General features: G+C 40.5%; 5 protein-coding genes across 5 annotated transcripts in view; 3 read left to right on the plus strand and 2 right to left on the minus strand.

Annotated features, from left to right (window-relative positions):
• Positions 1-439: 439 nt before the first annotated feature.
• LOC307127858 (uncharacterized protein) lies at positions 440-7,955 on the plus strand. Its single transcript, XM_079819328.1, has 3 exons — positions 440-569; positions 1,394-1,524; positions 6,117-7,955. Exons 2-3 carry the CDS (start codon positions 1,410-1,412, stop codon positions 7,091-7,093), a joined length of 1,092 nt encoding a protein of 363 aa, XP_079675454.1. The 5' UTR covers positions 440-569; positions 1,394-1,409; the 3' UTR covers positions 7,094-7,955.
• A 7,614-nt stretch (positions 7,956-15,569) lies between these two features.
• LOC307128418 (peroxiredoxin-6-like) lies at positions 15,570-29,098 on the plus strand. Its single transcript, XM_079820266.1, has 5 exons — positions 15,570-15,703; positions 19,030-19,186; positions 19,260-19,406; positions 28,383-28,529; positions 28,622-29,098. Exons 1-5 carry the CDS (start codon positions 15,609-15,611, stop codon positions 28,763-28,765), a joined length of 690 nt encoding a protein of 229 aa, XP_079676392.1. The 5' UTR covers positions 15,570-15,608; the 3' UTR covers positions 28,766-29,098.
• Positions 29,099-29,476: 378 nt separating this feature from the next.
• On the minus strand, positions 29,477-43,450 carry fggy (FGGY carbohydrate kinase domain containing). The gene is made up of 16 exons (XM_079819143.1): positions 43,314-43,450; positions 42,460-42,643; positions 42,255-42,366; positions 42,037-42,188; positions 41,873-41,961; positions 36,736-36,851; positions 36,531-36,659; positions 34,776-34,879; positions 34,594-34,701; positions 33,289-33,350; positions 33,071-33,221; positions 32,571-32,645; positions 32,353-32,473; positions 30,119-30,213; positions 29,983-30,044; positions 29,477-29,823 (listed from the first exon to the last, which is right to left on the minus strand). Exons 2-16 carry the CDS (start codon positions 42,637-42,639, stop codon positions 29,724-29,726), a joined length of 1,656 nt encoding a protein of 551 aa, XP_079675269.1. The 5' UTR covers positions 42,640-42,643; positions 43,314-43,450; the 3' UTR covers positions 29,477-29,723.
• A 2,009-nt stretch (positions 43,451-45,459) lies between these two features.
• Positions 45,460-58,024, minus strand: tada1 (transcriptional adaptor 1). The gene is made up of 8 exons (XM_079819199.1): positions 57,899-58,024; positions 55,873-55,964; positions 55,723-55,788; positions 55,545-55,645; positions 50,468-50,674; positions 49,618-49,769; positions 49,349-49,505; positions 45,460-46,135 (listed from the first exon to the last, which is right to left on the minus strand). The coding sequence occupies exons 1-8, from the start codon at positions 57,970-57,972 to the stop codon at positions 45,983-45,985; spliced, it is 1,002 nt and encodes a 333-aa protein (XP_079675325.1). The 5' UTR covers positions 57,973-58,024; the 3' UTR covers positions 45,460-45,982.
• A 14,057-nt stretch (positions 58,025-72,081) lies between these two features.
• angptl1b (angiopoietin-like 1b) overlaps positions 72,082-72,089 on the plus strand; it is a 9,292-nt gene continuing 9,284 nt past the window's right edge. The window contains exon 1 of the mRNA XM_079820562.1: positions 72,082-72,089. This exon is cut by the window's right edge and continues 115 nt beyond it. The gene's annotated coding sequence lies outside the window, so the exon portion shown is untranslated.

The raw sequence follows: 72,089 nt of genomic DNA on the forward strand, positions 1-72,089 counted from the left end.
GCAGCAGCACGTGGCATAATGAAACAAAAGGGAAGCATTTATATTCAAAACAGAGTGGATGTATCAAGAGAAAATGATATGAGTAGGAAAGAACAAGTGATTTCAAGCAGAATAAAAATGGGGCATAGTAACTGGTCTTCCTAATATTAAACACCCAACAGGAATGTGCAGTCAGGAGTATGAGACGGTTGAGCATGTTTTAATATTTTGTGGGAAGTTTAATCAAGAAAGGTAATAAATTATGACCCAGTTACAGAGTTTAGGACGAGTAGAGAGAAATGTTAAAAGTAGGCTATTTTAGAATTCACAGAGAAACAGAAAGGCAGGGAATAGTAGGTTTTTTAAGAGAAACCGAATTGGACAAGATATAGTGTAAAGGGAATTTAGTACTGTGGGTGGCAGTAATGCAACAAATTGGATGCAAGCTGCCAAACCCCAAAGAAGAAAAAGAAGAAGCGCCTGTGGAGCAGATCGTGCACTTCAGGCGCGCCAGCGAAGCAACGGACATTGAAATGAATGGGCTCGTGAGAAGATACAGCTCAAACGGCAAGAGGAAAGCTGGATTAACGGTAACTGTATCTACAGGAGTTTACACAGTTTGAATAATCTGGTAGTAGTTATGCCAGCTCTGGTAAAGCCAGTGACCTAGACTGATCTAATTATCATGTTTTCTCCGATAAAATGTATGTTTATGGCGTTTATGTGCTGAATATAGATATAGCCTACTATAGATGTAGATCAAGTGACGAATACTGAAACGATCGAGCTGTCTGGTATCTGAATATTTTTTTTGGGGGGGGGGGGTAAATAAAGAAGTCCAGCACGAGACAGTGTAGCACAAACAATAACTTACTGAGGTTAGAAATGTTTCAAGCGATTTGATAATTTAAAATTAATTCATTAATTCATTCAAATGCAAACATTTGTACTGTATGTTTTATATAACGTATTTGTTGTTATTAATTACAAGGACTTAATGTGTGACTGTGACAGCCTACTGAAAATCAAGAGAGAAACATTATATTACAGTTATACAGTGATATAAGATTTTTTTATAGGATATTGATGCAGAACATACATTAATTGTTATCAGCTACAAAAAATGTGAGGAGAGTTTTATATAATCATTTAAAATGGCAATATACTGAATATGTAAGGTCATGTTAGAAACAGTGGCATTAGTGATTGTATTTCTGAGAGGTGAAACACCTGCTTTCTAAAGGTTTTCACACAAACAGGATCAGAAAAAAAGGTTCAGTGTTATTTCACACAAGCAGCTGTGAGTTTATGGTTCATATCCTCTCACGACACACACCTTTTTTAATATTTGAGTGACACGTGACCATCGCATGATGAATTACTAAATACTAATAATGACTTTCTGCTGCAACAGTTTCCAAGTGTAGAGAATGAGCAGTTGGAGTGACACTGTTGCAAAGATGGAGTTTATTAAAGAGGAGAGTGAAGACACGAGTGATGCAGAAACATGCAGAATGAAAGATGAAGAAACGGAGGAACAGAAAGGTGATCATTCTTCACTCTTCATTAATAAAATTTGTTTAACTCTCAATCTCTAGTGTTTGTGTGTAAAAACCTTCAGACGAACACAGTGTTTTTTGCATCTCGTGTCGCTCTTTAAGAAATACTTGAACATCTTTGCACCATGTTGCATTATGATGCATTAACAAACAGCATATATGAGCCCAGAAATTATGTATCGCATTGCAAAGATGTTGAGATGATCCTCACAGAGTTACGTGACATGATTTACGTCACACACAAACATACACTTGAGACGAAGAGACGCACTTCATCAGAGATTCTCTGCTAGCGCACATATACCATACAATATAATATGACATCAGGGATACTAAAATAACACTGATATAAAGCTCTTTTTATATGAAGGACAACTTGGACGTTTATGCCGAACCAAAAAGACTCAAAAATATCAGTTAGCTATGGATGTGTGTACTGTTACATCTCTACCACTTTTGGATGCAAGATATTTTAGCAAAATATATATTTTAGTCAGAATTATTGCAGTGTATTATATCGCGCTCCATCTGTTTGACGTGCATTTGTGTTATATACTAATATATTAGATCCGTATTATTGTACATCATATCTGCACATAAAAAGTGTATTAAACTTTATGTGAAAAAGTTTATTAAACTTTTTGTCAGGTGCATTTTGAAAAGTTTTAACTCATCTAGGGCCGTCACTAATTATCATTTTGGTAATCGAGTAATCTGATAATATTTTTGTGGTTATAAAAATAGACCTAAGTGAACAATAGCTTTTAAAATTAGAAAAACATAATAACAATGAGGCAATAATCAGTAAGTATCAAAAGCAAGTAAAAAAACATGTGGTTTTATTGAACAACACTGAAAAAATAGACCTACATAATATAATAAACATAATATAAACATAATCCACTTATGTACATTATTATAACCAATGCCTGCAGAGGGCGCTAACGGCCTGGTGACAGCCCTAAACTAATCATGTTATAATTAATTCACTTCAGTTCTACTTTCTGAGTATGAATTATCATATGCTGTAAAAGACAGAACAAGCACAATAATGCAAGCACAGTAAAAAGCTTTGCCACAATCTCAACTCCATCATGATGATATCGCAGGAGAGTTTCGCCTCAACGATAAATATCATTGTTTTAATATCGCAAGATCTAGTCACACCCCATATAAGAGTTTATCAATTATACTTAACACTGATATAAAGCTGTCTATGTGTAGGACAACTTGGACATTCATCCTGAACCGAAAATATTACTGGTACGAATGTGTGTAGCATTACACCTCTACTGCTGATATACTGTACACCTGTAAATTTTAGGGATACTCCGATCAGGATTTTTGCAGCCGATATGAATACTGATTTCTTGTCGTCGTGATCTGCCGATCATTCAAGCTTTATATAGGTGATTATATCAGCTCTCTGTTGACAGTCACTGTTAACCCCCTTACACCCTGAAGGCATTTTTAACGATTTTACGTCTAAGTGGCATACTTAAAGGTCCCATGATGTGGATGTTTTAAAATTATTTGTTTTCTGAGGTGTACTTATATTGTAAGTATGATTTTTACATCATAAAATGTCATAATTTAGAAATAAAAAGCATTTTTCAATCCTGATTTTAGCCCTCTGGCAACATGACATCATGACTTTGCGTAAACATACACGCCACTTTCTAAAGCCAAATGGCGTGTTATCTGTACGCACTTTGAGCTATCCGCGTGTATGTCTACGCCGTGTGATTCCGTGTGTATGTCTATGGCGTGTGATTCCGCGTGTATGTCTACGCCGTGTGATTCCGCGTGTATGTCTATGCCATGTGATTCCGCGTGTATGTCTATGCCATGTGATTCCGCGTGTATGTCTACGGCGTGTGATTCCGCGTGAATGTAAATGGATTTATAAACATACTAAATAATGTTTTTTTGAAAATGTAAAAATGCAGAATGTTTCTTTTGATGGGTAGGTTTAGGGGCAGGGGCAGTGTGTGTGTGTGTGTGTGTGTGTGTGTGTGTGTGTGTGTGTGTGTGTGTGTGTGTGTGTGTGTGTGTGTGTGTGTGTGTGTGCGTGTGTGTGTGTGTGTGTGTGTGTGTGTGTGTGTGATAGGTAGGTTTAGGGATAGGGGCAGTGTAGGGGGATAGAATGAAACGGCGTTGATAAACACGCTAAAAAGCGATTATGCGTCTTGATAGCACGCCAAAATGGCATAGCGAATTGCCGTGTCATACATATGCAATTTCATGAGATACATCTGCCTCTGGCTTGAATTCTGTTTGAAGGGGCGTGTGTGCTCTGAGACTTCAGTGTAATCGCCCACTGTTGTGATTGGCTGACATCTTTGCATTTGAAATGCATATTACATGTGGAACCCCTCTCGAATATTTTTACTATGTTTTTTTACTATTACAGCCAGGGGCGTAAATTTCATCTAACAGTTGGGGGGGGGGCAATAAACATTAAATTTCTCATGAGCAATTTTTGATGGGGACACAAACAGCAAAAATCGTACGTGTTAGGATATGTGTACCACAAAAACAAAAAAACAACTGTTTTGGTGCACAGAAAAATGATGTAATGTCCATTTTTCTTTTCTCTGTCATTTTATCTGACCAACAACACAAAGTGAAAGTCGTTTAAATACGATTAAGGTTCACCATGCAATCATATTATAATTATTAAATTAACCTGCATCCTCCACATAGTATTTTATAGTATGATATTCAGATATTTAGATATTCAACTGCAGCAAGCCCTCTGATTTGCCACTTATTATCATATTGAGCAAAACCCAACACAGATCTGACGGAGCGGCCGTCCGCATATACTTTCGGTTTAGAATGAACGCCAATTCAGGGGCTGGTTGCTTGAATTTTGGGTTCATTAACCTATTATTCATAATGAAAAACACAACAACAAAACAGTACAATGACACACTCCCTTAAATAGGCGCTTTTACATTTCGCTTTGAAACCAAATCTTCCACGATCATGTCTGTCAGCTGTTTGCTAGTTCGCCTCGTGCTGTATTGAGTATACACGTTGAGTTTTTAATAGTTGTGTCTGTTCTCTAACTGAACTAAATTATTTTATTACTATAAAAATGAAAACGACGGTGGCCCGGGGCAGTGCCGCAGTGGGCAAGGGATGTTAACAGTGTTTTGCCTAATCTGTATTAAAGAGAAAAGACTCAAAATGTTTCTAAACTTAAAATGCATTTTTTGTCCCGTTTGCTTTTGTATTGTTTTACTACTTACACATTTATTTTAAGTATATATCATTATATTATTTACAATACTCAGCATGGTTTTTAGGGGGGGGGGGGGCAGGAGCCCCCCGCCCCACCCCCCCAATCTGAGCCGTCCCCCCTGCGATTTACACTGATTTGACACGATTACCCTACTGATTACAGCTGTCGATATAAACAAATTGTGAAAGTGTTGATGAGAGCATTATTTTTAGATCTTTTCCCATCACATGAAAGGCTGCAGTGATGAGCATTGAGTAGACAGACAGTCTGTTTATCGCGTGAATGCTGTGATCTCGTCATTGCAACACTATTTCTCTCACACAATGCTCTCACCCCAACTAACAGCAAACATTCATCGATATGAATTCAGTAAGAGCTTTTTTGTGCAGCATAACAGCGTCATTCATTATAATGGCAGTTTGGGCAAGTGTGCAGATATACTCGCGACGCGTGATTGACAGCTTGAACACCGTTACTCACTGTTTGTGGTGGTGCTGTCGAATCCATATCGTAAAAGTATGTTTGTAAAGCCTGTGCTGACATTGTGACTGAATTAAATGTAATTTCATTTTCTCCAAATTCTCTGGGCTGGCAAATCAGAGGAAGGGGAGGTAACCTTTTCTCATATGACGACATACAGGGAAGATTCCAGATTGGCCTGAGCTTTCATTTTCTCAAAGGCAGAGCAGGATACCCAGGTCTTGGTTTACACCTACCGCAATTTCTAGCCACTGGGGGACCATAAACTGGCCTAGGGGAACTCATATTAATGTTAAAAAACCTCATTAAGTGAAATTTAAATTCTAAATGTGATGGCTTATAACTCTACAAAAAAGAGATATTGTTAAGTACATGAACTCATTTGATAGAAAACCTTTCAAACTTTGGTCATGTTTGGAGGTTCTTATGTTACAACACTACTGAGAAAACTCTATGGCACACTCCAGCTTTAAAACTGTGTCTGATTGATCTCTACCCATAATCAAGTTTACATTGGTTAAACTTTCAAATGACGTTAAAAAACACTGTGTCATGATCGCGAAGAGATCGGATCCCTGAAGTCCTATAGCTTTAGTAAAGCAGTATGTCAATGTCACTCCATGAGGACTTTCTCAAGAGCAGACGATTGGTTGTAGCATCCTTAGTACCAATTTTTTTTTGTGACTGAAGTGATTGTATTGGTGCAGAACAATAATAATATGACTATTGTATTCACTGGTGCCAGAATCAGTTAATGTGTTCATCTGGAGCCCTGATGTTTGACCTCTTGCTTTCTGCCATGAAACTGTGGCTCACTCAAGTTTCTTATTTGTCTGAATTGATTTTAGACCTGACGGAAGTGAAAGTGGAGTGTGAACTGAATCAAGTGGAGGAGGATCATCAGAAGGTCATAACGGGAGGAACATCGAGTCACTCACAGACCGAAAGCGATTTCTCTCAGAAAAGAGCAGGAGCCAAAAAAACACCATTCATCTGCCCTCAGTGTGGGAAGTTTTTCACACTCAAAGTGAACCTTAAAAGCCACATCAAAATTCACAGCGGAGAGCGAGATTTCTCCTGTCTGCAGTGCGGAAGCAGCTTCTTCAAAAATGCTGATCTGAAGAGACACTTGCAAACACACAGCGGAGAGAAGCCTTTCAGCTGCCCTCACTGTGGGAAGAGCTTCACACGCAAAGAAAGCCTGGAGAATCACATCCGAATCCACACTGGAGAGAAGCCCTTCACCTGCCTGCTGTGTGCCAAGAGCTTCATACGCAAAGGACACTTCAAGAATCACATGCGTGTTCACTCCGGAGAGCGGCCGTTCACGTGCCACGAGTGTGGGAAGAGCTTTACACAGGCCACCATCCTCAAAAACCACCAGCACTCGCACTCGGGAGAGAGACCGTTCAGCTGTGGCCAGTGCGGGAAGAGTTTCATTTCAGCCAAGCACCTGAAGATACACCAGAAGATCCACCAGAAGCTTTTCTTGTGCTCTTTCTGTGGAAAGATGTTCTCGCAGCTGGGCTACCTGAAAGAGCACCAGAAAATACACACCGGCGAGAAAGCTCACGTGTGCTCGGTGTGCGGTAATAGCTTCTCTAGAGCCAAATATCTGAAAGAGCATCGAAAGGTCCATACTGGAGAGAAACCCTACAAGTGCTCACATTGTGCCAAGAGCTTCAGTCAGTCAGGCAACCTGAAAATACACGAGAGAGTTCATACCGGAGAGAAGCCGCACCGCTGTCCGCCATGTGGAAGGAGTTTCATAACAACCAGCGCTCTGCTGTCTCATCGAAGAAAATGTTGGCAAAAATTGTCATAGTGAGCAGAAGTCAAGATTGGGAAATTGAAATTGAAGATGAACTGAAGTGTCATTTGCTTCTATATCTTTGTGGACCGATACATTAACATGTTAACTGTGGCCATTAGTTTCAATCCACTTATTTATATGTGAATTTTGGGATATTGTATAAAAAACGCTGGATGGAAATACCAAGATCTGCATACATTTTAAAAATGTGCATAAAAAACATGGGCTCAATTGAGGTGGATAGTTGTTTTATCCAATAAGACATGCGCATAAACTACAATGGAAACACATTAAATCCCTCTAAACATCATGTGACTTTCCCTCAGCAGAGGCTGTGATTGGATAACTGGACTAATAGGCAGACCAATGGCATCGCAGCATCTCAAATGTTGGTTTGGTGGCTCTGAAACGCCTGAGTCAAAGTCTGTCATCAGAATGATTTGGTTTAATTCCCTCCAGAAGAGTCTCACACGAATGATTTCCCAAACACCAGCATCCCAATGCAAAGAACACAACAGAGTTTATTGTGTTTTGCCTGTCGCTCTGAGATGCAACTCATTTATTATGGAGGGAAAAAGAGCCCGATTGCAGAAACTTAGTTTCATTACTGATATTTTGCACAAGTTACCCAGGAAGTGACGATTTTGTTCTCGTAAACACATAGGATGGAAACACTGCTTTATTCGCAAATGTTTAATGCCATATTGCAATTTTGCACATAATTTAAATTTGCAGCTTTGCATGGAAACATAGCTAATGTTTAACACAAGTCTGTTATTTCTCCATGTATAGCCTTAACAAATCAAATGTATAAATGACAGCTCATGAAAGGATCTTTGTGATACACAAATTGTGTATTAAATCAGTCATACACAATGGGCATGTTCGTTTATGGTTAAATAGGGTACATTCATATTATTTATTGGGTTTAGTGAAGACCTATATGGTGTAGACTGTTGTGCTTGGATTGTACATTATGAAATGGCCATAAATGAGAGCAAAACATTGTACAGAGCTGTTTAAAGAGCACAGAAATCCAATGTACTTGAGCTGTATCACAGTTCTGTGGTAATAACCCCCACAACCCTCCATCAGATCATTAATCCTATATATATATATATATATATATATATATATATATATATATATATATATATATATATATATATATATATATATATATATATATATATATATATTATTCCTGATGTTTTTTGCTTATTTGAATAGAATGTCATCAAATCATCAACCGAAAGCTACAAAAACACAACATGAATCTGCATGTATTTCTAAATCAAAGTTTGTGAAAAGTGTGATAAAGGGACACAGGATAGTTATAGTGAAGTTTGTTATTCAAAGGGGGAGTATCACACTCAGTTTCTGTCAAACTTGAGTACCAATAGAGTAGTATTGCATCCTTCATATCGCCAAAAAAATCTTTAGTTTTATTATATTTATAAAAGAAAGATATGCTGTACCGGGTCTTTCCAAATAAAACCGAGCGGCTGGAGGCGTATAGTGTGGGCGGAGCTAAAGAATCACGAGTGCGCGCAGCTATTGCGTTTAGAGCGTCTGAAAACTGTGACATCCTTAAACGTGGGGGGAAAAAAGTTATCCTAAATAAACCATGGCTATCACTCAGATTCAGCCATACATATATGATCCAGAATCTGACCCGGAGGCTGAAATTTAACAGGAGCAGCAGCATCAACTACTACAGGAGGACGTCTCTATGTGGTACTGTACCTATATATTTGCTTAGCAGCTTGTGTAAATTACATTGCATGCTCCATTGATAAATTAACTATACGTGATCATGTTGTTTCCTTGATGGGCATTGCGCGCCAATAGCCAAAAAAATAGACATTTGAAGAAGTTTTACTGACCGTCTGCGGTTCCAACGCACAACCGTGAACCTTTATCGTTGGGACTGCTCCAACCTTCATTATTAGACAACCTACAAATCCGGAGTCGAACTGGGCCTTGTTTATAAAACAATCGTCGCCGAAATGCAGGGAACAAACATAATCACGGAAAAACAAACTCCATCCACTGTCCCCTTAACGCTGGGTTCTTTGGGAAGCTGAACAGGGTTGTCTTTCCCTAGCAACCAAAAATACACTTCTTTGGTGACATTGTTGATTTCTTGAAGTCCTGTGACCTGGTGAGTGTGCAGCACAGCCAACGACTTCCCTAAAGCCGAGCAAAGTGCTTTGATGGGTGTACTGCTTTCGCTCTCTTGCTCTGGTTGACGGGTGTGCACGCGCCCTTCCGGGAGAATTGCCCGTACGGCCCGTACAAGGAAATTCCGCCCTTGTTGACGCCACGCAGACCCATACTCAAAAAAAACTTTACGAAACTTGTCAGAAACCGGAAGATGTATTTTTGGCACAGAAATACTCCATCAAACGTCCAACTTAATTTTTGAAACTTTGTCCATGTTTAGCATGGAAATCCAAATCTTTAATAGTGTAAAAAGCTCAGTATGCATGAAATAGCATAATCAATTATAAAGCAAGATGCCTTATTGAAATATGTGAGATGTATGGTTTATTTAATCTGCAAAGGTAAAGCATAAAGTTTTTGACAAGAAAGACTTCAGCAAACGGTACACCTGTGTATTTCCTACTGGTGGATCTCATGTGAGTGACTGGTTGCCCCGCCCTTGTCGTCAGAGTAGAGAAGAGATGCTGCAAGAGAGAGGGGAAGTTACTCTGATTCAAAATTATTTTATTTAAATGTTAGATGCAAAGAAATTGTTTTCAGAATACACAGACACTATTGAATGTCCGTTAATGACCAAACATGATTTTGCAGTCGCAGAGACTAATGGGACCAGGATCACCACCAGGGATTTGCATTGCTTTCAAATATAGATACCAAGGTTTTATTGAACTAAATACATTATAATCAGCTAAAACGAATGCGCAGGTTACTTTTCTGAACAATAGCGCACCTGAGTCCGTGTTTCTCACAATGTTCACACGAATCGTGGCACAGTTCGAGTGCAACCGAACTCAGAGCACCTCCTCCGGGTAGTCTCTTGTTCGGTAGGCTACCCTAGTGGCTGGTGCGCTCCCAGGTCCGCATGACAGCTTTCACATTATACCAATTTTTCATTAATAAGACCACACCAAGAAAACCCCATTATATTCAATGATGCTGTGATTGTCCACACATGACGCGACGCAACAAAATGTTCTACTGTAACTGACGCCTCGTTCTATTTTGGATCTTTGAAATATATGTTGTATAGTTTGTCACATGTTGTGCATGTACAAATAGGAAATATGAATGCGAAGTGAATTTGTGGTCTCATTTCAAATGCATTGATCAATATGCTTGCGTCAATGTCACCGTAGCCTATATGTGCGCTGTTTCCTTTCTGTGTGTTCTGACCCCTAATGGAAAATATCAAACTCTTCCATTTCAGAGTCCCTGTCTGTTGAAGATGTTGCTGTTCATGTTTGTTAGCCCGGGACATTTTACAAATCCAGACCAAACGATGTTCTACGTCCATGTCCGGAAAGAGTAGGCCTAGGCTAACGCCAGCGTTGTTATGGCCTAAAATAATACATGATTGATTAACTTATTCTAACATTTTTCTTTAACATTCTCTTTCTAACATTTTTCAAAGTACATTTATGAAATGCACTTTCTGTAAAGCTGCTTTGAAACAATGTGTATTGTGAAAAGCGCTATACAAATAAATTTGAATTGAATTGAATTGAATAGGCTATCCATGTCACACAGTAAGATTTAAGATTTTGGTCATATCCAAGACGCAGACAATATCATCGTCAGTAGGCTATACTTATTGTATTTCGACCACAAAGTGTCACTGTGGCCTCAATGCTTCACCCTCGCCTACTCTGAGCTTGATTGCTATGTCTGAGGTAAACCACGCCCTCCTCATTACCCTACGGACAAATAAATGTACAAATACATAAATGTAAAAATAAATAAATGTAGAAATAAATAAATGTGGAAATAAATAAAAATAGAAATGAATAAATGGGAAAATAAATCAATAAATATGGAAACATTTTTATATATACATAAATATGGAAATAAATGTATAAATAATTATTACTTTTTTTGTGCTTTTCTATGTATATTTATTTATATATTTATTTTTGCTTTTTAACATTTATTTGTATATTTATTTATGTATTTATTTATTTTTAATATTGGCAGCTTTGGAATTCCATAGGAGGAAGGCTCAAGATGAGTCTGTCAGCAGAAATCGTCAGGCTCTTCAGTATCGGGCCTACAAATAAAATAATGTTTGGATTAACCTCATCCAAAATGATTTAAATATTTCTAATCATAAAAGTGATTGTCAAGTAGCACATAAATGTATCAAAATCTACATGTTACATCAATCATTTACATTATCTCTCTTACATGTTATACATAGAATATCTTAGTTATTCTGTTTTATTATATATTAAGGTATGTATGTGTCTGTCTGTTGCTAATGCACAGATCTACAGTATATTGTCTTTGTTCTGTGGATGGAGTCTCTATACAGACCAACTAAACATTTTTACCAGTTAAAAGCATTCGTGTGTCTTTCACTCGCTCTGGTCTAGATAGTCAAATGCATTTTGTTTAGCAATTATAATCTTTCCCTTCACCACATTTACATTCATGTAATTAAAATGATACATATAGAGTTAAGAACAATTGTTTTTGTTTGAAAAGTTCACTTGCCTATTGTATTATTGAAGCTTCTTGAGCAGATGCAAACCGACAAACTCTTTTAGACCATGCTCCAGGCGCGCTGACCATTTTTCCCATCGTTAAACTAGCAAAAGTGCACTTGCGCCGTGCGCTTTAGACCATACGCTTAGATCGTTAAAATAGGGCCCTTAGAGTCAAAAGCCAACCATATTGTCATAGTTGATTTTAGCAGAGAGTGAAGTAGAGCACTTTGCACAATAACAACCACAGGTACCACAGAAGGCAATAACTTATGCGCTAAGAAACAGGCATGATGAATAATCAAAAAACATGGAAACCAATTCAATACAGGATGTAAACACAGGAAGTGGCAACGGAAAACTATCAAAATACGAATCCAAACAGAACATAAACACATGGGAAACATAACACGTATAGCTTGCATTGGATAAAAGACAATAACAAACGATTCTGATGAAATAATTCTGAAAAATCAATCTCCACCAATAATAATATATTAGTTTGATCTGACATACTTCCAACAATTTAAATCAGCTCAAGCTCATGTAGACTCACAACTAAATCACAATTTCAAAGTCAAGTTGAAGCATCTTAATAGTGCTGGCAAATGTACCACAATAACTACCCAGCAAACTCAGTTCGTTGTGATGACTTTGTCAGTAGTAGTAATTTGGTCAGCGTGACATTACTTTATGACAACGTTGTAAGGACATTGTGGTAAAGTTCCATTTTTTTTATCATCTTGGCTAACATTCCAGAAAGGTCGTGGGCACATCCTCAAAAGACGTCACTAGTTTGTTTATCCCACAGAGAACATTGTGAGGACGTCATGGTAAATTTCCATTTTTTACTATCTTGACTAACGTTACAGAAACGTTGTGGGCACGTCCTCAAAAGACATTGCTTATCCCACAGAGAACATTGTAGCGATGTGGCCCACTGGTCTTCAGATAACATTCCAGATCATTGCATTACAACTAGCTATTATCTATGAATGCCATTTATATATTATAAGGGGCATTTACTTAATTCATCAAAGATTTTAAATGAATCAATGTTTTCAAATCGTTGTGATTGCAAAAACAACAAGAAAAAATCTCAAATTATAAGTGCCATAATTGTCCCACTATCATGTGCCAGGAATGGCATTTTGCATCTGAGTGGGTCATAGAACTTGCGTTAGAAAATTAGTTTTAAATTCATGATTTAATAGTGATTTTTATTCATGTGTTAATTCTAGATGTTTATGTTTGTAAATGCTGCGCATGAATGCACAGAATTTAAGTGGAATACTTTTATTGTTAAAAAAGGAAATCTTGCACAAAGAAATTCATTACACAGAGACATATACAGTGAGGAAAATAAGTATTTGAACACCCTGCTATTTTGCAAGTTCTCCCACTTAGAAATCATGGAGGGGTCTGAAATTGTCATCGTATGTGTATGTCCACTGTGAGAGACATAATCTAAAAAAAAAAAATCCAGAAATTACAATGTATGATTTTTCAACTATTTATTTGTATGATACAGCTGCAAATAAGTATTTGAACACCTGAGAAAATCAATGTTAATATTTGGGACAGTAGCCTTTGTTTGCAATTACAGAGGTCAAACGTTTCCTGTAGTTTTTCACCAGGTTTGCACACACTGCAGGAGGGATTTTGGCCCACTCCTCCACACAAATCTTCTCTAGATCAGTCAGGTTTCTGGCCTTTCGCTGAGAAACACAGAGTTTGAGCTCCCTCCAAAGATTCTCTATTGGGTTTAGGTCTGAAGACTGGCTGGCCACGCCAGAACCTTGATATGCTTCTTACAGAGCCACTCCTTGGTTATCCTGGCTGTGTGCTTCGGGTCATTGTCATGTTGGAAGACCCAGCCTCGACCCATCTTCAATGCTCTAACTGAGGGAAGGAGGTTGTTCCCCAAAATCTCGCAATACATGGCCCCGGTCATCCTCTCCTTAATACAGTGCAGTCGCCCTGTCCCATGTGCAGAAAAACACCCCCAAAGCATGATGCTACCACCCCCATGCTTCACAGTAAGGATGTTCTTGGGATGGTACTCATCATTCTTCTTCCTCCAAACACGTTTAGTGGAATTATGACCAAATAGTTCTATTTTGGTCTCATCTGACCACATGACTTTCTCCCATGACTCCTCTGGATCATCCAAATGGTCATTGGCAAACTTAAGACGGGCCTGGACATGTGCTGGTTTAAGCAGGGGAACCTTCCGTGCCATGCATGATTTCAAACGTCTTATGACGTTATGTCTCATGACGTCTTAGTGTATTACCAATTTGTGTGAAATTGTGTTTCAACTGAATTGATTTGTTTATAATAACAAGTGCTGATTATTCTTTTGGGCTTGGCGATAAACGCGCGAGAAAATCGTCCCGGTGTAAACAGGCCTTTACACTCTAAAAAAAGCTGGTTTTTCTCCACTGATGTTCTGAGTTGTTCAAAGAATTTGATGTATCATTGTTATAAGGCAGGCTGACTCACTGAAAGAGAAAACAGGAAAAGAGAAAATTTGAGTGCTCTACCGGGAGATTTCTCACTGCGTCCGCTGTGAGACCAAATGCTGTCTGAGATGATGAATGGGAACATGGTTTATGTAACATTAGCGACACTTTATTATTACATTATTTGATAATATAGTCAAGAAAAAGGCTAATCATGTTAATTACCGTTATGTGTCTGACGTTGTAAAGAGCAATAGCATTGTGCAGCGTTTATTACAGTAAAGTTGAGCGAGTGCATCTCTGAGCTGGTGTGAGTGAGTGGAGGCGGGGCTAATTTGCATATTCATGGTTCCGTGTATACTACATGAAGTAAGGGTGTAGAGCAGGGGTGTCCAATCCTGGTCCTGGAGGGCCACTGCCCTGCAAAGTTTGGCTCCAACCCCAATTAAACACACCTGCACCAGCTAATAAAGTTCTTATTAGGCATACTACAAACTTCCAGACAGGTGTTGAAGCAAGTAAGAGCTAAACTCTGCAGGACAGTGGCCCTCCAGGACAGAGTGTGGACACCCCTGGTGTAGTCACATTCAAATAAAAGGCATGAAGATTTTTTTTCACTTGAACAAAATGTTTAAATGTAATTTTGGTGATTTTTAGGGATAACACTACAGGGGGACTTAAAATAAATATGTAAAATATGTAAATTACATTTGTATGTATTCAAAATAAAAGATAAAGATTGTGCTGAATATCAGCTTGCTTATTTTACTAAGACAAGGATCTATTCAGTCCCCATGACATGCAAACAAGAAACAAGGTCAAGAGTTGTTCTATCCACACAAATGTGTGATGCCGTTTGCGAATGTTCATTGGAATGGTTTCGGGAAACACTGATTTGTTGAACTATGATGACAACGGAACTTGCGACCATATAGTTGGCTAACAATACTTTTGGGAAACACCCAGAGCGTTACTGACAGACCGAGAAGAGACAAGCTGCAACAATGGAGAATATGGGTAAATAATAAACATTCAAGCAGGCATTCACATATTTTGAAATAGATGTCATCGTTTAATCTATTTTGTGTCAAATCAATGATAATGATCCACAGTTTAGCTCACATAGACTGATGCTGTGATCACTGTGTGTGAAGAGTTATGAAAAGGTGATTGAGAAGTGTGTCCTAAACTGTAATGTGTGAGGAAAAACACAAGTAAATCACCATACCTGTAGAGAAAAAAATGCTTGCTAATCAAGTGCTCTCTTACACCCTCCCACACATCAAACCACACTCCCAACATGCATCAGATAGACAGAGAGAGAGGGAGAGAAAGAGAGAGAGAGACAGATGCTGCATGATGCCGGGGATGCTGTTAGGAGACATTGTTCCCAATTTTGAAGCCGATTCCACTTTTGGCAGATTGAAACGGCATGATTATCTCGAGGATTCGTAAGTGATTAGATGTGACTTGTGATATTAGAGTCTGTTGTTTGTTATATGTGTTCATCATAGATTGCAATACAACAGTTTTATTCTCAACCACTTCCTGAGGTTTCATCTAAAAATGTTCTCTCTTTTCTCTCATCCTCTGTGTTCTTATCATTCGGTATTGGTTATTTGTGAATTGTGTGGCTTGTATATGAGACGTTTCTCTCGTAAGGTCCTCACAATAGACAACATGTACTAGTCAGGTAGTTTTGATAAAACCATACATGGTCAAAGCCGTTGTCTATTTCTATGTGATGATTGTGTTTGTAGGTCAGGCGGTCGGTGACACCACTGTTACCACCTCTTTGGGCGCATCAAAACGCTGACAGGGCTTGACACACATAAAGAGCAGAGTCAACAAAAACACTCTGAACTGTCAGTTATGAACACTTTGCTGAGGAACGGAGGATTCTCAGATATAGCATTCATAACTGAGAGTTCAGCTTGCTCTCCTGAGTATTAGTACAATTGGACTACATTTCCCAGAACCACATGCCTGGACTACACACACACACACACACACACACTGAGCACACTGAGCACACTAGGCTCAGTGTGAAGTCTTGTTTTGCCACGGCCAACCAAAATTTCTGAGCATTTTTCCCACCTTTGTTTTGCATGTGTTCTGACCCCTGGACTATGCATGTTTACCTAGATATTGACCGCGTTTGTTTGCAGCCTGCCCTAATACTTTGCATGTTATGACTTCGATTGCTGATTTGCCTATGCTGCTGCTTGTACTGTATATCTCTCTATTTTTCAACCCCTGCCTGCCTGTATACTGTCCTCATGAGTGTCTGACTGAGTGTTTGAGGGTCAAGGCTTGCTTTTAAGGTTGAGGTTAGAATTAGGTTATGTTAAGGGTTTGGGACTTAGTTGTGTGTTTAGTAATATCAGACCATGTTTTGCTGAATGTTAAAGCATTGTTGGCGAATCTTCACTGTGAACAAAGCAGTTACTTGTGTAAATGATGCACTAAACAGCTACTCTTTACTAGAGTTATTAGATCAGAGAAACTGAATCACAAATACTCAGTGGTCTGTGGTTTATCTCTCCTTCCATGTTTTCATAGTCCTTTCTGTTTTTATGAGAATCAGATAATCTTTTAATAATCAATGATCTTAGGTTGGTTATTCATTTATTGAGCTTCATAAAATTGCAATGGACCCGCATTTCCAGGTTCTCAGAAGCAGAAGTCCTCATAGTTGGTTAAACTTCTGTAGTGCTGAAACTACAACAAATATGAATTTTACTTTTCCCTTTGATCCAATATGAAAAGAAATATCCTCCATAGTGTCTCTGAATTTTAAAACGAGGGAAAACGTAGAGAGATTGATTTACATTGGTCAGAAGGGAGAAAGATGTCAAATTTGCCATCACACCCTCATCCGTGTTTTAGAAACACCCTCGGAGCAGCGATAACTAGTTTACTGTAATTTAATGCCAAAGTAATATAAATTTTAAAACAAATTTTTTTTTACAAAGTATAGTGTTATATTATGTACATTTATACATCAAAGGGTAAGACTGAAAACTCAAAATTGAAAAAAAATTATAATTTTTGTAAACAAACATTGCAGTCTACGCCTCTGAAACCAGCAATGAAATGCTGCTTAAATGAGTGCATGATTTATACTCGGATGTGTATTACATAGCCCAAGCCCGGTTCCAGAATCAAATCACTGAGGGTGCTTCTAAAATTACTGTACCGTTGTACACCATAGCAGTGTACAGTGAGAAATGTATGATTATTTATTTACAAGTAATTGACCAATTATTGGAATTTCAAAAATATTTTGCTACAAATTGTCTATTAATCAATTAGTCTGCCTTTACATTGCTTTAATGCGTTACTAGTCTTTTAAAATATCTTCCTGAGAACCAGAAAAAAAGGTTTTGTGAATTTAGATTTGTTTTTTTCCCCAGTTATTATTGTTTGGAGCATAAAAAACAAATTGATCTATATATTTTTTTTAATTCCTATGTTATATGCTATATCCTCTGCTCTGTAGACGACACCAGAACCACTTTATTGAGAAAATTAAAAGACATGAATAGACAAACAATGGGATATTTGTTTTCCTTCACCAATCAATTTTTATGCTTCAAGTTTTTTATATCCAAACTTTGTATGAAGATGATTCTCAATGTTATGAAAGATACAGAATAATTTGATATACCAATTTACTTTATGCAATATGTGTGTAAATATGGCCATAAATGCCATTCCCATTCTAGGCAATGCATCTATATACTGTATCTAATTTGCATATTAAAGAGTTTTGGGACAATATGTAAGTGTAAAAAGACGTGTAATAATACTTTCATAAGAATGTCTTGCATTTCATAAGAATATTCAGACTAAAAACTGTGAATGTTGGCAGAGAAATTTGCTAAATAATGTCCTCTACAGAGGCAAAACCTCTATTCTGGGTCTCAGGAGTATTTTTCTGTCTCGTGCAGAGTGGCATTTATATTTAGATGTCACTTCCAAAACTTTGCTGCATGCATTTGGCCGTCGGTCCTCTTAGCAATAGTAGTTTTATTCAATGAATGACTGTAGCCTCGAAAGTGAGCCAAGCCAAGACCGCTACAATCACTAAAATTATGTTGCTTTGTCAGTTCATCGCGATCTCACAAAGTTCTGTTATAAAAATGAAGTTGTCAACAATAAATCTCTTACTTACATCGTTTCTTGACTTTGTCTGTTAATGAGAGGTTTCGTGAGCCTGCATAAATGCCACCTTCACGTGGTATCAGAAATTTAGTTCCGACTTCTGAAATCGTGATTACAAGCTCATTGCATTCAAGTTTCATTGCATTCAACATGAAGGCGTGAAGGCAGCATAACTCAGCACTGAATAAAAACTCTTGTGTTTTGGGCGGTGAGATTCTGATCGTGTTCGAGAAATCAACAACTATCTGTGATTGGCTACATTACTCACCGCTGCAAAAACTCGCTGTAAATAGATGCATTTGAATCTGCCAAATCTGTTTCGCCAATATTATTACAGTATCAACTGAGGGTGCTTTTGTTTGCGTTTGAGGGTACTTAGCACCCTCTAGCACCCCCGTAGAACCGGGCCGGACATAGCCTACTAAGAAGTCATAATTCTGACATACTTAGTCATATTTGAGATCTCTTTTTAAAATGGACTTTTAAAATGTCGAAATCATGACATCATGATTATAATTTACCAAAGCATGATTTTCTATTACATGGCGGTAATGGGAGGTATCACAGTGATGTCATTCCCCATGAGTGAACTGAGTATTTCCTCCATCAGCTGGGGCGTCCTGTTCTCTCATCCTCGAGACTTCACTCCAGTCTGCACCACTGAACTCGGCAGAGCAGCTCAACTCAGTCCAGAGTTCAGCAGGCGTAACGTCAAGCTGATCGCGCTCTCCGTTGACAGCCTCGAAGACCATCATGGCTGGAGCAAGGTTCGCTTCTTTCATTCTGAAGTGTGTCTCTCTGTATGAAGTGCTGCTAATGAGTCTCAATGGATGATTTCAGGACATCTTGGCTTACAATAACGCGGAGGCCGGAAGCGAGTTCCCTTTTCCAATCATAGCCGATGATCAGAGGCATCTGGTCGAGATGCTTGGCATGCTGGACCCGGAGGAGAAGGATCAGACCGGGATGCCACTCAGCGCGCGATGCGTAAGTGCACTGCACACATGAATTATGCTTCAAAAACAAGGCAAATTATGGTAATACTTTAGTTTATGGTCCAATTATTAACTAGATGCATATTACTAGGATATTGCCTGTATATTAGTACTTATAAAGCACATATTAATGTCTTATTCTCCATGAGCATATTCTACATCCCTTCATCCTACCCAATACCTAAACTTAACTACTACCTAACTAACTATTAATAAGCAGTAATTAGGAGTTTATTGAGGGTAAAATCATCATAGATAATAGTTAATTAATAGTCAGAATTGGACCCTAATCTAAAGTGTGACCCATTTTTTCAAATAAAAATGGCCAATAAGAGAATGTTGTGACCAACAACAGTAGTTAACATAACTGAGACATACATAACACACCTGAAAAGAGTGCAAACCTTTCATTGTACTTAAACAACAAAATAGTTAGGTACATTGTACTAACTGTGTTCATGTTGTATTGTAAAACACTTGCGCTACTATTGAAATGGGATATGTGTAAAGTTAGGTACAGGTTGTCACGCCCACGCCCGCCTATCCCTCCAAATACTCCTTTCACAATCACAGCCACAAACAAAGCACTCAATAAAAAAAAAACTGCACTGCCAATCAGTCAGTGTCTGGCGTCCAAAAGCATAGACTTGTAATGTCTCCATCGTTGTCTCCATCTTTGATCTCAATTGTTAGGGTTAGGCAAAATGCCCTGTAAAACCTCATTCTCGATCCACTCCATAGTCAGGAAACTCCTGAGTTAATGTTTCATCATTGTGTGGGTCCAGTTAAGCTGCAAGTGGTCTGTCTACACAACGAGAACATCAACCTCCTGGTTATGGAGAAGTCGACAGCTGAGATCATACTGTGGTGCCCGTGGCTCATCCAGCACTCACCCATATTATCCTGGTAGACTTTCCCTAATCTTCCTCATCCCCTATTAACTCCAGCAATCCAGGAGACCTCCCATTTAATGGTTGGGGCCACAACCATCAAAAGCTGTGCCAGTCTAAAATCCACAGAGATCCCTCATGTATACTCCCACTTCAGTGTCTTCTATGCCATCGGCCTCCTAACTGGTGCGCCAGTGCCCTGTGGGAAAATGTACTTGTTGTCTCTCCCTGAACAGAAAGCCATGAAGGAGTAAGTGGAGGAAGCGCTACTTCAGGGTTACATCTGCCCTTCTACTTCCCTTGCTTCTTCGCAGAAAATGGAGAAGAATGTAGGCTTGCTATAATTGATTGATGACTGGAAGTCCGGTTTCGTGACTCCTACAGGCCACTATGAATACCGGGTCATGCTGCAAGGCCTGGTCAACACCCTTTCTTTGTTCCAAGGGTTTATGAATTAGGTGTTCCAGGAGTACCTCCACCATGTCTTCTTGATCTCCATCAATGATATCCTGATGTACTCCCAGAACCAGACCAAACTTTGTCACAGTGTTGGACTATTGTTGGAAAAGCTGAGGGAATACCAGCTGTTCCTCATCCCATTAGACTTCAATCCAGTTCCTGGGCTAAAACAACAGCTCCACCAATATCCAAATAGATGAGGGGAAAGTAGAGGCTGTGCATTCCCAACAAATTCCATCATCAATGACGTCCAGTGCTTCCTTGGATTTGCCAACCTTTACTGCAGGTTTATCAGGAACTACAGTCTCCTAACAGTCTTGCTCACATCTCTCACCACAGGCAAGCCCAAGTCCCTGTTCTGGCCTCCCAAAGTAGCTCACGTCCTCCAATGACTCCAAAGAGGCCTTTACATCAGCTCCTATCTTTGTTCCCCTGGATCACGGAGCTCCGCTACTGCACCAGCAGCAGGGTAAGTCTCAACAACTCCGTTCATGTACCTTCTACTCCAAAAAACCACACCCCGGTGGAGCAGAACTAAGATATTGATTGTGAATCACAAGCTCTTAGCCATCAAGCTGGTTCATCCCGTTCATTGTCTACACTGACCACCACAATCTGGAACATCTGCCAGATGACTGAATTTTCAACAAGCTAGATGGGCCCTCTTCATCAAGTTCCAGTTTACCTTTTCCTAATGCCCTGTCCCTTATCCACTCTCTATCCGAGCCACAAGAACCTTGTTAAATGATGTTTTATAAACAAAGTTCGGGAGGAGTACGTTCAGATAATTGACACAGGTAGAGAGCAATCAGCTAATCATCAATAAGAGGTATATATACACGCAGCAGTCTTACCTCTGTTCATTGACTGTTTGCCAGCATCCTAGCATCATGTCACAACGTCCAAGCCCTCATTCCTATGACGGAAGCGACATCCCCAGGGATCCACCGCCGCATTCCGCCGGCACCAATACCATCAGCCCGACGCCGGTCATCGAACTCGAGCCCCAGGCTTCCGGGCGTGGTCGCACGCCCGCTCGAACGGGCCTACACTCGCCACGACGTCGAGGCCAGCCTTCACCACCTCCGGCAAGAGTTTCAGATTCCTCCCCAGCCTCTTCCTACCGCTCGACCGTCCCGACAATTCCTCCTATCGGGAAATGGACGGTAGCTAGTTTGAGGCAAGCTCTGGGGAACTCAAACATACCAGCTTCACGCAAACTTAATAAAGCGGAGCTGTATGAGCTCTATGTTACTCTGCATCCCACTAACCTTTCTCCAGGATCGACACCAGCTTCGAAGAAGGCCCGTAGGCAGAGCCAACCCAGCAGAGCTCAAAGTTCGCCTCTCCCGGTAACACCGCCGTCTCCTCGCACAAGATCTGACCGGCACCGCCAATTGAGCCGCTCCAACAGGCCTTCAGCAAGTCTGGGCCGCGCCCCAGATTCCACACCTCCCGATGCAGATCGGCATTTCTCCATGCCTTCTGCCGTTGCAGCACCTTTTGCAGCTGGGCCCACCGGCCTCCCCACAGTTTCCCAGTTCTATGCTCCACCAGGTTCTAACATTTATTCCTTTCAGGGACCGATGGCTCCGGCTGCAGACGCTAGCGCAATGCTACCTCCACTAGCACAACAGGTCCAACCAGTTCAACCGCTTTTTCCTACAGGCTATAACCCCGCCCAGGTCCAGTGGTCTCCAGCTCCAGCAGGGCAAACACGCGCAAGCCTACCTCCGCTTGCAGCACAAGCCCACACTTCATTTCACCCCTTTTCTTTCTGTCCTCCAGCTCACGTTCCATACCAAGCCACAGATGGCAATACAAGCGCGAGGCCGCCGCCGACATTTGCAGCCCCGGCTTGCAATCCTACAAGCTCTCTAATGCAAACTAAAACACCATATTCTCTGTTTTCAGCAGCTCAGATGCCTGTGCCGTCCAACGCCCTCGCCATGGAGCCACCACCAGTGTCGCAAAACATCCGCGCACAGATCCTAGCAGGTGCAGACATAGACCTTTCATCTCTTCTCTCCATGCTCCCCACAGCCGAACCAGTTCGCCAAATAGACTGCGGGGATTTCTCCGTCACACTGAAAAACACAAATTCACAGTCATCCCGAATGCTTTCTTTTACAGAATTTTCAATTGCTTTTGCCCGTTTCACCGAAATAATTTGTTCAGCTTTTCCCCACAGACGGCGCAAACTAAACGACTACCTGGCTATCATAGCTGAGCTCGCGCTGTCCTATGGGGGAGGGCACTTCTATACGTATCACAAACTCTTATCAGCCAAAAGTGCCGTGCGAATCGCGCAATGGAATCAATGCACCTACTGGGGCGCTCTTGATTCGGATCTTCATAGCAGGGTGTTTTTAGGATGTAAAAACATTTCCTGCGCAGTCTGCAGGTCAGTAATGCACGTTACAACATCATGCCCGCAGATCAGACCTTCCTCTCTACCCGACCCGGAAACAAAAAACTACAAATCCACCAGTTACGTGCCTCGCGCAGCAACCTCCTCCTTTGAGGAAAGCAGGCAGCCTTGCAACCATTTTAACAATGGCAAATGTGCCAGACAGCACTGCCGGTACATGCACGTATGCAAATTCTGTGGTGGTGCACATGCACGCATTGTATGTCCAGTGCATAAAGCTGTAAATAAAAAATCCAGAAACTACTTATCGACTCCTGTAAATATTTTGCGCATGGAATTTGAACTAGCTCGTCACCCAGATACCGAATTTACTAATTATGTGCTGTCAGGGTTAAAGAACGGCTTTAACCCCGGAGTAGAAAGCCCACTTTCCCAAATCACAATCTGTAATAATCTCCAATCTGCCCTCATCGAACCCGAAGTCGTAGGAAACCTTATCAAAAAAGAAGTTGAGTCAGGCTTTATGATCGGCCCGTTCGACAATCCCCCGTTTAATATTTTTCGCATCAGCCCCATTGGAGTGGCTACAAGGAAATTCTCGGGTAAAAAACGTTTAATAATAGATCTATCAGCCCCGCACAATTCTCCGTTCCCAAGCATAAACAGCTTAATCCCTCTCGACGAATTCTCACTAAAATATCACGACATAGACCAGGCAATAGACATGATTAAAATCGCAGGGAGGGGCGCTTGGCTTGCAAAATTAGATATAACTTCAGCCTTCAAAGTAATGCCCATCCACCCCGAGGCATGGCACTTATTCGGGGTGCGCTGGCTCGAGAAATACTATTTCGCAGTGCGCTTAACTTTCGGATGCAAGAGCAGTCCAAAAATATTCGACATGCTATCAGAAGCTGTTTGCTGGATTCTGTCAAACAACTATGCCATTCCTTACCTCATTCACCTACTAGACGATTTTTTAATAATCTCGCCTCCCGATGCCATCCCAGCCGCGCATATCCTTACAGTCCAAAAAGTTTTTTCTGAGCTCGGAATTCCCATAGCACAAGAGAAAACTATGGGGCCTGCCACTTCCATCGAGTTCCTCAGAATTAATTTGGATTCAATCAAATTCCAGGCATCTCTACCCAAAGAGAAAATTGACAGGATAATTCTCGTCTCTTCTACTCTCCTCGAGAAACACAATTGTTCAAAACGCGAACTTCTATCTCTACTAGGCCATCTAAACTTCGCAATGTGCATCATTCCACAGGGATGCATTCATATCGCATCTTCTCTCGCTCGCGTCCTCCGTCCACTCACTAGAAGACCTAATATCCATAAACCAAGCATGTCGCGATGAACTAAGGCTATGGATAACATTTCTGAACCAATGGAACGGCCTTTCCTTTTTCTATAGCAACCTCGTTTCGTCCCCCACCGATATTCAGTTGTTCACAGACGCCGCCCCCTCAATTGGTTTCGGGGGATTTTACCGGGGTCGTTGGTTCGCTTCTTCATGGCCACCGCAGCTCCAAGACACAACAGAGTCTTCGCGCTCTTTGAACTTTACCCCCTAGTAGTAGCAGCATTTCTATGGGGGAAAGAATGGGCCACTAGCAGCATTTTAGTGCATTGCGACAACGACGCAACGGTACAGTGCATAAATAAAGGTCGTTCCCACGCTCTCGCTATGATGCCACTTCTAAGGCGTCTTATATGGATTTCAGCTTGCGACCAATTTATCTTAATCGCTAAACACGTCCCTGGAGCGGAAAATCAAATTGCTGATTCCCTGTCTCGTTTTATGTTTCAGAAATTCAGGACGTTGGCTCCAGAGGCGGACCAATTCCCAACGCCAGTACCTCTCTATTCGGAACTAATATTCCCGTAAACCACCCTTTAAAACATCTCCTCGTCGCATCCCGCGACACCATCCTCCAAGCAGTTTCCCCAAGGACACTTCAATCCTACATGACCGCTTGGAGAAACTTTAGAGCATTCCACATTTCCTATAACATACAGTTCCCCGATTTTTCTCTCCTTTCCATCACCTCGTTCATTTCCTACCTTAATACCATGAAGAGTCTTCATATAGGGTCCATCAAAGGTTACCTAAGCGGTATTCAATTTTTCCATAAACTAATTTACGGCGCTCCTTCCAAAGAGATAAACAATTCACAAACATCCCTCCTGATCAAAGGGATTCAAAAATCCCAGCCCACCTGTACTGATACCAGACAACCTATAACACTAGACATCCTCACCAAATGCATCCACGCTCTCCGCACAGGCTACCAGCCCCCCGACACCGCCCGAACACTCGATGCTATGTTTATCCTAGCTTTTTTCGGTTTTCTTAGATGCTCAGAACTGACCATCACTTCCAAATTCGACCCGAAAATCCACCCCACTATAGCAGACTTATCAGTTCTAGACAAAGAAACAATCTCATATTTGATTAAGCAAAGCAAGACCGACCAAACCAAAAAAGGTCATTTCATCTATATTTTCAATCTTCCATCACCAATCCAGCCATACCAGTCAGTCCTGGCTTATCTTCAATTGAGGAAATCTCAGGCTAAATCTTCCCTGGAACCCCTCTTTTTAGATGAATCCAACAAACCTGTGACACGGTTTTGGTTCCAGAAACACCTCAAATCCGTTCTCCAACTATCAGGGGTCCCAGCAAAGAACTTTTCAAGCCACTCCTTCCGTATCGGGGCAGCAACCTCAGCAGCTCAAAAAGGCCTCTCCCAACAGCAGATCCAAGCTCTCGGGAGATGGTCATCCGATGCCTTCCAAAGCTATATCAGGACCAATCGGTTCCACATCAAAATAGCCCATCAAACCCTTATTGACTAGTACACACTGAGAATCTCCTGACCAAACACTCATATTTTGTTTTGTTGCTGTTCTCTCTCTCTTTTGTGTTCTCAGGATCCAGTAAAACAGTAGTACAGCGGGAAGTTCCCTTTAGCTTGAGTATGAAAGAGTGGAAAGTTTCCACGCAGTATAAAAGAGTGGAAAGTTTCCACGCAGTACGAAAGAGTGGAAAGTTTCCACGCAGTATGAAAGAGTGGAAAGTTTCCACGCAGTATGAAAGAGCGGAAAGTTTCCACGCAGTATGAAAGAGTGGAAAGTTTCCACGCAGTACGAAAGAGTGGAAGTTCCACGCAGTATGAAAGAGTGGAAAGTTTCCACGCAGAACGAAAGAGTGGAAGTTCCGCGCAGAACGAAAGAGTGGAAAGTTTCCACGCAGCAAGGAAATGTTTAATGTTTTAATACTGTTGTCTCTCCCATGTTTCTCTTTTTACATTTTTTCTATTGCAGGCAATCCCCCGGCATGATGTGCCACAGCAGCCCTCAAGGGCCTACCGGTCAAGCAATCAAGCCCCTTCACGAATGCCAGCCCGCCAAGCTCGGCTCTTCTTGGGGGGTATTTAGCAGGCGGCTGTCCTATGCTTAGCATTTTTGGGGGGTACTTTGGGTTCGGGCCAAAATTCCGAGCTCGAAGCCCTCCCCCCGGACAGCACACCAAATACGCATTTATACTACTCTCCATAAATTATATGTAAGTGTGAACTCGTGAAATGATGTTTTATAAACAAAGTTCGGGAGGAGTACGTTCAGATAATTGACACAGGTAGAGAGCAATCAGCTAATCATCAATAAGAGGTATATATACACGCAGCAGTCTTACCTCTGTTCATTGACTGTTTGCCAGCATCCCTCCACCACCCCTTCTCCACACTTTTATTCATCAACCACTTACATTCACGGGGGGGGGTACTTTGGGTTCGGGCCAAAATTCCGAGCTCGAAGCCCTCCCCCCGGACAGCACGCCAAATACGCATTTAAACTACTCTCCATAAATTATATGTAAGTGTGAACTCGTGAAACACCTAACACTTAAACATCCAATATTGTCAGTCCCATACACTGGACCCTGAACTGAGCAGAGAGGAGAACATTTTGAACATATAACATCAAAAATCAATAAGAATGTAACACAAATTAACTGGTATGTTTTATCACAGCATAATAGATCTGATTTTAACCTCTTATTTGAGTCTTTTGGCTCAATTTTACCATATTGATACAGCCACACCAGTTAATTTGTGTGCATATAATATTGTGGTTTGTGTGTGTGTCTGTGAGTGTGTTTACGTGAGTGTGTGTTTGAGTGTGTGTGTGTGTGTGTCTGTTTTGAACTCTTGATATTTTAGAGTGTAACCTCTTCCTTGCTGTTTGTTTTTTTTACTGCATTGTGGATGAATTATTAATTTTGTTTCACACATTTGCAAAAATGTGCTCTGTGTTATACTTGCACTCAGACCGTGAAGGAGACAAGTGTGACTATTTTTTTTCCGACCCTTTAACATAACCGAATCATCTCCATGCTTTTTTTGTGTGTTCACATAGCTAATGTGACAAAATTCACCAAGTGTCATCCCATTCCGATGAAGCAAAAAAATTCAAAACATAAAACGTTTCGGTAATTTTTTACTAAAGAGGAGAGGAGGGTTAAACTAAAAATAAGAAATTATACATTTTTAAGTATACTTCACTTACACTGAGATAAATGTCAAAGTATATTTAGTATCTACTATCAATCATGTCATCAGTAATTTTGCTCTGCCTATCATTTCAAACCAAGGACCACAATTAATTTCCAGAGTTTGTAAGGAGATCCTAAAAGATTCCTCTGATCCTAGCTAAAATCTGATCTCTTTGATTGTTAGTTTGACATGTTCACAGATTGCCGATTAATGACCATTGCGATCCAATTTTACCACGGAATTCTGTTAGTGCCAGAAGATTTGCCTCACATTCCTGCATGTACAGTATGCACCCAATTTCAAGTGCATTTTTTAAGTGCATTATATCACATGATTAATTCACATGTTATTACATGGTATAGTTAAAGACACTTATTATAAAGTTTGAACAGAAAGTACAATAGAAAAACTTTAAATGTTAGAGCTTGATGACTGCAGACAACACAATTTGTGTAAACCAGAGAAAATAGAATGAGATCACTCACTTGTCTTTCTGTGATGCTGTAGGGATGATGCCACTTCCTAGGTATTTAACCAGCATTTCAACCTGTCGTGCATGATTGGTGGTTTACTGTATAAGATAACAGTTTAACTTAACTGAAAAGGTTGGGACATTGGTTTGGACAGAGCCAACAACCTTTCACACTGCACTAATTGATTTCATAACGTGTGCATTTTTCATTCAGGTATTTGTGATTGGTCCAGATAAGAAGTTGAAGCTGTCTATTCTCTATCCTGCAACAACGGGACGTAACTTTGATGAGATTCTGCGTGTGGTTGATTCTTTGCAGTTAACGGCACACAACCGTGTGGCCACACCTGTGGACTGGCGGGTGAGAAATGTCAAGCCTGGTCTGTTTGGAGTCTGTATGTCTGTTCCCGTCATCAATGCTTAATGAGTGACACTCGCATATCTTGTTTGAAGCCTGGAGACAGTGTTATGGTGCCGCCCAGCATCCCTGAGCAGGAGGCCGTGACGCTCTTCCCTGATGGAGTTTTCACCAAAGACCTGCCCTCTGGAAAGAAGTATCTGCGCTACACACCACAACCGAACCTCCATCAGGAATGAATATACAGACGGCTGATGTATGGATTCAGTGAGGCTGTGTATGAGAGCAGCTGTTCGTAAAAACACCAGTGCCTTTCTCAAATGAAGAGTACTTTTTGTAAGGTTTTTCCTTCAACAAATGTTAATGTTCCAGTTACACTTAATTTTGACACAATTTCTAGGTTAAATAAATATTACTTAAGCTTACAAAAATGGTATTTTTACATTTTAAATGTAATGAATGTTTTATTTATTAAATCTATGTATTTCATCAAGTAATTGTATTACAAAATAATAAATCTGAGAACACAGATGCAAATTTTTAAATTCTAAAATAAAGTCACCTTCATTTATATAACGCTTTATTACAGTGCAGATTGTTTCAAAGCAGCTTTACAGTGATAATCATAAAAATAATTATTGAATGATGCAAACAGAGTTCAATTCTGCTGTAAAGCAGCTCTAAAAAGACAAAAGCATCATTATTCAGTTGAAGTCAGCTCAGTGTTGATTCAGTTTGGTTCAATAACTGTCTAAAGTTAATCATTTAATGAGTTTAATTCATCTATAAAGTAAATATGCAGAAAACAGTGATGTCATCATCCAGCTCAGTTAGGTTTTTATCCGAAAATATTAAGTGTCCCCAACTAAGCAAGCCAAAGGCAACCCACACACACACACACACACACACACACACACACACACACACACAAGAATAAATCTTGCAAAACTGATCTGTAAAAATACTTTTATTGCTCTGAAATGCATATTTCAACACTGATTCCAGTTATGGTCCGAAAACTTTATCTTTTTTATTACTTTTTTTATTCTATCACAATTTTAACTGTTGATTTTTTCGTCACTATTCTCATTTGTGTAAAATATCTCTGCATGTGTAAAAGGCTGAAAACTTATAATGTTCAGTTAAAGGACATATTCATGAAAATCTAGTGATTTTGGTCATTTGAAGCAGTCGCTTCTAGTGTTTAATCTGGCCGTCATCATCCTCCATCAGCGCCACACACTCCTTTTGATGATCATAAAGACGCAGAAATACTGCATACTTCCTTCTGTAAAAGCTTTTCAGAGACAAATTTGTATTACTAGTACAGGAGGGAAGAAGTGCTGATACATGAGCACAAGAATCCTGATCTATGACTGTATTTGGTACTGAAGTAATAAAATCTTAGCTACTCATGGATCAATGCTATATTAGGGGAAACATCAGTGAATGGTACCTTTCTAACTCAGGGTTTGGTCTGACGACATGCCCGATTCTGGTCATCTTCATCATTGCTTCCTAAAAAGAAAGGCAGAATGTTCTTCATGGTCTCTTTGTCATGAGTAGAGTGTGTGTCGGGTGCAGTGCTGTACCTGTATGGAGCCGCAGTCAGATGAAGCACAGGCTCCGATCACAGCAGATCCCAGCAGCACGGCCTCTGCCTCGGCCGGCAGGACCACCGGCAGCCCTGAAGCATCCACACAAACACACACCACACAACCTCAGGTCCAGCGTATGCATGCACGCATGTCTGCAGGATCCTTCTTCATCTCTAAATGTGTTTGAATCAGCTGGTGTTTTGGTGATTTTAGTGGATGTATAGAGTCTGCTCAACATTAAAGTGTCATGAACATTTATTTTAAAGATGCACTATGTATCTTTTTCGTCCGCTAGAGGTCGCCTATTCAAAACAAAGACGTAGTTTGATGACGCCATGTTTGAACGCAGAATCTTGGGACATGTGGTCTTCACCTCACAGCCGGTGGAAAGAATCGGGATAGGACTTGGCCAGAAATCATGTTCATGGATGCGATAATTAAAGGGTCATGAAACCCCCCTGCTGCAGCTGTGTTTTTCACACCTATTTGAAAAGGCATCCAAAAAGGGGCGTGGTCGACTGCAAAAAGGTGGGATGGGTATTGTGTGGAAAGAGGGAATGGTTTGCATAAATAGGGGAGTGTCATTAGGCGCATTAAAATGAGCTAATTTGCAGGTTCCATGTGCGATTCCTTAAGTTCATTTTACTTTACCAAACCAATGGCTTCCACAGACGGCGTCCCGGTTACAGCTTGCTCAGCGCCCTTACTTCGTATCAGCGCGACCATCCGCCTTGGCTGTTCCACCGCGGATTATCGGTCTTTACCCACACGAAAGTAATCCTTCCCACACGAAAGGAGCACCTTCACGACACGCTGAAAACAACACCTCACTTTCCTCCTTGACTTTTCCACACGCTGCTTCCAAAACTTCCCCACCATGTCTCAACAATAATGATGGAAGACGAACCTGACAGAAGTGACTGTCTCATGCATAATAACTAAATTATATTTTATGCATACTACAGCACAGTGACTGGATTGTATGAGCTTTATGTCATGAATATATGTCGAGAATCGCTCAACGTCAGCATGTTCGACCAGCCCATACTTAGGCCGAAAGTACACGATGACGTCAGCTTTTGTGATGTTGCTCCGACTCAGCTTTTCAAACCGGAAGACAGAAATCGCTCTGAAAAATGCAAAAATAACTATTTTTCACATATAAATAACATTAATGAGTGCTTTTAGTGTTTTCAATGATGTGCAGCCCATACATATCTGTTTACATCTCAAAAAAAGTGTTTTAGGGTTTCATGACCCTTTAACGTTTCTGTAGTACAACTGTACTCAACTGAACAAAATACATAACACTGGCATAGTGTTTTTTGGATATTTAACACATTTTTTTTTTACATAGTGCACCTTTAAGGGAGGTGTGTGTGTTGCACTTCAACCCAAAAGATGACGCTAGCATCTGTTCATTTTAATCGTATGAGTAAACTGGTTAGTTTCAAGTTTTTTTTGCACTATTTTCAACTTCCAGGATCAAAACCTTCTTGGTGTTGATGTCACAGGATGTTTTCTTACAGCTATTGTACTTCTATGACTCATTTGTGTCATTCATGAGACTGCATGTCTTTATACAATGAGAAGAGGCGTGTCTTAATTATTCACGAGTTGATTTCCTATGACGGATGCTGTGAGATCATGTACAGTAAGTGAGAGAAGTGTTCATGAATCACAAGTGTTAGCTTTTGCTTTGTAAGAGTTTTTCTGTGTGGCATTAATTCTCTTCCACAGACCCTGAGGGATTCAGTGAAACTGGTCTTTAGAGCTCTTTAATGTAACTGATCGAAAGGCTTGTAAAATAACAGTCTCAAAAGTTATTAAAAATACAACAGTGCAATCATATATGTATTTTTTCAGTACACAAATGCAAATTGATGTGTAGTTATTTGTGCATTAAATTACAGCTGTCACATTTACGTGAGCTTACAAAACCATGTATAATATGTGTGTTGATTTTGTTGCATGTGATGGTGAATTGAATGTGTGAATCTTTAACAGAGGGTTTCAATACCCTTGACCTACCTACAACTTCCACTGACTAACCACAAACACACACACACACACACACACACACACACACACACACACACACACAAAGCTGAGAGACTGATGTTAGCTGTGTGATGATGTTGACAGCCATGTGACATCAGTGTATCAGCTAGTCTCTACACTGAACAAAAGCTTCACATGTCAGCGACGCACAGATGAAGGGCACTTACCCGTGGTGTTGGCGTGTGTCTGCACGAACAGAGCGTTCTTGCTCAGACCCCCGCACAGGAAGAGGGTTGTGATGTCATGTCCTGCCTCTCTCATGGCATCTATGATGTGTCTGGTGCCTAGCTTTATACAACAGAGTGACATTATCATGTTAACACTGTAAGACGTGAACATTTAAAGGATCATCCATGTCAGATACGTGTGTGAGTGTGTGTCTTACAGCGATGGCCTGAAGTGTTGCTAGATACAGCAGAGCTAAATCATCCAGCGTCTGTGATAAAGTGAGTCCCACAATCTGCACAAACCAGCAGTAACATCATCAAACAACTATCTTCCACAGTAAAAATTTGTTATAAAAGCGAAAACAATCTGTTCTTACTGGCTTAATATAAGAACTCATATTTAACCTGAAGAAAATTGTTCTTTCTAGAACAAAAAGAAAAAAAATATTTCTAGGGCCATTAAGATGTCACAATTTCCTTGTCATTAAGAACATTTCCCATTTAAATTCACATTACTGTCCTCTCCAAAAAAGCCAAAAAATATAATAATTAAAAAAACTCATTACTGTAAATGTTCAAATTTGGAGGGATTTTCCCCCATTCTCAATATTCTAATTCTAGTAACTGCCTAGCAACAGCTGTGTCCTTATTTAGTGTCCTGTTATTTGGGGAGACATGTCTTGGGGAGCTAATCTGTAATGAGCACAGCGTTCATCACCAAGCCCCGTGAAGTCTGGTCGGCCAGAGGAGAGCGGTTGCCGTGGAAATCAGGCCAGATGTGCAGACCTGCCGTCAGCTGCTCCAGAAATGCTGCGTCTCCAGACATGTGCTCCAGATGGAGGTTCAGGCAGGAGTAAATGTGTTTCCCACTGCAGAGGAAAGCACAATCAGACTGAGAGAGATCAGAGAGACGGCATCAGAATGACTGACGGTCACCTCTTCTCCGCCTGCTCTTTCAGCTGCCTGTAGGCGGCGTGTCCGTTCACCACATGGTCCACCTGAAAGCACATGACATTGCTCTAATTAAGATATACATACATTTCCACATAAATCACCAGAATATATAGTGCATGATGTGTTTGTAATGTGTGTCACAATGTCACAATGTTTCAGAATCCTGGATTATAATGCTTTTTTTTTATTTTTTTTATACAGATCACGGTTCTCCCACGATTCTGAAAACAAAACATTAGACAATTAAACAAAATAAAATTTAATTTACTTTTGTTCTGACACAATGTTCTTTTTAATGTTATAAATGAGTCTATTTATAAATGGATAAAATGTTATAAATGAGTCTATTAAAAAATATTATTTTCAATTAATCCATAAGTATTTGAAAATAAATGAACGAAGAATTTATGAACGAATCGCATTCAAATACACCCCTCCAAATTGTTCCAGTGAAAGGAACTCTTAATGCTTCAGCATACCAAGACATTTTGGACAATTTCATGCCCCCAAATTTGTGGGAACAGTTTGGGGATGGCCCCTTCCTGTTCCAACATGACTGTGCACCAGTGCACAAAGCAAGGTGCATAAAGACATGGATGAGCGAGTTTGGTGTGGAGGAACCTGACTGGCCTGCATAGAGTCCTGTCCTCAACCCGATAGAACACCTTTGGGATGAATTAGAGCGGAGACTGCGAGTCAAGACTTCTCGTCCAACATCAATTGATTATGCGTTCTAAATCTGCGCAGATTACATAAACTTCGCCAGCAATTTGAGTGAACATGATTTGTGAAACATAACCCGCCAAATTGCCCAGTGATTTGTTGATAGTGATCGTTACGCTCCATTTTTACCCACATTTGGGTTTAATTTCAAATTGTCATTATGAAATTGTACAGAATAACTTGTGTGTGCAAAGCTCTAATAGTTGAGGAGATTCCCCCTTTCTATGTAAAGCGCTTTGAGTGCCTAGAAAAGCGCTTTATAAATGTAACAAATTATAATTATTATATTATAAAACGTTTAATTACGTTGTGGTTTACGAAAGTAAAATATAGTAGAGCTCAACTCAAATGGTAATGTTAGTAGCGTTATACAAGTTGTATTTGGAATAAAAAGTATGTTCGATAGGGTGTGAATAACGATAGCAATGTTAAATCTAAACAAGTCAGCCATGTGATGCCTTCAGTATTGAATGAAATCTTAATGTATTTCGTCCATTGTCACGAGTGCATTCTGGCATTTCCTTCCATATTAAAGATACATGTGATTGAATGCTCTGCACTCACCAGTCGTCCCGTGGCGCTCTGACCTCCCTCATTAAGCCACAGTCCCGGCAGCATAGCAGACAGGTACGGGCCCCAGACCCCAGGGACGAATAGTGGCCGTGTGCTCACCTGAGATATAGACACAAGCTGACATCAACACTCACATGCTCTGAACACACACACGCTCAGGAACTGAAGCTCACAGCCATGTGACATGAGGATGTCCCACATATGACAGCCATACGGGACGTGACGGGTTGCTCTTCACAGGGCAGCTGGTGTCCCCTCACGTCGGCCCCGATGACCCCTACAACAAGACAATGAAATTACACAAAATATTTCAGTCTTTAAGGCAAGACACACTACACAGATTTAAACTCACAGATCTCAACACACTTCCCCAGGTGATTAATCGCAGTACATTAACACAATTGCTTTTTGTATTACAATATGAAAATTACGCATTATCTAATTAAATATGCACTAATTTGCATATATTCCCAGAACTGAAATCTGAACATTGAATAAAGCCAGGTTTATAATTCCTGTTTGATTTCGTGACATATGTTTTTTCTGAGAGGATTCTAGATTTCTCTTTTTATCACTCCATAAATCAGAAAATACTGTCAATAGACAGAAATAAAAAAAAAATCCCCAAATACAAATCAGGTGAATGACACAGGACAAACCCTTCAGAATACATATATGAGTAAAATGGTGTGTAAAGCTGCTGAAGTGGAGATTTCTGGATTGAGACACTAGTAGATGCAATAAAAGAAACACTTAAATGTGTATTTTGGGGGTTTTCTTTCCGCTAGTCTGAAAGAAGACAAAATAGAGCAAAATATAGCTCAAAACTGACCAGTGGATGAAAAACCCTAGTTTTGCCAGTAAAATCTTACACTAGTTTACATGTTTTGCTTGTTCATTTATTGTCATATATCATCTGAAGGCTTAGATTGAGACGGGTCAGGACGGGTCAAGCTTTTTTGACTCTTCACGAGATCTCAGATGGTCAAATACCATCATATTGTCACTGCCCAATGAAACTCACGTATGTCCAAAACGGTTACTTTTCAGGAAGTGAAAAAAACACCGTATTTCAAAAGCAGTTGAATGTAGCGTTGTCATACTTGGTACGGCATCTTTACATGTAACCATATTCTTGCCAGTGTAATGATATAATCCACATTTGACCAAAATTGATTTTAAATGGACATACGTGCATATTTTACAGTAACGGTGGTCGATACGCGTTCTTCCGATCATTAATTAGAATGGCCAAGTCGCGTTTCATATTGACAGAGGAATACGTGCTGGACATTCTCAGCCTCTGGCAAGCGGTGATAGCAGTATGAGTGAGACATGTTCTAGTGACAATCATGACAGTAGCATTACAGGCTATAATTTGATCAGTTTGACTAAGAAAGAAAAAGTTTGAATCTTATCAATGAGACCGAGTTTATTTACATACTAGCAAGCAAACTAATCTGTGAAGAACTAGATTCGAACTAAACTGTGGAGAGCTTCAATGTCGTACTTTCGGCTATCACAGGTGCTTACACAGGGCGGGGAGATACGCAGCATGATTGACAGCTTTGACACCAAATGGATATACGTGAAAATCAGATGTCATGATTTCACAACTTTTCATTGGCCATTTAGATATGTGAAGCATACTGTATACGGAAATGAACCTGGACATTCAATCCGTCGAAAAATCTCAAAATCGGCAAAATGGACATACACGGTTTTCATCGGACAGCGACGATATACAGGCTACGCACACACAGTGAACGTATATATGGGCCATAAAAGCCGACCAGGTTGTGAAAGTATCTCTACTCCTTTAGGTTCGGTATCTTTAGGTTCAGTGTTAAAATGACAATGTGATCACTCTTCATTTCAAAGAGCCCTGCATTAACACTGGCCTGAACGTCTCCAATGGCATATTGTACCTAACCCTCCTGCGTGAGCGTCTATGAGTGAAGCGGCCACAGCCGTTCCCGGTCTCAGGCCCAGATCTGCAGCCGCCTCTGCGGTCAGTCCTCGTCCAACAGGAGTCCCAGGACAACACGTCTGCTCGCCTGCAAACACACTATCAGTCAACACAACCAGCTGAACACACACACACACAGACACCGGAGCATTACTCTCTTCCACCGATTTTAGAGTAACTGTTCTCCATCAGGTCCTCCAGGCCGATGGCGCTCCAGAAGGTGTCGTCCCACCCTTCAGACGGGGAATACGTCCACTTACAGACCAGAGTACAGAGAGACCTGCATCAGAAGCGCAGGAGAGGCTGTGAGGAAAACTGAGATAACAGGGGTCATGTATGGAGCCCCGCACATGACGTGCAAGAAAAAAAGTTCATTGTGCGCACAATTTACTAATTTGTTCCCTCGATTAATAAATCGTACACACGATTTAGCAAATCGAGGGAACTAGTTAGTCAATCGTGGACGTATGGAAGTAAAACACTGAAATTCATGTCCTCGTCTGAATTTTGTATTTATGAGTTTTCAAAAATAAACAAAAAAAAAAGTTTCCTCCACTTCTACAAAACGATGAATAAAGAAAGCGCATAAGCAGTGATTTAGATTTTTTTATGTTTGTATTCAATTCATGAAGGTGCAACAAATTTAATCGTTACATAATTAAACAGCACTATCGCATTTTTACATGCAACCTATTAATTTCATTTCAACATTTACGATCAGTACAGATGCTGCATTTATTATATCCACCATATTTTCACACTGACTCGAAAACTCAACTCATACGTACGATCCATCCGACATAACTTGAACGCATCATTACTCGCGTACAATGACATTAGTCAATCAGAATAGCAGGCATTTACTGACAAGCCTTAAATGAGCCGTGTGTTAAAAACAGATCTCAGACTTGAAATAATAATATTCCTGTGTATACATTAATGCCCGGCCGAGGAAAATTGACATCTTCACCCTTTATTCAAGTATTATTAAAATGTGGTTTTGCAATCATAATCGTTAAGATTCGATTGTTTTATTTGTGATAATGAAACATGCCAAATTGTGCAGACAAAATGTTTGTCCAAGCGGTCATACAAATAAATTATGAACACATGCAAAAACAAGCGAGACCAAACAGAATATTAATAACTTGCATAGTAAAATAAAAACCTGCTACTGTAGTTTGACTTTTTTTGGCAAATAATTTTGTCTGATTAATACTTTAAGTCTAGTGTTTTGTTCTTCCCTCATATTTAAAACATATAAACGATGTTGGACATAACTATTACATACTGTACAACTAAGTGAAGCTCAAGGAACATATTAAAATAATTAAAATTAAAATCCATGTCATGACCACTTTAAACATTTGTCTTGGTGACAAGTGATGGATCTGATTTATCATATATGAAGTCATTTCATTTACATTACTAGATGTACTACATATATCAGAGTTCCTAAACATTTTCCATTTCAAATTTCCAAATGTAACCAATATTTAACATAATTGGTTCATACAGCATTATTTTCAGCTTTATATTTTGTATATAGTACAGTCATCTGCAAATATTTGTATTTTCTCGGTTTTTTTTTCATCACTTTTTTCAAAGTGACAACATACAGAGCCCCTAAAATAAAAAAAATAAATATATATATAGACTTTTGTATGCACACAAGACACTTTTTCATGCCCCCGAGAAGCTATTCATATGTGAATTTTTTTTGTGTGTGCTGACGCAATACAATTTATAGTTTTGTATATACTACAACCAGGGCTTGCCATTAACACCTGCCAACCCGCTATTTGCGGGTGTATTTCAGCTGTGGCGTGTAACAGTCACTCCCACTAAGCACTTTGGAGGGTTGAATTTTATTGTAGTCTTCTCAAAAGGCATCTGTTATAATCGCGTTGTGCATTATAACCAATCATACAGGATTCTGTTGAGCTTATGAATGCAATGTCTAATAATCAGAGGCGTTCAGATTAACCAGAGATTTGTTCAGAGTGCGCTCTCACTCACTGAAATCTGCACTCTCATCATAAACAAAGCAGAGATGTACGGAGATACATTCATCATACAGCGATTGACTGTTTTTGTTCTATTTCAGCAGCGAAAATAGCTTCAAACAAAGATCACAGCAGAACCATCGCACATCTGATGTGACTGGCATAAAGTTGGATTGACGTTGGACATTCGATATTTGTAAATTTAGAGACCGTCTCTAAAGTTATGTATGACATTAGTTTACACATTTCTAACCTCAATAGCATTTGAAGAGAATGACTTACAGTCATAATGATGGTCAGGTATGATGCACAGTGCACACCTTTTTAGATTTTTGATATTTAATTAAATAAACTGTCAAATCACATGAAAATATGGATGTGTGTTTCACTAGGCTACGGTATGGGCTCATACACAAAATATGCTAGATTTAAATATGTCTGATAGAAGACTGATGAGAATATTGCTTGAAAATTAATTATATTTTCACCAAAAGCTTATGGTGCATCCCAATTTGCATACTACCCGTCCTAAATAGTAGACTAGAATGTCCCAAATCGTAGTATGTTGAAAAGAGTATTCCAAAGATACCCTGATGGTCTACTACTTCCAGTCAGAATTCAAAGTGCAAATCGATGCACACTCTAACGGCTAATACTACCCACAAACCCCAAATATTGGGGGTTTTGTGGGCAATAACCTCCCCGTTCCCCCCAAAGGTGTTGGACGAGGAATCGATTAGAACATTACATGGATAAAAGGTGTTAAAAAACAACAAACATGACGGGTGTGTGAGTCTGATGGTTAAGTAGAGAGGTATAGAGCTACTATATTTCTCTCCGATATGTTAGGAAATTAAATTGAATGTGGGGATTTTAACTGTGACGAGATGATTTAGAGGGCAGTTTAAACAGTGACAGGATGCATGTAACTAAGCAACAGCACTAAGTATTGGGACGCAGCATTATTTTTTTCAGACAAGCAACTGTTAGTGTTTCTCTGTCTAAATTAAGGAGCTTTACATACAACATAATCAGAGCTAAATAGGCCTAGTTGATGACCTGCCATGTTATACATTTCATATAGACTTGATTTGGGTGTGTACAGTGGTCATTCACATATAGTCAACAACAAATTTCCCAACAACTAAATTTTGGCCAGTGAAAATGCTGAGTGGCTAGTAACTTTGGAAAACCCCTAGCCACAGGGGCTGCTGAGGAAAAACATTTTTTTTTTAATTTTGTATTATTATAATAGAAAACTAAATGGGGGCACGAGTCTGGAAATGCAAATATTTTTTCCATATTTAGCTTTTTTAATAATTTTTAATTTTGTATTATTATAATTTTATAATAGAAAACTAAATGGGGGCACGAGTCTGGAAATGCAAATATTTTTTCCATATTTTGCTTTCTTTTTTCCATACTTTTCCAGACCTGGAAATTACTCAAATCAAATTCCATACTTTTCCAAACTGTGTAGGAACCCTGATATATTGAGCTGGATCAGCGGTTTTGTGGCTTTAAAGTCCCAAAGGTGTTTTCTCACAGAATGAATGTCATCTACAAATTTCCCAAAAAACTAAATTTTGGCCAGTGAAAATGCTGAGTGGCTAGTAACTTTGGAAAACCCCTAGCCACAGGGGCTGCTGAGGAAAAAAAATTATGTCAAGCCCTTATTATAACCTATTTCCTTTGTGAGTACATGCCATCTTACTATGAAGAAAACAAGAGCATAGACACACATGAATTAATAGAGATCTATTTGCTCAAAATGTGTCTTTCGATAGGGTAGTAGCTCTAATATCAAGGCCTAATGTCTATTTGAAAGCATCTTCTGTGGTGGCGCAGAAACCATGACATGAAATGAGCTGATGGCACAATACGGCTATATGAACTTTCCTATTTGCCAATTTCAAGGGTCTATAAAAAAGACTGGTACTGTGAAAAGTGTTCAAAATGCACTGTGAAATGGGTTGATGGCTCAGTGTGTATTGTCCTATACGCAAAGTTTAATGGTTTCTCATGCACTTACAAAGTATTTTTGCAAAGGTCCTTTTAGAGGCTCTGTAATATGGTGCTACGAATATCATGAGAAGAAACCCAAAATGCTTCTAACCTGAATTTTGTTTAAAATTAAAGGTCCCCTTCTTCGCGATTCCGTTGTTCAAACTTTAGTTAGTGTGTAATGTTGCTGTTAGAGCATAAATAATACCTGTAAAATTATAAAGCTCAAAGTTCAATGCCAAGCGAGATATTTTATTTAACAGAAGTTCCCTTTCAAAGCCTACAGCGAACGGCCGGCTTGGACTACATCCTGGTACTTCCTTCTTTAATTACGTCAGTAGAGCAGTAGAACAGACTAACCTCCGCCCACAAAGAAACGCGAAAAAGGGGGCGCGGTCTTGTTGCTGTCCCACGTGGAGAAGCGGACGGTCGCGTGGAGAAAATGAACTGTTACGTTGAGTGTGTTTATCGCCATGTCGTCGAGACGCTGTTATTTTCATCCAGGAGTCAAATCACCTTTGTTTGGCTTTCCCAGGGACGCTGTAGAGATTATTGAACGCATACATCTCCCCGTTAAGAGGCGTGACCTTTCCAACGTGCGCTAAGCTGCTGTCAAATTACAACAAAGGAACCGCTTTCACGTGCGCTAAGCTGTGGTCGAATCACAGCACAGGAACCGCTTGCACAATCAGAACTCGTTACGTATTTCTGAAGGAGGGACTTCATAACACAAGGAAATCACCAGCCGTTTTTAGGACGGTGAGAACAGCGGTATACAGATAAGTAAATTGTGTGAAAAATACTGTGTTTTTTTACACGCGAAACATGAACACATGTTATATTGCACACTGTAAACACAATCAAAGCTTCAAAAAAACACGAAGAACGGGACCTTTAAGAATTTTATGAAAAAATGCACCTTTAATTCATTCAGTCGTGTTTGACAATCACTAAAGAATCACTGAACAGCTGCCATGAAAACACACTTCTTGTATGATACATTTAATTTCATTTAATTTTTAATTTTGTATTATTATAATATTACAATAGAAAAGTAAATGGGGGCACGAGTCTGGAAATGCAAATATTTTTTCCATATTTTGCTTTCTTTTTTCCATACTTTTCCAGACCTGGAAATAACTCAAATCAAATTCCATACTTTTCCAAACTGTGTAGGAACCCTGATATATATTGAGCTGGATCAGCGGTTTTGTGGCTTTAAAGTCCTAAAGGTGTTTTCTCACAGAATGAATGTCATCTATAAAACAGACACTCAGATCCTGCGTCTCACCTGCATAAGGACCCTGTAGCTTTCCAGGACAGAAAGTCTGGAAGGTCGAAGAAATGTGCCGCTTCTTGCCAACAGGTTTCCCGCAGATTCTAACCGCGAAAAGGAAAAACAAGTGTCAACAGTGTTCACAGTCCTCTCACTGCTCTTTTCGATCTGCACCTCACCTCTTTGAGCCACAGTAGTTTGGGCGGCTGCATTTCGGGCGACATGACCCCACCGACCCCTTGTAGCACTCTGTGTTTGGTGTCTGTGATCCGAGTAGCTTGCTCTGCAGCCCGGTGGTCCATCCACATCACCACGTTCCTCTCCCGGACGCCTGCAAGACAACACTCGGTCAGAGCGCCGGGTGACTTTTTCCGGATGGAAAATGGACGTGCCTCACCTGTGTGATTGACAGCCACAGGCTGGAAGTGCCGGTCCAGAGCCACCAGTGAGCAGGTGCCATCAAACCCGACTCCTCGAACACACGCCACATCGATTCCCTGAGTCACTCTCTGAAAAATACACGCAATCTGCCTGTTTGACCAACACAGATGGTGTCATCAGCGTGATCTGTTTATGCGAGGGCTGACCGTTTCACGGCTCACCTTCACGGTCCGGCAGCACTGGCTCCAGATATCCTCTGACGACTGCTCGTAATGATCCGCTCGCGGCTCCCAGATCTTCACGGGCTCCTCTGCCGTGTGCTTGACCTGACCATCCGGAGTGACCAGAGCCGCTCGCACACTGGCAGTGCCCACGTCCACCGCCACATAATACCTGCTCATTTCACTGGACACACACACAGGTCAATGACAAATAAAGCATTAAAAAAGTTTGTACAGCATATTTTGAGAATATATTTGAAATGGTTTACAATCTTTTTTCTTTTTTTGTCAGGTGGTACTGTAACCAAATATTTGTAAATATTTAGTTGCCGAAAACAAGTACATAGCAGTTAAAGACACCTAATATAAAGTGTGAACAACTTCTCTTTGCCTGATACTATAGTGGCACATAAACTTATTACAAAATTATCACGAAAATAATAGAAAGTGTAAAATATCTTTAATTTATTTAAAAACAAAAATAAAAAAATAGTCATAATAGACAATCTTAGCTTAAATGTACTATTTATTTAGGTTAAATAATGTATTCACTGCAGTTGTGCCACCTGACTTTTGCAAACATATATGCACACGTCATGTCATTGACCCATGCACGCGCACACGCGCACACACACACACACACACACACACACACGTGGGAGTTATTGTTTACTCATTACTGTAATAGGTAATCTCACTATTACTGCACTATGATAAAACTGAATACAGCGTTCAGTATAGTGCAATTTCCTTCATGCAAATGTTTGAAACAGAAACCATTATCTTCAGGCAGGTTATCCATTCGCAGCTGTTGTGTTTACATCACTGTATGTCTCTCACAGTAAAACTCTTACCGGCGTCGCGCGCGTCTGGAGGAATAAACGCGTTGACTCTCGTTCACTTCCGCAGGTTTCAGCGCGTGAAGAGGAAAAAAATTCACATGTACTGTGTCGGTACTTTGGACTTTTGCTTACGGCACTCGAACGTGACCAAAAAGTACGAGCGCGCGAGACTCGCTCATGCCGTCGATCATATGGTATACATACCACATTAACGGTTTATTAATCATTATAACGCATTTTGATTTATATAATTTCTACATTTTATTAAATGCCGTAATAAGCTATTTCAGAGCTCTGCACAAAAACATCTGCAACATTTAAAATGGAAGGTTAGTTTAATTTTATAAAAATATCCATTACGTTCTGTATACGTTATTGTATGTTATTTAAAAATAATATATGCAAAAAATAAATCATAAAACGTTTCTAACATTATTTGGTTTCCAAAAAATAACCAAATACTAACGTTAGGGAAACGTTGTTCTGTGTTTGCTGAGAAGCCTCAAGATCAAACAATTCTCAAAAATTAGGGTTAGGGTTATTCCTGATGAAAGAATAATCAACATTAAAAAAAATGCGCCACAATAAGCTGTGATAAAGTGATTAAAGAGTTTAATCAACCACTGAAGTACAAAAATGAAGTAAAAGTGAAAATGAACAAAAAATTATGAACAATGGGTTAAAGTTAAACTACTATCAGATTGATGTCTGTTAGAGTGTTCTGGCCTCTTCTTCCTCTCCCCGAACGAGGCCTTGGGCATGTGATTGATTTCAGAGTGAAGCTCTTTCCGCAATGATCACAGGTGCACGGCCTCTCTCCGCTGTGGATCCTCATCTGATTCTTCAGCCTCGATTGACCTGTGAATCGTTTTTACACTGAGGGCAGGAGACGAGTGTTTTGGCGTCTGCCCCCTTTTTAAGTTTTAGTTTTTTGACTCAAATTACAGATAAAGTATCCAAATACAACTTATTTAATAATATATATTAAATACAAACTTTATAATGGTTATTATTGTTCAATAAGTCATATTTTATATTACAACGTTGGTGTCCTTGGTATTGAGAAACGGTGTGTAGGTTCCATAGCTCTTAAGAGGGAGTTAGTAAGCCGCTCATTCGAAAATGCTGATTCATTGTGGAATGAAGCTAGGTTGTAAACAAGGAAATTATTTTAACTTTAAACACCACCTTATAATACATTAAACAGTAATTCATATATATTATATTTCAATAATTCAAGCACTTTTCAAGAGCCTCTTCATAAATGTAAAAACCATTGAAAACAGCCACATTTCAAAAAGTCAAATTCAAGTACTTAAAGCACCTTGAACCCTGTTGGCATGTAGGGCCCTATCATAGCAAATGCTCTGGCGCCCATCTGTTCACCCATGGGCGAGCTGGTCTGAAAACGAGGTGTGTTCAGGCGCATTGTTGGCGCTCTATTTTGAGGAACAAAAACATGGTCTAAAGTCAATAGGGCAGAATTTTTTTTCTATTATTTAAAGGGCGCGTTGGTAATATGAGCCTATAGGCGGTGCACAATGTGCTCACACTTTCTTATTACACACACACATTTTTAAATATAAAAATGTAAGGATTCCTCTCTGGAGAAGTGTTCAGTCTTTCCGTGCGCAAATTCCTCTATGTAAATAGCGAATCCGCCATGGTGCGAGTACAAATAGCTTTTAAAGAGAATGGGAGATGAGACTCGGACTGGTTTATTGTACGTTATGCCCAAAACACACCCATGACTCATTAAGAGACTAGATACAACACTTTTGGAACATGCGCCTGATGCGCCAACCTTTTTGTCTGTCATTAAACTAGCAAAAGTGGATTCGCACACACCCTAAGTGCAACTGAGCCATGAGCGTTACAATAGGGCCCGTAATCTGTAATCACATCGGTTCCTACACGGCACAAGTTGATTGGCCACTGCTGCTTCCACGGTCTCGTTGCTTGCTCTATATCAATAGTTTGGTTCAGTGTTCACTGTAAGCAGTGCTGCTAGATTTAGCGACTTCTCCACCCCTTATATTTATATAGATCAGTGGACTCCCCAGTATGACGTCAATTAGCAACCAGTTTTAGCTACTTTCAACAAAGAAATTGGCAACACTGGCTGTAAGCTGGTCAAAGAACAATTCTGATACATTCTCTGAAGAAATGCTTATTAGCGGCTTTTTTTAATGGATGGATGCACTTTTATGGACTTCAAAACAAAAACAGCTGTTCACTGCCATTATAAAGCTTGGAATAGCCAGGACATGTTTTAATATAACTCCGATTGTATTCATCTGAAAGAAGAATGTCTTCTACACCTAGGATGGCTTGAGGGTGAATTTTCATTTTTGGGTGAACGATCCCTTTAAGTTAACAAGATGTGCTTTATTATAGTTAACAAGGAACTCATGAGAACAAAAAAACGGTGGTTTATTTAGGGATATAAAAACACTGAGATGTACTTACATACAAAAATTAGATTTGAGAACAAATATTTACAAAATCCTATTTCAACAAAATAATGCCCAGAATTATTCAAAATCCATTGGCTTGTGTCAGAATGGGCTGTGTGAAGGACAAACCCAGCGGCAGCGTCTGATGGTATAGAGTCTGTGGCTGATGATCTTCTGCTCTCTTCTAGATGGTGTCGTGTAGTGACGGACAAACACACACGTCTCTTAGCTGACCATCAGGCCGTCTCTGCCGGCGAGGTGCTGCCGGTGGATCCGGTCCTGCTCCAGCTCCTCGTGGCTGGGGTGCCAGAGCCGGGCAAGGATCCGCTCCATGTTCAGCGCGTACATGCTGTGAGACGGCATCACCTTGCGCTGAACCTGCACACAAACACAACGCTCAGAATCTCAGTCTCACAACACGTCTGAAAGATCAAATCATCACTCCACGACAGAAACCAGGCATCTGTGAGAGGACCAGCAGGAAACCTGAGCAAAGTCAATGAAGGTCAGCTGAACGTACAAAACATACATTTCAAAACTAAAACTCTGGGCAAATAAGTTTTCAGCAGCAGTTTTATTTCATGAGCATCTTGGCATTTAAAAAAAAATGCGATTTCCCAAAATTCACACATAAATAAGTGGATGGAAACAGCTGTTTATTATAACCGCACACTGCTTGTTTGTGTCTGTCGCTTTAAATGCTGGAGCTCTTTAACACTAGAACCGCCACAGGTGAAAATGTACCATGGCTGTTTTTCAAATGTACTTAACATTGTCGTCCCAGTCACTGACTTTTACTAAAATTGTGTTATTTACAATCCTGTGTTGTTAAAAATAGTTTATATAAAACCAGATTAAAGGTCCCATTCCGCATGATCCCATTGTTCAAACTTTAGTTAGTGTGTAATGTTGCTGTTAGAGCATAAATAATACCTGTAAAATTATAAAGCTCAAAGTTCAATGCCAAGCGAGATATTTTATTTAACAGAAGTTCCCTTTCAAAGCCTACAGCGAACGGCTGGCTTGGACTACATCCTGGTACTTCCTTCTTTAATTACGTCAGTAGAGCAGTAGAACAGACTAACCTCCGCCCACAAAGAAACGCGAAAAAGGGGGCGCGGTCTTGTTGCTGTCCCACGTGGAGAAGCGGACGTGTCGCGTGGAGAAAAGGAACTGTTGCGTTGAGTGTGTTTATCGCCATGTCATCGAGACGCTGTTATTTTCATCCAGGAGTCAAATCACCTTTGTTTGGCTTTCCCAGGGACACTGTAGAGATTATTGAACGCATACATCTCTCCGTTAAGAGGCGTGACCTTTCCAACGTGCGCTAAACTGCTGTCGAATCACAACACAGGAACTGCTGGCACGTGCGCTAAGCTGCGGTCGAATTACAACACGGTAAGCGCTTGCACAATCAGAACTCGTTACGTATTTCTGAAGGAGGGACTTTATAGAACAAGGAAATCACCAGCCGTTTTTAGGACAGTGAAAACAGCGGTACACAGATAAGTACATTGTGTGAAAAATACTGTGTTTTTTTACACGCGAAACATGAACACATGTTATATTGCACACTGTAAACACAATCAAAGCTTCAAAAAAAACACGAAGAACGGGACCTTTAAAAAATGGGGCATTTATACCTAGAAGCGGCAGCGGGTCAAATTTAGCCCTGTATAATTCCTTCATGTTCGCGCTGTGTTTGAGAAACGTGTAGGTTTACTGTTTCCGATCTATGATATACTGAATAAAACAATTTTTATGATTACCAAGTTTATTAGTGTTGTTCTCTTATTCAATTTATAAATGATATAACTAAACAAACTAATAAATATAGCTGCAAGCAGCAATACCGGGGCCAAGCGCAACAGAAGCAGACAAGGAAGCTAGCAGCAGACCAACTGAAAAAATGAGTGAAGAACAAATTTAATCAAAAATGTTAAAACCCCACATTAAAACATTGAGTTGTATAGAGCCAATGTCATATTTTGTTTATTTATAGCGCCACCAAGAGAGAAAATCCTACCATTGTTTTATGTGTCATCGGAGTGAGCCCATACGTGTGTCAATATTGGTGAAAATATCTCATTTCGTTTTGGAGTTGTAGACATTTATATGAAAAAACACGTAAAAAAATGACTGACACCTGACTTTTATTGGATTTTACTCCCCGTTACTATATACATTTTTTGACATTTGGGCATTTAAGTGTAGCTATCGACCTATGTTTCCGATCTTCTGATGCTGGTTTCGTCTTGATCGGACTAGCGGATTTGGCGATATCAGTTAACGTTTTATAAGCGCTAAATTACAACGCTGCACAAACCATACGCCGAAACCTGGCAAATCTGGTATTGTTGGACTCGGCAAGGATTCAGGAGAAAAAAAAAGTTACTCCCATGAAAATAAGTCAACAACACCCAAAGTTATAAGCGTTTGAAAAAATAAATTATCCACTAGGTGGCGCTGTTTCGAAACTTCTCAGGCTCCTTCAGGGCATCATGCTGATGACCCATACCAAGTTTCGCAACAATCCATTCATGTGTCCATAAAATACAGCATTTTAGCACATAATTACAAATGGCCGACAGCCAAAATGGCTGATATGGTAAAATTGGATATCAGACGACTCGGCATGACGTCCTGAATCTAACGAGACCACTATGGACAAACAGTTCAGAAGTTAAAAGCAAAAATTGCAATTTTTCGCAACCGCTACATAAAATTTATTCGTGCGTTTATCAAAAACGATTTGACGAATCAACTTGAATTTCATAACTTTTTGTCGCAACGGCCTAGGAGGAGTTCACAAAAGTAGGTTTTTCGGTTAATTCAAAATGGCGGGAAAATTTTCGTGACGGAAATGAAATCATAGGATGCAATCGAATCAGCTTGAGCCAAGGAATCAGAGGAAAAAATAATTTTGTTTCCTTCGGTGCTTGGCCCCTAAGAAGAAATCGGTTTCAATAGGTGCCTCCGCACCTTCGGTGCTTGGCCACTGATAATTAGGTGAAACTGTGTAAGTTGCATCATACATCCTATGCAGTGCGGTGGATTATTATTGCTCTTTATTGTCTATTTAGTGTATTTTAATAACATCTTAATATGTGATTAATGACATTTGATTATAATATTACACTACCCAAATATGTATTTATTTCCTTCCAATTCTCATTGTCATTGCAGGCTGGTTTAGCCTATATTCACCAAAAAGTGATAAGTGTAGCCTGCTTAAAATAGCATAAAACAACAGGATAAAAACATAGTTGATAATTTCATGTCTTTAGACATTACTTTGTGAAGACAGAGGCATAACACTGTGACATAATACGTTTTTAGCCATATCAAAACAGTAATCATGTGCATGTGTACATTTTACCCTCCACCGATTTAGATTTTAGATACACAACGACCCCTGGCGGTTCTAGTGTGAAAGCAGGATGGATTCTGATTGGCTGTCAAGCTGGGAAAAATCTTAAAGTGATTCCAGCGATATCATACCTCTGTGTCATTATCATTATAGTTGTTGTGTGAATGGTTTTTAGCACTACATGGTTGTCGTCCTCGTGTGAACGGGCCTCAGACGCGTACCTGTAGGGCTTCCAGCAGGTCGTAGACGCTGATAGGTGGCAGCGGCGGCGGGACACTGTCACCCGAACACGCCAGCAGGAGAGCGGCCTGCTGCTCCGCATCGTCCGGCGACACCTGAGGAGGAGGCCCGGCAGGAAGTGATGCGCTTGGCGGAGGGCTGTCACAGACACAACATATTTACTCACAGGAACACATGATGTCAATCAGTGAGTTGAAGAATCTCATATGAAACCTGAGTGATTGAGCTACAGAAGATGAAGAGCACGTGCCATTCTGTGATGCTGTGGTAGGCCGGAAGACTATTCTTCAGGTACGGCCGCGGCGTGACGTCACTGCCGAAAGCGTACTGGAAGTGTCCGTCGCGCAGACGGTAGGCTTTCCTCCGCGAGACCAGCGCTGTGAGGATATCCTTCAGATGGACCTGCACAACAGGAAGAACACTAAACTTTTAATATCAATCACAAGATCAAGCAATTATTATGCCATTGTTTTGTAATGACGCTCTTTTTTCGTCTTTTGTTTGATCAGCACAGTTCTTTCCCTTACAGCAGTTTTCATGGTTTCATAGCAATTATTATCACCAAGCTCTAATATTAAGATATTATAAATATTAACATCATGGTTTTGTGTCTGCTATACAAACACGTTTGACCTGAGGGCTCACTTTCATAAAGTTCAATAAATTCATGAATTTTCTGGGTAATTGAGTTAAATGATTGTGATCTCAATAGGCATGTGACGGTATCAAATTTTCATGTTGCAATTAATTGAAGGGCTGTGCAATATGGACAGAATAATCATTGCGATTTTTTTTTAATGAATATTGCAATTGCGATTTTATTATCTGAATAATTCCTAATAAATAATTATTCTCTGTATTTTGAAGTGCCAGCGATAACAATATCGTGCATGTTCATTATCATGATATCTCGTATTACCGTATACCGGCACATGTCTAGATCTTAATAATACTGTTAAAAACATAAAAATGCTTGGATTGTATTATGATGATGAAGTAAATCACAGTGTGCCTAAAAGAGGCTTTATTTTCTTGTCTGTTGATATTGGGCCGTAAGCTGCTTTCGTGAGATTGACCCTTGAGTTGTTATGGATGCTGACCTCCAGCGCACACAGCAGGCTGCTGACGGCGTCCTCGCTCACGTTGTCCAGGCCCATCTCGAAGGCGCTGACCATCATGCGTGCCTCCATCTGTCCTCTGGTGGGCAGCAGCAGTGTCTGTGCGCTAAGCCGCAGCTCCTCGTCCTCCGCCTCACGAGGGCTGAAGGCCTGCGCTGCCTGAAGAGGGTTCTGCGGCTGGAAGCGGTGCTGCAACACACACACACACACACCCATCACACACCACGCTCAGAGAGACAGGAAACTATTCTAGACCGGCAGAGTGCTTGCTTACATTCATGACAAGCAGCACACACTCTATTTCTCATCCTCCTTATGACTATAAACACCATGATATGTGTAAACTGTACAGTAACACACCACTGTAATAACATCTGTTCTGCTGCTTTAAAACACGTAATATTCAGTAATAACATCAGTTTGACTGCACTCACACTGTCCTCTATGGAAGCTTGTTTCTGCCACAGAATACAAAAACAAAGGCAATTGCAGCTTTCACAATTCTGACTTTTTCTCATGATTCCCAGTTTCTATCTCGCAATTCCTACTTTTTTCTCACGATTCTGAATTTCTATCTTGCAATTTCGACTTTTTTATTGTGATTGCGAGTTTATATCTCGCAATTCCAACTTTTTTCTTGTGATTCAGTTTATATCTCGTAATTTCGACTTTTTTCTTAAGGTTCCAATTTTATATCCCGCAATTCCGACTATTTTCTCATGATTTTAAGTTTCTATCTCGCAATTCCGACTTTTTTCTTGTGATTCAGTAATTATTATTATTAGTAGAGACGTATTATTATTACATAGAGACGTAGCTAAATTTACTGTAGGCTACAATCTGTAGTCAAATCTCACGTTAAACCGAACTTTTATTTTGACGGGTTGCCGTGATTACCAGTGTCTGTGTTCATGATGATATGACAGTGGGTGCGCGTCTCAGTCATTCAGCTCCCTAGTTCAGTCAGGGCTCAGATCAGGGATCAGCCCATTGACTCATGTCCTGATCAGTGCCCTGACTACTGAACCAGGAGCAGAATGAGACGCAGCCAGTTTTCTCAAATGAAACGGTAAATTCTCATGAAGTGGCGGTTTATGCGTTCATGTCGGCAGAGACTACAAGAGCGAGTGCGCGCGCGGCGCTCGTCATCCACACAGACGCAGAACATGCAGGAGTAATATTTAAATAGTATTTTGCAGTTTATTATTTACAGACACTAGTATATATATATTCGGCTTCAGTCTGGAGCCCTGCGCTTAAATGAACACGGAAGCGACTGAACGCAGCTGCTATGGTGAGCTATTTTTAGAACAGACCCGCGGGCAACTCCTGTGGTCCTAGCGGGCGACTCATGTTGTTGACCCCTGAGTCTAAGTCGTCGCTTTCCTTCTTCTTTTTAAACCCAAAGTGCTCCCACACATCTGCTTTTAAGCATGAAGGCGCTGGATTTATATTCGCCGCCATTTTTTTGAATCTCCTCGCTCTGACTCCGTAAACAAGAAGAGGTAGACGTCGGCGTTTTTGTAAAGGTAGTAGTACGGGTAACTTGCTCTACAGCGATACTAGCGGCTGGCTGACCAAATCGCTCTTCCTCCAACACAAATGGGGGTAAACACAGGGATTTGAATGGGACTTATGTATCGATACTCGCGGCTTAAAAATCGATACTTTCTTGGGAGAAAAAATATCGATTTATATCGCAGAATCGATAAAATTGCCCAGCCCTAATGACATCACTCTCTTTTTTATAAACATGAATTCAGCATATTACAAATAGTAATACTCAAAATGTAAAAAATATACAATCTACTCGACTTTACGTCACGCTGAATTAAAAGAACTATATTTTTGCAGTATCGATCTTCTACTGGTCACAAGTTGTCATATGATCCAAATTCGCAGCTCAGAGTTCACCCAGTTTGAACTTTGGAACGCATGAGCTTGTGTTTCCAGTCTGAAATATTTGCATGTGCTTGAATGGAAGTCAATGGAATGAAAAGTGCAGTGTGACCGCCCCTTAAGGACTCAATTGTCTACTGTAGAGCTGAATCTGATTTTGTCTCATATTTGATAATAACAGAAATACTGTTATTGCTAAAGAAATAAAACTGACTTTGTTATTTTTTACTTAAAATGAGTTATAACGATCCATAAGAGTAGTTTTATAAAATTGCAGTAACTTTTGTACTACAGGCAAATAAAAAAAAAAACGGAATCATTGAAAATAAGAGGAAACACAAAAGCTCAAAGTAGTGTTGTCAAAAATATCGATATTTCGATATGTATTGATACTGAAATATCTGAAACGATATGATACTCCTTTTCAACAGTATCGATACCAGCTGCGCTCTCCTCTCCGACCGACAGCGAATTGACACGCACCCGCCTCCTCTCATTCAGTCCGATTAACCCTCTGAACACGGACAGCCTGTTAGTGTTGGTGTGACCGGTCTGAATTTTGCGTGGGATAGCACATCTATTCATTCCCGCAGATTTCGCGCTCGCATCTGAAGCGCGCACACACATACCATAATAAAGCCACCTCTGACATACAAGTGCAAAAATCAGCCCCTTTTTCCAGCTTATTAATGGTCAAATACACTCAAAAAGTGTCTCAATGCCCATCTTGGTGACTATTAACATAAACACAGTCGTAAACAGTTCAGGAAGAATGTGTAGCAGGAACAGTGTTTGGGATCCATGCGTGCGTCGGGACTTAAAGGGACAGCAGTTACTTGTTATTCACACTACAAAAAGACAAACGATCACTTACTGCTCTTGACTGATTAACTTGTGTAACTCTAATGGATTCATCTGTATTACATTTTTTACAATACATATTATCCAATGATATTTTAAATTTGATTACTTTGTTTTGTTTTTAAATTCAGTTTCTTACCTGAATACTGTTAGACCTACAGTCTAATTTATTTGTGCTATTGTTTGTAATTTGTTTATTTGTTATTATGCTATTTTACTCGTCTTTTTAAATTCAATTTGAAATCAAGCTTCCTTGTGCTTTATGTAAGCTTTGCAACAAAATTACAACCCCAAATCAGAAAAAGTTGGGACAGTATGGAAAACGCAAAAAAAAAAAAAAGAAGTGATTTCTAAATTTACTTTGACTTGTATTTCATTGCAGACAATATGAACACAAAATATTTCATGTTTTGTCTGGTCAACTTCATGTCATTTGTAAATATGCATCCTTTCCTGTCATTCAGACCTGCAACACTTTTCAAAAAAAGTTGGGATCGTAAAGCATTTACTACTTTGTAATGTTGCCATTCCTTTTCACAACACTTAAAAGACGTTTAGGGACTGAAGACACCAAGTGATGAAGTGATTCAGGTGTAATTTTGTCCCATTCTTCCTGCAAACAAGTCTTAAGGTGGGCAACAGTACGGGGTCTTCGTTGTCGCATTTTGCGCTTCAAAATGCGCCACACATTCTCTATTGGAGACAGGTCAGGACTGCAGGCAGGCCAGTCAAGTACCCGTACCCTCTTCCTCCGCAGCCAGGACTTTGTAATGTGTGCAGAATGTGGTTTTGCATTGTCTTGTTGAAATATGCATGGACGTCCCTGGAAAAGATGTCTTCTTGATGGCAGCATATTATGCTCCAAAATCTCTATGTACTTTTCAGCATTAATGGTGCCTCCACAGAAGTGCAAGTTACCTTTGCCAAGGGCACTGACACAACCCCATACCATGACAGACCCTGGCTTTTGGACTTGTTGCTGGTAACAGTCTGGATGATCCTTTTCTTCTTTGGTCCAGAGCACACGGCGTCCATTCCTCCCCAAAAATACCTGAAATACTGATTCATCTGACCACAGTACACGTTTCCACTGTGTGATGGTCCATCCCAGATGCCTCCGAGCCCAGAGAAGTCGACGGCGCTTCTGGACACTGTTAACATAGGGCTTCCTTTTGGCACAGTACAGTTTTAACTGCCATTTGTGGATGTAACCACGTGTTGTGGTACTTGACAAAGGTTTGCCAAAGTAGTCCTGAGCCCATGTGGTGATATCGCTTATGGATGAATGACGATTCTTGATGCAGTGCCGCCTGAGGGATCGGAGATCACAGTTGTTCAGCTTAGGCTTGCGCCCTTGTCCTTTACGCACTGAAATTCCTCCAGATTCCTTGAATCTTTTAATTATGTTATGCACTGTTGAATGTGAAATATCCAAATCTCTTCCTATCTTTCTTTGAGGAACATTGTTTTTAAACATTTCAATAATTTTCTCACGTATTTGTTGGCAAACTGGCAATCCTCTGCCCATCTTTGCTCCTAAAGGATTAGACCTTTCTTGGATGCTGCTTTTGTACCAAATCATAATTACAATCACCTGTTGACATCACCTGTTTCAAATCACATCATTATTTAACCATTTTACCTCATTACGAGCCCTAAATTGCTCCTGTCCCAACTTTTTTTTAAATGTGTTGCAGGTCTGAATGACAGGAAAGGATGCATATTTACAAATGACATGAAGTTGACCAGACAAAACATGAAATATTTTGTGTTCATATTGTCTGCAATGAAATACAAGTCAAAGTAAATTTAGAAATCACTTTTTTTTTTGCGTTTTCCATACTGTCCCAACTTTTTCTGATTTGGGGTTGTAGTTAGCAAATATTTGTGAGATAATTGTAATGGTAATTGATCAACGTTTATATATGAGAAAAAGCTTAAAAGCTTTATCATATAAAGTGATCTCTTCTGAATAAATTTTTAATTGCCTAGACTTTCAATAGACGGACATAAAAATGTATTATATTAAAAATATCTATTTGACAGTAAGTGTTTTTTTACCCCGTGGTATTGAAAATGGTATCGAATATCGATACTTTTTTAGGTATCATATCGAAGTTAGAAATTCCAGTATCATGACAACACTTGCTCAAAGGTAAAATGTGTACGGCCACATTACACGGTTCATGCAAATATTGGTGTGAACATGGGACTGTCATGAGAATAAACATTTATTTTCACTAAGTGAAATGTATATTTGTGAATATGGTAATGATGTGAGTGAGCAAACAGAACTAACATCGAATTTCTGCCGAACGGAGGGAAACTTCTTCTTGCCTCGGTTGGGTTTGCCTGGTTTAGATGCGGATCCGCCGGTCCACTGCAGCGACCCCGGGCCCTCTACACACACACACAACAGCATCTTCATCAACACCTGATGAGCCAGAAGATGTGCAGTCACACACTGAGTGAAGTACCTGAGGTGGAGACGATGATCTGGCAGCGGGTGAGAATAGCCAGCAGGAAGTCATTGTGAACATGGACTGTGGAGGCAAACACATGAGCATCAGCCACAGCCGAATGAGGTCAGCATGAGCCCTACAGACGTGTGACACGCGTGACCTTACCGTTGTCCTGGGCCAGCAGGCGCCGGGCCTCCGTGTCAAACTCCTCCTTGCTGATCTTCTGCTTGAACCACAGCTTTAGATTGGCCCAGTAACTGAGGACAAGAGCAGCACATCAGTGTGAACGGACCAACACGCACATGGAGAGAAATCATGAGCAGCTGACCACACAAGATCCCTACATGAGAAGATAATCAGGCTTTTGTAAATCATAACTATGACACCCGTCAAAAATATGACATGCATACGTTTATGATGTGGACAGTTTGATCTCATAATTAGGACTTGGTATATCAGAAATTCAACTTTTATGACTAAGTATATCTCACTTTCAGATTTTTATCTCATAATTATGACTTAATATATACATTTTTACTTTTTGTCTTAAAATATCAGTTTTCACATTCATAATTATGACTTAGTATATCATAAATTCAACTTTTTGTCAATTATGACTAAGTATATCATACTTTCGACTCTCATAATTATGATTTAGTGTATAAAGTTTTACTTTTTGTCTTACAATATCAGTTTTCACTCTCTCATAATTATGACTTAGTATATCATAAATAATAATTTGTCAATTACAACAGTATGTCATAATTTTGACTATCTCGTAAATTGACAGAATATCCTAATTAATACTTTTTGTCAATTATGACTAAATATATCATACTTTTGACTTTTTAATCTCATAATTATGACAGTACATACATTTTGACTTTTTGTCTTAGAATATAATTTTTCACTTTTTATGTCATAATTTTGACTTTATCTCATAAATTATGACGAACATCAAAAATACAGTGTATCATTAATTGTCAATTATATCTTAGTATTTCATAATACTGCCTTTTTAGCTAATAAATTATGACTTAGAATATCATAAATTTGACTTTTTTGTCAGTTATCACAGAATGTCAATTTTGACTTTTTGGCTCATAATTATGACTTAAAATCATAATTTTCACCAAAGCAAGGAATGCAAGAAGTGCTGCACAGGGTGTAAAATCTCGGTGCTCTTTGGTTGTGTGGGATAATTAAGTTCAGAAACAACGGTAGTCCAAGGCACTCGATGGGTGTGTTGAAAAAGTTAAAAAGCCTTTATTTTTTCATGGCTTAAACATTTAAAATTGGTGACAGGTACACCAATTTTAAATGTTTAAGCCATGAAAAAATAAAGGCTTTTTAACTTTATCAACACACCTATCATAATTTTCACTTTTGATCTAAAAATTACGACTTAGTATATCATAAATTAAATGTTTTGTCAATTATGGCTTCGTGTGTCATAACTTTTTCATCATAATTATGTTTTCGAATATCAAAATTTACACATTTGACTTTGTCAATGACTTAGTATGTTATAATTTTCACTTTTTAGATCAAAATTATGACTTAGTATGTCATAATTTTCACTTTATCATCTCATAATTGTCCTGGAATATCATAAATTCAACTAATGCCATAATTGTACGTTTTTAAGTGATTATGTCTTAATTTCGAATTTTTTGACTTCTTACATCTGATCAAATGAATAAATAAAACATTAACGTGAAATATTCTATTTGTGTTGATTTTCTTTTTCTCTGTGCAGTGACTGCAGTCACAGTCAGTTTGATACATTCAAAACTGATGATCACAAAATGTTTTTAGCCATTTTCCACTAGATTACCAACCAGTGTGTAAGCAGAGAAATTTCCATCTATTATATTAAATGCCAACCAACACACAGTCAACGTGATATTCCGAACTTTACATTGAAATGTCCTAAAAGTGCTGAATTTATATTCAAAACAAAGTTATTTAATGGCAAAAACTCGGATACTGTTAAATACTGTCATTAAAGCAATTGTGAAGCATCTGAAGACAAAAGAAAGAGTTGTTTATCAAACTAACAGGCTAACGTTACTCGATCAGGTTTTACAGTCATCGCTCATTTTGAAACGCACACATGTTGGTATCGTCGAGCCGGTCACTGGATAGTGAGACGGCAGTAGACTGAAGGCTTTACCTCCTAGATACTCACTGTTTGACATTATCTCCGATTGCATCGGTTAAATTCTTCTTGGCGATCTCTAGTTCACTCGCATGAGCGGCCATAGTAACACCGGTAGCTGCGATGATGCGTTCTTCTTCTGCTCGTTTCTTGGCGGGTAACAGTCCACCGCGCGGTTCACATCGCCACCTAGTATATTGGAGTGTGTAAAAGAGGGCTTTATTGAGCCCTATCCAGTTGTGTAACCATTAAACTAATGCCACATAACTTCCAACTGATTATTTCCTGTTTCCTTCCAGTTTTGATATTTTATTTCTTCTCTACATTTCCTAGAATGTATTTGTAGGCATTTAGACAAACTTGCATGTCTTTCTTCTCCTTAATACCAGTATAATACCAGGGGCCTATACCATGGGCCCGTTCTTCTTACCTCGCTAACTCAGTTAGCTGGATTTTATTGTTGACGATTTGGCATGATCTTGGATTGTTTGGTTCTTCGACGCTCATCCTGGACTTGCTGTCATAGCAACAGTTCCCTTAAACCTGCTTGCGAGCAGGCTTATTTCATGTAAACAGGATTAGATTGCATCTTGAGGTGATACTTAAAATCTGTCCCAGCCACTGCTACTTTATTACAAGAGTTTATTACTGAACCAGGGGCAATAATAATAATTTTAAATAATAATAATTTTTTTAATTGTATATGTATATGAGAATGTATATAATATTATAATGTTGTGTATAATAATATAGACACAGCCACTTGGAGATGCAGAGAATTTGATCTTGACCCTTAAGAAACTTTAATACTGTCACGTTACAAATCTGCTTCAAATTGAATAAAAAATTTAATTACAACATTGAAATAAAAATTTAAAGGGTGTAAGTACTGTATAAAATCGTGAATATAAATAATTGGTAATCATGTTAAAAAAAAATGTATCATTGATCAATAACTTTTATGTTGGTTTGGTCGTTTAGCTGTTTCCTTATAAAGGTCCAGATATTCGTGTGGTTTTTTTTTGTGTAATTTGCCATGTTTTTTGCCAGGTGGCTTTTTTAATTATATGATGACGTTACATTATGTTGCTGTCTTGACGCCAGCCAATCGCTGCATTGCTGATCATGGTTTCGAGTATCGATGCATGCATTTATTTTATCAATAAATAAAGCTGTACAAATTACTACATGCAAGCTTAAATGTTCAATTCCCTACATATCAACTAAACTAACTTCATAACTTTTACTTGGATTGACGTAGTGAATATTTTCTTTAAGTTTTACTCTTTTATAGACAGCTCTTTTCTTCTTGCTGAGTAAATTTGTTTAAATTCTTAATATTTTTCAATCATGTAATATACTGCAGAAGAGAGAAATGAATCTCGCTGCTTCTCTCGCGACAAGTGAATCTCAGTTTTACTGATCCACAGCGTGTGATTGGCTGTTCACTACTGATGTCACAGCTAAACTCCTAAACTCAGGATCAAAGCCTGAGTTGACAGAGAAAGCTGATGATCAGCATCATGGGACCAACAAAGCCTGAATAGATTGGTTTGCTTTTGTCAACTCTAAACTAATCCTGTAACCCTGAGTTTGTTAAACTACCATCATGGTACAGGCCCCAGATAATTTACAGTTTTTCTCATAATCATTTGCATGGATGTACACAAGCATTTGCAACTTGTTCAAAGAAATGAGAAACTGCTTTTTTGATGTGCACAAGTGACACGATGTTGAGATTGAACAGGTAGCTTTGAGAATTTCAATTCTGATCTGAGAAATGTACCAAAGCGACTGAGAAAAACTGTAATACCTGGGTAATTGAATCAGTTTAAATTCCGGATAAATGTAATCAGTTTAATGTGTTAAATCAGCTTCATTTAACTTCAACTGCACGTCACAATATAATATTTCATGAAAAGAGTTTTTGCTGTTACAAAAATACATATTTGTAAGTTTAAACTGAAGGTGTCAGAATAAACAAATATTGACAGCTGATATTAAAGAATGATAACTTCACACATTTGTAGCTACCAGCAGAGGGCGCATTGCACCTGATTGAGTGAGCAGATGAGGTGGGCTGTCTAAACAGAAATATAAATTCATTTCAGAAAACAGAATCCGCTAAAGGAAAATGTGGGATAAATCTGAGCTGTTCAGACAAGCTCTTGTGGTGTAAAAACTGCTCACATTGGCTTCAATTGAAGCATCTTTTTGGATTTTGTGTATTTAAAAAGCTTCTGTGTGCTAACCCTGAAGTTATTTTGCTGTGACATAAATATTTCCCTTGTGAGAGGAATAATGCCAGACATGTAGGCCTGTTGAGGGGGCTGCAGAGGAGGTGCTGAATACTGCTAAGTAGGGAAGGCTGACATACAAACAATAGGTTACTTGTGTAACCCCGGTTACTTGGGGTGGGGGGTGCTGTTCCATGCTTACTGAGTTTTTTACACAGTTGAAGACCTGGATTCCCATGCTAAACATGGACAAAGTAAAAAAAAAAAAAGTTGGACGTTTTAAGGAGTATTCCTGTGCCAAAAATACTCCTTCCGGTTTCTCATAAGTTTCGGAAAGTTTTTTTCGAGTATGGGTCTATCTGACGTCAACAAGGGCGGAATGTCCTTGTACGGGCCGTATGGGCTCTTCTCCCGGAAGGGTGGGGGCGCACGGTGGGGGCGCACGCGTGCGACCAGAGCAAGAGAGCAAATGCACGCTCATTAACGCGCTGTCCTCTGCTTGAGTCGGCTGCAGTCACAGGGCTTCACAAAATCAACAATGTCACCAATGTTACACACAAGAAGTGTGTTTTTGGCTGTCAGGGCAAGACAACCCTGTACAGCTTCATGGAGTTTGTTTTTCCATCAAGGCCCGGTTCATCTCCGGATTTGTAGCTCGTCTAATGCTGAAAGATGGAGTGGTCCCAGTGATTAAGGTTCACGGTCGTGCGTTGGAAGAAGACGGTGAGTAAAACTGCTTCAAATGTCTTTGATTTGTTAGCTATCGGCGTGTAAGTGCACCTCAAGTAAACATGATGTACAAAACCCGTTCCTCAAAACCTCATAAACCATGAGTAAACACACACAAATGTTGTAAAACTCGCGCATGACAAGCCGCTAATCAAATATATACAGTTAACGTTACAGTACATACCATATAGAGACGTCCTGCTGTAGTAGTTGCTGTTGCTGCTGCTGCTCCTGTTCAATTTCAGCCTCCGGATAAGATTTTGGATCATTTATGTGTGGTTGAATCTGATTGATAGTCATGGTTTATTTAAGATAATGATTTCTTTTCCACGTTTAAGCATGTCACAGCTTTCAGACGCTCTCAACGCAATAGCTGTGTGCGCTCGTGGCTGTTTAGCTCCGCCCATACGTGTTGCCTCCAGCCGTGCAGGGTTTTTTTTCCGGATAGACTCAGTATAGCGTATCTTTCTTTTATAAATATTATACAGCTAAAGACTTTTCGGAGATATGAAGGATGCAATACTACTCTTTAGGTACTCAAGATTTACACAAGACCCCCCCCCCCCCCCCCCCCTTTAAGTGAGGTGTCTCACTATGGGATACGCCCCTTCCACGTATTCCTCAGAAGCCCTATTACATTACGCCAGCCCCAATTGGCTGGCAGACATGACGTTGTGTCTGGGAGTGGCCTCCCCCTCCCTCAGTATAAAAGGGGCAACACAACATCTCTACGATATTCAAAACAAGCACACCTCTTCCTCGCTTCACACAGCAAGGAGGGTGATCTGGTGAGACACCTCACTTAATGCTATCAGAGAACCGGGGTTACGCAAGTAACCTATTGTTCTCTTTCAAGCATACGTTTCGGTGTCTCACTATGGGATATCCTAACTCCCGTATTGCCAGATAGCCTGCCTCGAAGTCTCCTGCCAACTACCATCACTGTATCCAGGGCTGAACGAGTCATGAGTCATGACTCACGACTCAGATTCCTACGCTCAATACTGCATGTGCTAACGTTTGAGCTGTAACATCCAGTTTGTAGAATCTTGCAAATGTATGCGGCGAGGACCAACTCGACGCTTCACAAATATCCTGTATCTCAACTCCTTTAAATAGAGCCCACAACATTGACATTCCCCTCATTGAGTGTGCACGTAAACCAGATGGGGGCACAAGACCCTTACTGAAATATGCCAATGAAATCGCCTACACTATCCAGTGCGATAAACGCTGTTTAGTAATCAGCTTCCGCGTCCGTGGTTTTGCCCAAGACACGAACAGCTGGTCACTCTCCCTGAACCCTCTGGTTCTTTCTACGTAAATGCGTAAAGCGCGCACTGGGCAGATCACATTTCACTTTTGCTATTCTGATGAAGCAAAAGGCGGTGGGGAGAAAGCTCTTAACTCAAGAGGGATGATAAAATTAATAATTTTAGGCATAAATGCAGGATTAGGTTTCAGAATTACCCCTGCATCCCCGGGCATGAACTGCATACACGCTGAATGCACCGAAAGTGCATGGATCTCGCTTACGTGCTTTGCTGAAGCCAAAGCAGCGCTGTCTTAAACGACAATATTTTGAAATCAATCTTGTCCAACGGTTCAAATGGGGACATTAAAATAGCATCAAGCACCAATCCCATGTCCCATGAAGGGAAAAGCGTTTATTAAACTGGCAAAGTGCGGCATGCACCCTTCATGAATCTGTATACTACAGGATGCTGCCCTACATTTTTGTTATCAAAACCTATGTGACAAGCAGATATAGCAGCCAGAAACACTTGATGGTTGAAAACGCTTTCCCTTGGTCTATCAAATCCTGCAGAAATGATAGAATGACTGCCACTGAACACTGTGTTTAGCCATGCACCAACGTTCAAACACACCCCACTTGCACTCGTAAAGAGACCTAGTAGACGAGGCTCTAGCATTTTGTATGATCCTGATAACACTGATAACCACTCACTGGCCAGGCCCATAGCGCCAGGCGTTCTGGATGAGGATGAAAGATCTCCCCCCCTGCCTGAGACAGTAGATCTCTGCGCAACGGGAGAGACCATGGATCGTCGTGTAGCATATGTATGATCTCCGCCAGCCCTTCCTGGCCCACCTCGGAGCTATTAATCTGAGCTATTAATTATCACCTTCAATCCCTCCTCCCTCACTCTGTAGAGTGTTGGGGATATTAACGCTATCGGTGGGAATGCGTAAAGGAGAGTGCGAAGCCATTCGTGCGCCAACGCATCTATCCCCAGGGGCGGGCTCTGGTCCTTCAGTGAGAAGAACAGAGGACACTGAGCATTGTCATGAGACGCGACCACTTCCTTCCTTCAATTTCCACTCCCCGTATAGAGGATTGCCCCTGGACAGCAGATCCGCACCCTGATTCATAACACCCTGTACGTCCGTCGCTCTCAGGGATAGAAGATTGACATTGCCCCATAAAATCAGTTTGCGTGCTAACATGTGCAAGGGAAGTTATCTGAGACCCCCTGTCGATTTATGTAAGCCACAACTGTAGAGTTGTCTGTTCTCACAAAGACAGGATGTCCCTTCAGAAAGGGAAGAAAATGCTTCAATGTCAGAAAAACGGCTAGCATTTCCAGATAGTTCATGTGATGATTGGCAGATGATGAAGAAGACAGATGAAGAAGACAGATGATGACCCCATGTCCCATTCACTATCCTGCCCTGTCACCAGCCAGTCGTCTGAGATGAATACCCTTTTCCCTGAGTGGAGTCAAACTTTATTGAGTTTTGAACATGTAAAGTGCTTGTGACTAGTGGGTGGGTGTGCACCACTTGAGGAGCTGGCTGAACCATCTGAGCTGTTGCAGGCGGATAGTTCTTTCTAGACCAGGCAGTTCTCTGTTCCGGTACTCCGCCCTGTCCCGCTGCATTCACGTTCGGTCTCTGCCGTTTAGGAATACGAAAGCAGGGGGGTGGGCGGTCCGCGGCCTGTGCGAAGGGCTGCAGAGGTGGCAGAGGGGGTGCAGTCTGCGACTTTCTAGGCATGCAGAGTTGCAGAGCCTCACCATCCCTCTTCTTTTCCTTGCATCTCTTTTGCATCAGTGTCAGAGCTGAGCCAAAAATGCCCTCTGCGAACACCGGTGCTTCCAGGATGGCTTCTTTCTCCCTGTCAGAGAGATTAGCCAAGTTAATCCTTCGTCCTCTCTCCTGAATGACCATTGTGGCCATGGCCTTGCCCGCGGCTTGAACTGCACATCTCTGAAGATGCAGAGAGATATCCGTAACGACACAGATCTCTTCCCAATGTGTCTGACCTGGCATTGTCGACGCTTCGTCCTGCAGCTCCGATTGGTACGCGGTTAGTATAGAGATCGCGTTCAGAGCCCTGACAGTCATGCTGGACTGGAATCTGTCTGCTTTGGATGGTAAAGTCGGATTTGCAGCCGCCGTACGCTTTGGGTGTAAGTGCGCGGCAACTAATGGCTCCATGGGGGGCATTCGGAGAAGGCCATCCTTCTCCATCCCTTCCACGTCAAGAGCGGATCCTCTCTGCATGGGCATCTTGCTATTGAACGGTTTGTCCTTCCATGTCACCGCAACCTCCTCCAGGAGCTCTGGAAATACTGGAAAGAGCTGCCGTGCTTTTATAGCATTTATAAGCATTTTATAATGGTTTTCTATGGGAGAGAAATATTGTGATGAACAATGTTGTGTTCATAACCCGATTTAATCTGCTTGCCTATACAAAGTAGCCTATGTGTTATTAATACCTTTTTAATGCTAGCCTACTGTCTTTATAACAAGGACACAGAAAGCGTCTTATAGGCAGAATATCTGTTTTGGCAGAATACTGCCATCTAGTGGCAGCAGGTTTTCTTAGACAGCTGTGTGTGTGTGGATCGTGCAAGGCCAAACCGGTCTCAAAATCCAAATGAATCAAATAGGAAACGAGTCAATGAATACATGCGCGTCACCGGATCCACAAATGCACAACCTACTCGTTGCACGCACAAATTCTGACCTACATTAATTCAAAATCAAAGTTTTGTATTCACAACTATGTCTCAATTTTACAAATCGCTGCACATTCATGTAATTCTGTATTTTGCACACACAAGTTAAAGGCATTTGTTTGTGGATAATAAAACAAAAGAGACTTGGAGCTGAGCAGAACCAGCATTGATGAAGGAGACCTTGGAGCTGAGCGGGACTGGTAGAGACAAGGGGATTGGAGCAGAGCAGAACCAACAGCGACAAAGGAGACTTGGAAGCTGTGCGGGACCGGCAGAGACACAGGGATTGGAGCTGAACAGAACCAGCAATGATAAAAGAAAACTTAGAGCTGAGCGGAACCAGCGATAACAAAGGAGACTTGGAAGCTGGGCGGTACCGGCGGAGACAAGGAGACTTGGGGGCCATACTGAACCAGCGGAGGAGGAAGGATTTGGGAACAGGAGGAAATCAGAGAGTCCTTTAATCCAGGCGGGGGAATAAACACCTCTGAGGTCCGAGGATGGATTTAAAGAAGCACTTTGAAGAGGTGGGTATTGACTCCGGAACTGACATGGCTTCAGGCTCTGACTCTGTGTCTGTGGTTGGCTCATGCTCATTATCCATGGTGGGTTGAGCGAAGGGCATGTGCACATGTTCTACATGTGATCCTCAAGGAGATCCTGTGAGAGGAGGAGGACCTGATCTGCCACTAGATCCATATTTTTGGGTCTGTTCTTCTGTCACAGCCGGTTGCACTAATGAGAGTAGTTGAGGCAGGATCTAATCGCAGCGGTCACTTTTATTAACAACTTAAGCCAACAAAACACACAGGAGCTTAGGAGAACCAGGAATATCTTATCCAACTAATAATAGATGACAACGCACCAAGTAAATGAGGGATATACATATATATATATATATAATTGCCGTAAATAAAGCTTTTCGAATCGCTCTCGCTGTACTTAGGCCGCGTGTCCACCAAAGCGTTTTTATCCAGCTGAAAGCGCTAGGCGCTCTGCTGAAAACGCCTCGCTGTGGGTGCTTGAGAGCGTTTTGGCAGCGCAGCGTTTTTTTCAGTTGAGACTCTTTGCTTGTTATGATACTAGTAACACTTCCACGGATTTTCCATATCTTATTTCACAGATAGTTTGTTTAGATTAGATTAGATTAGATTAGATTCAACTTTATTGTCATTACACAAGTACAAGTACAAGGCAACGAAATGCAGTTTAGGTCTAACCAGAAGTGCAATAGCAGCAAGTGCAGGATATACAACGTTTGCATAAGTGCAGGACATGGATATGTACTGAGTATATATAAATATGTCTATAAATAGAGAGATGGTTATTACTATAAACAGAATTTACAGGTGAATATGTACAGTGAATAATATACAGATGGTTAATACTATAAACAGAATTTACAGGTGGATATGTACTATGAATATAATATAATATACAGATGGCTATTACTATAAACAGAATTTTACAGATAGAGGTATACAATGATATGTTAGGCTAAAATGAGGAATATGGCAGTGGATTAAGGTAGTGCAATAAATTATGGACAGAAGCTATCCGAAAAAAAGTGTAAAAGTGCAGTGGAAGTGATTGCATATTACAGTTAGAAGTACGGTGCAAAATACAAATGTAAACAGTAGGTACTGTAAATAACAGTCGGCAGTGCAAATGAGCATAATCCAGTTACGGTGTGGTAGTGCAAAATGAATAAGTAAACAGTTGTTACTGTAATAAAGAGTCGGTAGTGCAAATAACAAAGTGAAGGTGGATGTGAGGTAGGAGAGTTATCAGTATATGAGGGGAGTGGATCAGCGGGGGTTTGAGTTCAGTAAGGAGACAGCTCTGGGGAAAAAACTGTTCTTAAGTCTGCTGGTCCTGGTCCGGTGGATCCTGAAACGCCTGCCGGAGGGCAGGAGAGAAAACAGTCTGTGGGCTGGGTGAGAGGAGTCCTTGAGGATGCTGCGAGCTCGATGCAGACAGCGTTTCCTCTGGATGTGTTCGATGGCAGGCAGTGGAGTCCCTGTGATGCGCTGGGCAGTTTTCACCACCCGCTGCAGTGCCTTGCGCTCCGCAACAGAGCAGCTCCCATACCACACTGCCACACAGTTGGTCAGGATGCTTTCTATTGCGCAGCGATAGAAGTTCACCAGGATAGCCGAGGAGAGCTGATTCTTCCTCAGTGTCCTCAGGAAGAAGAGGCGCTGGTGAGCCTTCTTGACCAGGCTGGAGGTGTTGGTCGTCCACGACATGTCCGCCGAGATGTGGATCCCCAGGAACTTGAAACTGGAGACACGTTCAACAGCCATTCCATTGATGTGGATGGTGTCGTGTGTGCCTCTTGACTCCTTCCTGAAGTCCACGATGAGCTCCTTCGTTTTGGTGGTGTTGAGGAGCAGGTTATTATCAGCGCACCATGTGGCCAGGTGCTGGATCTCCTCCCTATAGGCAGTCTCATCGTTGTTGCTGATGAGACCAATCACCGTTGTGTCGTCCGCAAACTTGACGATAGAATTAGATCCATACACAGGCTTGCAGTCGGCGGTGAAGAGGGAGTAGAGAAACGGACTTAGCACACAGCCCTGTGGTACACCAGTGTTGAGTGTGATGGATGTGGAGCAGGTGGATCCTGAACGAACATTCTGGGGTCTGTCAGTTAGAAAGTCCAAAATCCAGTTGCACATTGAGGTATTGATGCCCAGGTCTCCAAGTTTGGCTATTAACTTGGTTGGGATGACAGTGTTGAATGCTGAGCTGAAGTCAACAAACAGCATGCGTGCGTGCGTAAGTGTTCTTATTGTCCAGGTGAGTGAGCACAGAGTGCAGTGCCATGGAAACGGCATCCTCTGTGCTCCTATTGCTGCGGTAGGCAAACTGGTGTGAGTCCAATGTGGATGGTAGAGAGTCTTTTAGGTGTTCCAGGACCAGCCGCTCAAAGCACTTCATGACGATGGGTGTGAGTGCTACAGGGCGGTAGTCATTAGGGCACCTCGGGTTAGAGTGTTTTGGCACTGGCACAATGGATGTGCGTTTAAAGCATGAAGGTACAGCTGCTTGGGCAAGAGACAGGTTGAAAATGTCTGTAAAAACCTCAGCGAGCTGCTCCGCACATGCCCTGAGAACACGACCAGGGATGTTGTCTGGTCCAGCAGCCTTGTGCGCGCTGATCCGGCTCAGTGACTTGCAGACATCTGTGGAGGAGAGTGTGATTGGTGGGTCAGCTGAGGGTTTGAGCTTGGTGGCAGTTTCTCTGTTGTCTCTTTCAAAACGAGCGTAAAAGTGATTTAGCTCGTTCAGGAAGTTGACATCAGTGGCTGCGGGGGTGGAGTGGGGGGGTTTGTAGTCACTGATGGCCTGGATGCCCTGCCACATGCGTCGAGGGTCAGAGTTGGAAAAGTGACCCTCTATCTTTAGCTTGTAGCAGTGCTTGGCCTTTTTGATGCCCCTCTTCAGGTTTGCTCTGGATGCGCTGTAGGCTTGTGCATCTCCTGATCTGAAGGCAGTATTGCGTGACTTCAGCAGGAGTCGCACTTCCCTGTTCATCCATGGCTTCTGATTTGGGTATGTGGTGATCTGTTTCTGGGTTGTAACACTGTCAATGGTGGTATTGATATGATCCAATACAGAGGAGGTGTAGGAGTCAATGTCCGTGTGAGCGCCACTGGTGGCTTGAGAAGCAAACACACTCCAGTCTGTGTGTAGAAACCTTTCCTGGAGTGTGGAATCAACCCCCGCAGGCCACACCTTGATGGTCTTCACTGATGGCTTCACACGGTTGATGAGGGGTGAATATTTGGGGATGAGGAACAAAGAGATGTGGTCTGACTGTCCCAGGTGGGGGAGGGGTGTCGCAACGTAAGCTCCCGCCATGTTTGTGTACACGTGGTCTAAGGTTTTGTTTCCTCTGGTGTGGCAGGAAACATAATGGTGAAACTTGGGTAGCACTGACTTTAAGTTTGAATGATTAAAGTCACCTGCAACAATAAAAGCAGCTTCCGGGTGATCAGTCTGTTGTTTACTGATGGCTGCATGAAGTTCTTTCATAGCAAGCTTGGCATCAGCATCCGGGGGAATATAGGCTGCAGTTATAATGGTGGAAGTGAACTCTCGCGGCAGATAAAACGGTCTACATTTAACCATGAGAAACTCCAGGTTAGCTGAACAATGACTCCCAACAATAACAGAGTTTGTGCACCAGGCTTTGTTAATGTAAATGCACAATCCACCACCTCTGGTCTTACCGGAGCCATCTAATGTTCTATCCGCCCGGAGCGTGTGGCATCCCGCTAGCTCAATAGCGGTGTCCGGTATTCCGCCGTTTAGCCAGGTTTCCGTGAAGATTAGGACGTTACAGTTCAAAAGTTTCTTGCTGTGTGTGATGCTGAGTCGAATCTCCTCCATTTTGTTCACTAGCGACCGTACATTGGCAAGGAAAATACTGGGTAAAGAGAGCCGATGTGGGGTAAGCCTTAGCTTTAGCCTTAGCTTAGCTCTCAGACCACCGCGTATTCCCCGCCTTTGTTTACGATCTCGGCGCCGCCTGCGAGCACTTCCGCCCGGCCGGGCAGAGTGCATAGCCTCGGGTGTTCTAGCGATCTCAGGAAGGAGTCGAAGATTGTCCATAAAACTGTCGGAAATTCGCAAACCAATATCCAAAATCTCACCACGGGTGTACGATGTTAAGGCACAACTATTCTGAACGAACAGACCCGAGATGAGCAGGAAAAATACCGCAAAATTGCAGAATCTGGAGAGACCCAGAGCCTCGCGAACTACTCGCGCCGCCATCTTGGGTTTTAGAAACGCCACCTTGGGGTTTTTCATCTTGGGTTTCAGTATTGATTCTATATAAAAATGGCAATACAATGTAAAGTATTTGCTCTGGCTCTTGTTTTAAATTATTTTGTTCCGTTATTATGCTGCTTGTTTTCATCAGTTGACGTTGTACAAGCAGAATGTTGCGGTTGGTCGGTGTTGTATTTGTCCCGCCCCTCCTCCACTCTGATTGGATGGCTGGGTGAAAAGTGACATTGATGAGCGCTACGTTTTACTCAAAGTTGAACATTCTTCAAGTCTCTGCGAACAGTAAAAAAACGCTGAGCGCTCAGCGCTTGAGCGTGAAATACTCGCTCAGTGCCTCGTTACGCTCATAGCGTTCTAAAAACGCTTTGGTAGACACACGGCCTAAATGTCATAAACCGATCGGTCTGTGTAGTGCTGCTTCAAGACGAACACACCTTAAATCTGCAGGGGTCAGGTGGAACAAGACGTAGCTCTCAGAAAATGTTTTCAGTTTTGACATTGTAATTTTAAGTTCTACAAGCACTTAAAGGTTTTTTACAGTTTAGAATTGCTACGTAATTACAACATGGCATGAACGGATACAGACTAATGCTGCATACACGCCATAATTACCATCAGAGCCGGCCCAAGGCATAAGCGAACTAAGCGGCTGCTTAGGGCCCCCTTGGCCACCAGAGGGCCCCCAAGAGCACAATAAATGACTCTCCGGCAAAGTTATTTTATGATGATTGAAATCGCGAAATGGCCTTAAACAATTATTGCAATAAATTGCAAAACGTTTTCTAATATATGCACGGATTGGTTCTGACAGCGCTGCACAAGCTGGCGGCGCCATAGGCTGGACACTATTCGCTTGTTAGTCAGGGTTCAAAGTCCAAAGTGCGGAAAAATTGGCGCTAAAACTTACTCGTTAGTTGCCCGGTAAACTTTTTATGAATGGATGGATTTGAGAATGCACTATATGGTTTAGTGCGAATATATTGTCTGATGTGCTGCATGTTTTAGACAGAGTAAACAGCATAGATTCCAGTTTCTCCCTTGACATTACAAGTTGTGTAGCCTACATTTTGGAAAATAAAAAGGTTCTTTCTACATAGTCGAATGGAATACAAAAAATTGAATTGTATTTCTGCCAAAATAAAAGCTTTTTTTTATGTTTGAAAGAAATCAACATTTCTTGTTTTTAAAATAAGTCTCTTCTACTCACCAAGGCTGCATTTATTTGATTAAAAATACAGTAAAAGCAGAAATATTGTGAAATAATATTATAATGTAAAACAGCTGTTTTCTATGTGAATATATAGTAAAGTGTAATTTATTCCTGTGATCAAAGCTGAATTTATCATCATTACTCCAGTATTTAGTGTCATATGATCTTTCACAAATCATTATATGATGATTTGATGCTCAACAAACATCTTTGATTATCAGTGTTGAACAATGTTTTTAGGATTTTTTTTTAAAAGCTTTCTATTTCAGAGAAATGCTGTTCTTTTGAACCTTCTATTCATCAAAGAATCCTGGGGAAAAGTGAGCATATTCAGCATAAGAGACTACTTTAAAAAAGTACATATCCCAGTGTGAACTGTCGTGCTGTAAGACTTACTGCAAGACTTTGAATATTAACGCCTGATCACTCTTGTTGGTTTGCTACTGTTACAATTAAAAACCGTATAAGGGTAAAAACATGACAGGCAGACATGATTTAAGCAACACAGCTACAACTAATACAATTTATACTGGGTGTGCGAATTATCAAGAATTGACAATAGTCAATGGTATTGGTGGCACAGAGGGGCCCGCAAATAAAATTCTGCTTGGGGCCCCATAAGGGCTTGGGCCGGCCCTGATTACCATAGTCTAAAGATGACAACACGTGACGTTATAATCTGAGCTGTTCAAGTCCTTGGACTGGGAATTATGCATTTCTATGGCACTACTATCAACAACTAAATTAATCTGCAGCGCTCAGGTGGTACAGAAGTCCTGTGGTAGCTACAGTAGAAGCTCTCAAACAATTCCCATCTTAAAAGCTGTAATTACGTGCTCTTTGAGGACGTAAATGATTTTTATAAGTTGACATGAATGCACCTTAAGTGAAGGAATAAAACAAGGAACAGGTGGAGTTAATCAATAAAAAAATGAGGAACTATGGAAACAAATGACAACATTCTAGAAACCATTACAACTAATGGACAGGAACAAAGAAAACTAACTGACACAGCTAAAACAGAAACCTCATTTAATAATATTCCGACTTTCTTCTCGCAATTCAGACATTCAGACATGTTTAGGTACAAACTTGGAATTGTGCAATACAGTTAAATTTGACAAAAAGTCACAATTACCTTTTACTTTTTTGGCAGAAACATGTTTTCATTGACTAGGCGTAATGCATCAGTTTCTTTCTCACTTTTCAGGGCAGATTCTTGTCAGTGGTGTGATTTCACAGAGGTGAGCCACACACAC

The sequence above is a fragment of the Gobio gobio genome (assembly GCF_949357685.1).
Source record: "Gobio gobio genome assembly, chromosome: 6".
NCBI lineage: Eukaryota > Metazoa > Chordata > Actinopteri > Cypriniformes > Gobionidae > Gobio > Gobio gobio.

What these genes read in the sequence shown, in the direction of transcription:
- LOC307127858 (XM_079819328.1), top strand. Translation starts at nt 1,410, where the DNA reads ATGAGCAGTTGGAGTGACACTGTTGCAAAGATGGAGTTTATTAAAGAG. An exon ending in AGAAACGGAGGAACAGAAAG is followed by an intron (nt 1,525 to 6,116) that starts GTGATCATTCTT and finishes AATTGATTTTAG; the next exon opens with ACCTGACGGAAGTGAAAGTG.
- LOC307128418 (XM_079820266.1), top strand. Translation starts at nt 15,609, where the DNA reads ATGATGCCGGGGATGCTGTTAGGAGACATTGTTCCCAATTTTGAAGCC. An exon ending in CATGATTATCTCGAGGATTC is followed by an intron (nt 15,704 to 19,029) that starts GTAAGTGATTAG and finishes TTCCTCCATCAG; the next exon opens with CTGGGGCGTCCTGTTCTCTC. An exon ending in TGCCACTCAGCGCGCGATGC is followed by an intron (nt 19,407 to 28,382) that starts GTAAGTGCACTG and finishes TTTTTCATTCAG; the next exon opens with GTATTTGTGATTGGTCCAGA.
- fggy (XM_079819143.1), bottom strand. Translation starts at nt 42,639, where the DNA reads ATGAGCAGGTATTATGTGGCGGTGGACGTGGGCACTGCCAGTGTGCGA. An exon ending in CGCTCACGCAGGAGGGTTAG is followed by an intron (nt 34,880 to 36,530) that starts GTACAATATGCC and finishes GTCTTGTTGTAG; the next exon opens with GGGTCATCGGGGCCGACGTG. An exon ending in CTGACTGCGGCTCCATACAG is followed by an intron (nt 30,045 to 30,118) that starts GTACAGCACTGC and finishes CTTTCTTTTTAG; the next exon opens with GAAGCAATGATGAAGATGAC.
- tada1 (XM_079819199.1), bottom strand. Translation starts at nt 57,972, where the DNA reads ATGGCCGCTCATGCGAGTGAACTAGAGATCGCCAAGAAGAATTTAACC. An exon ending in ATCGGAGATAATGTCAAACA is followed by an intron (nt 55,965 to 57,898) that starts GTGAGTATCTAG and finishes TCTTGTCCTCAG; the next exon opens with TTACTGGGCCAATCTAAAGC. An exon ending in ACCTGCTGGAAGCCCTACAG is followed by an intron (nt 46,136 to 49,348) that starts GTACGCGTCTGA and finishes GTTTGTGTGCAG; the next exon opens with GTTCAGCGCAAGGTGATGCC.